Here is a 60948-nt window from a genome sequence, read left to right as displayed (position 1 = left end):
AATTGGAGGGAATGGCGTGTCTTTATATTAGTTTTTGAAAATATTATTTTGGAGGTCTTGTGTGTTAGTTGGGGGGACATTGACAATTGACATGCTCAAATTGGTGGGTTAGAATAAGTTAGGAACCGTTATCAATTTTAGGTTCCATCTCTTTTTATTTTTTATTTTTAAAATTACTCACTCCCTTTCAATTTACTTAACAATTTTTCTTTTTTGGTATATCCCAAAAGAATATATTTCTATTTTTAGAAATAATATAACTTTAAAATTCTCTTTTTAACCTTAATGAGATAATTTACACCCATACAAATATCTACGGTTATTTTAAGTCATAATTTTTTTTTATAAAAAACTTTATGTTAAATCAAACATCGTCACACAAATTAGGATAATTGAAGTACACAACTTTGAAATGTCAGCGACGAGACCCTCCGCTTCTCAACTTATGACATACACAACTTGTGAAATGTAAGAAGGTTCACCAAATAAACTATTCCTAGACCCAAAAAGTGGTATCATATTGGATCTGAGTAGTTAAACAATTCGTAAAAATAGCACATGCTAGCCAGTTTTTGTATTGGTCATTCAAAAATAGCCAGCATTTACAAAGTCATTGAAAAATATCCACTGTTTAGTTGCAACACGGAAAGTTCCAGTATAATATACTGGAGATCGGTACACCTGTGTATGAACTTCCAGCATATTATGCTGCAACTCCAACACGCAGAAAGTTCCAGCATAATATACGAGAGATTGGCGCACATGTGTATCAGTGTATGAACTTCCAGCATATTATACTGGACGAGTATATTATACTGGAACTTCAACATAAGTATACTGGAACTCCAATATATTATACTGAAGTTCCAATATAATATACTGGAATTCCAGTATATTATGCTGAAGTATTTTTCGGATTTTGAACAATATTTTCGATCAGATTTATCTTTATATGAAAAATAGTTAAATTTTAATTAATTTTAAAATTGTAGCTATTTTTGAACGAACGTAAATCTAATTGAATTTCTCCAAACAATTTTCTTCCTTGTTCGCGCTCAACTACAGGATTCGGTGCGTTAATGTGGATCTATTATTAAACTGTACTAATATAAGTAAGATAACAATAAAGGAGGAAACAACCTAAAAGGTGCGGGTTTCCCGATGCCGACAGGAGAGTCAAAAAGAAAGACTTGTTTATTTCGACCAAGAAAATATAAAAAAAGACTGGATTCGTGTATTCTTTTTGTGAAAGAACAAATTGGATTCCATTTCCTAAAAGCGAAGGCTCAAACTGAATTGTCCAAATTGGTTGTGGAGGAAAAGCGACTGGGGTCCTCCGCAACTTCCTTTTTCTTTAACGTCACAGATTTTACACCACGGAAACTGCATGCGATTAAGTTAACGCATTGATTAGCTAAAAGGCCATAATTTGAAAAGGAGGTTTTTTTATACAGGGTGGATTCCAAGGTGACGACTGCAGCTTTTCGTTATATATTCCGGCTCTCTCTCTTCAGTTCTCTAATTAGCTCGAATTCTGCTTCCTTGGCCAACAATCAGTTAATTTGTAACTTCGAATTCGAGTTCAATTCTACTTCGGAGCGCCATTTTTGCCCCGTTAAGGTAACTGTATTGTTCAAAACTTTTTTTGTTTTGTCGATCTATTTTTTTTTGTTTTGTTTTGGAATAATAACTATAGTTGTAATTTTTTGGGTGGGGGATGTGGTTGTAATTTAGTCTAGGGTTCTGTTAGGTTGGGGATGCTAGAATCTTGAGAAGCTTTATAAATATACGAACATGCAGTTGTATGATAAACTGATAGCCGGTAGATCCTGTTGTTGCGAACATGCTATGCTAGCTCAATTCTGCTCTCTGTTCCCTTTTTCTACTGTTTTCTTTCCCTGGTAAAGCAACACAGGCTGACACAATCCTAGCCCAAATGAGAGTAACAAAGTTTCCAGTCTTTAGAAGGTGAAATCTATAAGCAAATAGATGTGAATGTAAGTGCCTTCTGGGGCATACGATTAACAAATAGACGTGAATTTAAATCACTGCAGGAATTGAGAGAAGAAATATAGAGTGTGTTCGGTATAACTGAAAATGTTTTCACTTATTCTCCAGTATTTGGCTGGTGAGGGCAAAATATTTCCGGAGAATATTTACAAATGTTTGTTTGGTGAGTGGAAATTGTTTCCTAATGTTGTTACAAAATAATTTTCTTTTTGATTTCATTTAGGCCCCTTAAAGTTCTTGAAAGATTAACTGCAGAAAAAAGTATTCAACATGACATGTCATTCTTGTAAGAACAAGTCATTAAGAAAAAGAAAAATAATATATTAAAATTAGAAAGTTTCTAAATATATGAAAATGTCAATCTTTTGTAAATAATTCAAGAAAATGAATAATGACAGTAATTTAAAAGTATCACAGATTTACATAAAGAAAGGAAAAGGAAAAGAGAGAATGGTACATGAAATTTTAAATGCTTTGGCTAGATTCAAATTCCATACTCCTATTAAAAGAAATGCCTGACAGGTAAGAACATATAGGTACTGTTGTGTCAACATGCAATAGCATTTGGTCACTTTGGAGAGAGTATAGAGAAAAAGAGAAAATGGCAGAGGGAAGTGGGAGGGAGGCAAGAGCCGATTGTCTAGCGCCAAAAAGTTTGATATGTTCTGGATATTGGAAATTGACTTTCCTTGGGTTCTTAGGTAAGTTAGTTTCATCAAAATTAAAGGAAAATGTTTTCTTTAGGAAAATGTTTCCCCAACAATTTAGGCCAACCAAACATGGTAAAATTGGAAAAGATTATCAAGAAAATGTTTTCTTTCATACCAAATACACCCATAAGTAGGAGGGATTGTGATAAATTTTGCAAGTTGTTTATGTATTTTCAGAGATCTATTTACCTGTCATACATGTTCTACAAAACACGAGTCCATGTATATATCATTGCACTTCTCCTTTACAACTTATTTAATTTCTATTTAAACAGCTTTAGCGCGTAAGAGCTGTTCATTTCCTTGAACACCATTGCCAAAGAACGGTTTAATGAGGGAAAATGAAAATTTAGCTATGTTGGCAAGTCCTGAGTCTTAGAGCAAATGATCTTCATTGGGTCTTATTGTTTCCTTGCAATACTTGTTCAGTCTTGTAAGTTCTGATTTTCGCTAAAACAACTCTTTTTAGTCGTCACTTGTTACTTACAATTTCCTTTCTCCTAATAGAAACGTGTCCGGAAAGCTGACTTTTGGCCCTGTATGTGTTTCTGGTTTTTGGAGCCTTCAGAATGATAGTACTAGCTGTTCAGGTGTCTATTGAGGGTCTTCATCAAAGCAACAGTAAGGAAATAGTTAGAAAAACTGAAAAGGACTTCTCCTTAACGTGTTTCAGTCTCTTGATTTTAAAGGAAATGCATTTTGTAGATACATTGGCATTCATTGAAAATGGCCTTGACTCAATACCTATGTCATGTGACATCAGGAAGGGAAAGCAATGATTTCTCTTTCTGTTTCAGTAATAAGTGATGAAGTCTTGTGGCAACTTCCATTTGTAAATTCATTTTGTACAAGTGGATTATAGAAAATTAGTTGATAAGTTCATACCTTTCTTTTCTCTACTTTTTCTCTTGCAATATGAGATATCACAGGTTAGAGACATGATGCACATTCATTTGTGGTTCACTTGAATGAGAAAAAAGTATATGTTTCTTCTTTTTATGTTTCGTTTCCTTTTGGTTTTCAGTATCTGGTATCGAAGTTGTGTAATAAACAGTTTGTTCCACGCATGTGCTGCTGCAGCATTAACATGGACTAGCCATCTTGTCGTAGGAGTTCAATTTGTGGAATTCCGGTTTAAGCCCATCAACTGTGGAATCTCTAAATATTTTCATTGAATTCACCATACGTTAGATGATATGTTTTCTCATGGTCCTTTCAAGCACTTCTCCTTCTGTTTAAATGTCTCCACATGCTTTTCTGCCCCTTCAATATCAGAATTTGTCTAAAAGTTCCTTTTTCTTTAATAAATCTACTGCTCCAAATGAATGATAGAAGAGTTGTAAAGAGTTCTGACTTCAAGACCAAGCACAGTTTTGGTTGGGCTTTCAAATTAGCTTATAGGAAGTTGTTCCTAAGATCGTCCTGAAACAAAATCTTTTCTTTTTGTAGCTTCTACTGTATTCATTCATGCTTTAATGCAATTTATAACAAGGTTTCCCCTAAATATCCAGAGTCTTTAATTTTGCTTTCGAGTCCCAGCTGCGCAAAACGTATTACCGAAGAATAGTTTTCTGGGAGATGTTACAAGAGTTTGGTTAGAAGGGTCTTTCCCTTCTAAAGTGTTTGGTTCAAGTTATCTAAATGTCAAGAGCCAATATTTTGTTATTAAGCTCAATTCCTTGCCCTGTTTGGGTGTTTTTAGAGGTAATCAAGATGATTTTTAAATGTTTAGTTTCACTAACATTCTAACCTCAGAATTGGGTGTGCCAATCTGATATCAATTCCTTTGACTTGGATTGTCAGTCAGGAAGATCATATGGCAACTGGTATCGCTTCAGGAAGCGGACAGTTACATTTGAGGAAGCCTGTCTACTGGAGGAGTAGCTATGGAAAAGCTCACTGTCATTCCAATGCGATCCTGAATGGCATGCAAAACCAGATCCCTTGGTCCGTATTAGGATGATGTTTCTTCGCCTATCTCTCCTCTCTATCTTTCCCTGCTTTATTATCTTCATTCTATTGCCCCTTCTCCTCTCTTTTGGGGGAATAATTGTCAAAATGTTTTATTTTGGAGCTTTCAAGATGTTATTACATTCCAATTTGTACGGACATAGGCATTCACGTGTTGGCTGTTGGACTGTTTATTCCTCCCATGAGAACTTACTGGAAAGAATCTTTGTATACGTGTTTAGGCATAAACCAGTAATATCTTTTTTCATGAGATACCAGAATCCTAAAAGTTTTTTTTTTGAGTCATTTCCTGATTCTTTAGGAAAAAAAGAAAGGTTATCATTTTCATTTTCTGGTGGTGATATGCTACTTAAATTTTCCAGGTCTTATTGGGTTTCCAAATTCTTGCGAGTTCATAGAAGTAACTACTCACAATGTCAAGTGAAAACAAACTGGAAGTCTCACACCGGAACAATCAATTCTTGCCAGAGAGATGGCTCAACTAGGTATTTTGATTTTGCTGTGATTGGTAGTGGAATTGCTGGCCTTAGATATGCTCTAGAAGTTGCAAAGCATGGAACTGTAGCTGTGATAACCAAGGCTGAGCCTCATGAGAGTAACACTAACTATGCTCAAGGTGGTGTAAGTGCTGTGTTCTGCCCTATGGATTCAGTGGAGAGCCACATGCAAGACACAATTGTGGCAGGTGCTTACCTCTGTGATGAGGAGACTGTTAGAGTAAGTTCACAGAATATTATTGTCTCTTCAGTTCCGTGAAGCAGTTTGCCCTTTTTCAGTTTTTTCTCTTTGGAAGCTGTTTCCTTTGCTTTTCCAAATTTTTCCAGGACTGCTTGGTTGGATGAATAGGAAAGTTCTCCATCTTTCAGGTTGAAACGAAAGGAACTTTCTGTTTAGACGGCTTTTGCCACAGGATCTAGAACTGCCAAAAAATGGAAAAGGGTAAGAGCAATCGGGCAGTTAGGCTTGTTTTCAATTAGAAGCTGAAGAGCCAAGCAATAATACTAAAGAAAGGCTCTATGCCTATTCCTTCCTTCTGATGTAAGTGCTTACAAGTTGGAACCGAAGAAAGAGTTGGAGAGTTGAGAAACCAATGGTTGGTAATATGGACGACTTCCTCTGGTTTATGTAGTGCTCCTATTCTTCATGGTTCAGATTGTTGAATTTGTCTTTGAACATCGTGAGAAGGCACGGGAGAAAATATGATTGATATTATTCTCATATGTTAAACATGATACAATGAGCCCTGTATATACATAACATGTCCTACTCCTAATACATATGGGATTAGGGTTACATAACTATTCTAACACTCCCCTCAAGCTGGTGCATATAAATCATATGTACCGAGCTTGTTACATATGTAGTTAATACGAGGACCAGTGAGAGACTTGGTGAAAATATCTGCAAGCTGATCATTCGACTTCACAAACTTTGTAGCAATATCTCCCGAGAGTATCTTTTCTCTGACAAAATGACAGTCAATCTCAATGTGTTTAGTTCTCTCATGAAACACTGGATTTGATGCAATATGAAGAGCAGCTTGATTATCACACACAAGTCCCATCTGACTAATCTCACCAAATTTCAACTCCTTGAGCAACTGTTTGATCCAAATTAGCTCACATGTCACCATAGCCATTGCTCGATATTCTGCTTTTGCACTAGACCGAGCAACCACATTCTGTTTCTTGCTCTTCCAAGATACCAAATTTCCTCCTACTAAGACACAATATCCAGAAATAGAACGTCTATCAGAAGGTGATCCTGCCCAATCAGCATCTGAGTATCCAACGATCTGCTCATGGCCTCGATCCTCAAACAATAAACCTTTGCCTGAAGCTGATTTTATATACCGAAGAATACGAACAACTGCATCCCAATGACTATCACACGGAGAATCCATAAACTGACTCACAACACTCACAGGAAAGGAAATGTCAGGTCTTGTCACTGTAAGGTAATTTAATTTACCAACCAACCGCCTATATATTGTAGGATTGCTAAGAGGCTCCCCCTGTCCTGGCAGAAGTTTAGAATTCGGATCCATCGGAGTGTCAACAGGTCTACAACCTGTCATTCCTGTCTCCTCAAGAATATCTAAGGCATACTTCCGTTGTGAGATCACAATATCTGAGCTAGACTGAGCGATCTCAATACCTAGAAAATACTTTAGTTTGCCCAGTTCCTTAGTTTGAAAGCGTTGAAAGAGATGTTGCTTCAATTTAGTAATACCATCCTGGTCATTGCCGGTAATAACAATATTGTCAACATAGACCACCGGATAAATATAGAGACTCGAAGCAAAATGCCGATAGAATACAGAGTGATCAGCTTCACTCCGAGTCATGCCAAATTCCTGGATAACTATGCTGAACTTACCAAATCAGGCTCGAGGAGATTGCTTTAGACCATAAAGTAATCGGCGCAAGTGACATACTAGGCCACGAGACTCCCCCTGAGCAACAAACCTAGGTGGTTGCTCCATATAAACTTCATCCTCAAGGTCACCGTGTAAAAAAACATTCTTAATGTCCAGCTGATAGAGTGGCCAATGGCGAACAACAACCATGGATAGAAAAAGGCGGACTGATGCTATCTTAGCCACGGGAGAGAAGGTATCACTGTAATCAAGCCCAAATATCTGAGTATATCCCTTGGCAACAAGACGAGCCTTAAGACGATCAACCTTACCATCCGGATCAACCTTGACTGCATACACCCAACGACAACCAACACTAGATTTACCTGAAGGAAGAGGGACAAGCTCCCAAGTACCACTCGTATGTAAATCAGACATCTCGTCAATCCTGTCGCCATCCTGGATGAGACAATGCTTCACCTGTAGACTTAGGGATGGAAACAGAGGACAAAGAAGATAGAAAAGCATAATAGGGTGAAGACAAACGATGATAACTTAAACCGACATAATGGGGATTAGGATTAAGGGTGGTCCGTATACCTTTCCGAAGTGCAATCGATGTACTAGGAAGAGACAAGTCCGCAGTAGGACCAGGGTCAGGTGCAGGACGTGAATCAGCTGGGCCTGATGCTGGGTGCAGATGACGATGGTATGTCAAGAGTGGTGTTCCTGTGGCAGGGAGTGTAAGAGGAGCCACACTAGACTCCCCAACGGTTGGAATGGGTAAGACTTCTGTGGCGGAAGGTGAAGAAGGAGATATAGTAGAATCCTTAAAGGTCGGTATAGGTAAGACCTCAGATATATCAAGGTGGTCAGAAGAGGTAAAGAAAGGTTTAGACTCAAAAAATGTGACGTCGGAGGACATAAAGTACCTACGAAGATCAAGTGAATAACAACGATATCCCTTCTGAACACGAGAATAACCAAGGAAGACACACTTGAGAGCACGAGGAGCTAACTTATCTTTCCCAGGGGCTAAGTTATGAACGAAACAAGTGCTCCCAAAAACACGAGGGGGAACAGAGTATAAGGGTGACGGGGGAAACAATACTGCATACAAAATCTGATTCTGGATGGGAGATGAAGGCATCCAATTAACCAAATAACAAGCTGTGAGAACTGCATCGCCCCAAAAACGCAACGGAACATGAGATTCAATAAGAAGTGTGTGAGCAGTCTCAATGATGTGCCTATTCTTTCTATCTGCAACCCTATTTTGCTGAGGGGTATAAGGACAAGAGGTCTGATGAATAATTTCTTGAGAAGTCATAAACTGGTAAAATTGAGAGGATAAATACTCTAAGGCATTATCACTGCGAAAAGTGCGAATAAAAACACGAAATTGATTTTTAATTTCAGCACAAAAATTCTGGAATATAGAAAACAACTCAGAACGATCTTTCATTAAGAAAATCCAAGTACATCTTGAATGATCATCAATAAAACTAACAAAATAACGAAATCCCAAGGTTGAATTGACTCTACTAGGACCCCATATATCAGAATGAACTAAAGAAAAAATAGACTCTGCATGACTCTCAATACTACGGGGAAAGGAGGCTCAGGTATGTTTCTCGAGCTGACATGACTCTCATTCTAATGTAGATAAACTAGACAAACTAGGCACCATCTTCTGAAGCTTGGATAAACTTGGATGTCCTAAATGTCTGCGAATTAGGTCTGGAGGATCTGTAACTAGACATGCCTTGGAGGAATTGAGTGAGTTAAGGTAGTAAAGGCCTTCTGATTCAAGTCTTGTTCCAATCGTCTGTCCCGTACTGCGGTCCTGCATAATAAAAGAATCATCAATAAAATATATACCCCAATGGAGGGCACGAGTCAAATGACTAACAGATGTAAGATTAAAAGGACAACCAGGGACATAAAGAACGGAATCTAGAGTGACAGAGGGTAGGGGATTCGCTTGTCCAACACCTTTTACTTTAGTTTGAGACCCATTGGCTAAAGTAACAGTGGGAAGAGACTGTGAATACGCAATATTTGACAAAAGTGATTTATTACCAAAAATATGATCAGAAGCGGCTGAGTCCACAATCCATTGTCCAAGAGTACTAGACTGGGAAACACAAGCAAAAGAATTACCAGCAACAGAAGTATCAGTCTGAGCAATAGAGGCTACTTGTGGAGATGTTTGCTTATTTGCTCGATATTGAAGGAACTCATTATACTCCCCTTCAGATAAAGAAAATCCCTGGTTACCTGTAGTCTCGGTCTGAGCAACATAAGCATTTTTGGGTGGGCGACCATGTAAAGAATAGCACACGTTACTAGTGTGTCCAAGTTTATGACAATAAGAGCACTTGAGTCTAGATTTCCAAAACGACCTCCTCCTCGTCTATTCTCCATAGTTTGAGATGCCCGATTGTCCACTGACTGGGATACGAGGACAGATGAGTCAAGTGTCTGTGATGAGCTCACTGGGTGACTTGGTGCTGCAGCAAGGCGAAGTAATCGAGAGAATAATTCATCAACTGTGGGGACAGTCGGTCTAGCCAAAATCTGGTCACATACTGAATCAAGGTCATTAGGGAGTCCAGCGAGTGTAAGAACTACAATATCCTCTGTCGTTGCTCTTGTTGCTTTTCAATACTAGCAGAAACTGGCATCAACGTCTCAAATTCTTCCATGACTGCCTGTACTTGTTCCAAGTAAGTAGATATATCCAATTCCTGTTTCTTCAAGCTTGTCATTCGCAATATTACATCATAGAGACGAGATATGTCATTAGTGTATAAATTACGAGCCTTTTCCCAAACTAAATAACATGTATGGAATGGACGGAACAAGAGCATCAATTTGGAATCAATAGATCGCCACAAGATACTACATAACTGAGCATTGACCTTCTCCCAAAGTGTTTTGGCCTTTTCATCACCTTCGCTAGCCTTTTTTGTTAAATGATCTTGAACTCGTTGACCTTTACACCACAACTCGAAAGACGAAGCCCAAGCTAAGTAGTTTGAACCTCCCATTAAAGGTTCTGAGGTAATCGTAACACCGGAATTGCCAGAACCCGGGTTTTTAGACCCGAAAGCATCGACTCCCAAAGACATCGTTGGATTATCACCAAATAACAGAAAGAATCAACTGACAACTTGCTGAAACAGGTGAAGGAAACACTGTTTTTGCCGGAAAATTACTGTAGCTGCCGGAAAAAGTCGGTGTAGTCGCCGGAAAAACTCAAAGTGGTCGGAATCAAACGAAAAAGGTATGGAGACTCGGAATTACTAGGCGATCCGACTGTCCAACTGGAAGTTTTTCAAAAAAATGGTTGGAACAGTGCTCACGCGCCAGTGCGTGGGGCGCTTGGGTCAGATCTCGCCAGAAAGTTTTTGGCGCGTGAGGGCGCGTGTACGTGAGTTTTCCGGTGGGGTTTACTAGGGTTTGGTCGCCGGAGCCTGAGGAGTCTTGTGGTGTTATTGGTTTTTTGCACACACCAACAAAAATTGATGTGATTACGAGCAGCCTTCTAAGTCGCCGTAAAATTGCACGGCGACGAGGTCTTTCTTCCCGGAAGTCGCTGGAATGATGCACAACGATAGGTTTCTCACTAAAGCTCTGATACCATGTGAGAAGGCACGGGAGAAAATATGATTGATATTAAACATGATACAATGAGCCCTATATATACATAACATGTCCTACTCCTAATACATATGGGATTAGGGTTACATAACTATTCTAACAAACATTATGAAAAGAGAGTGAAGGTGACATGCAGGAAGGAAGAGATAAGGATAAGACAGGAAATTCACATGTGTTGTCTTTTGGTTTTATTTTGGGATTTCATTTAGTTTGTGCCACAGTACCATGTTTTTTTTTCTTAATGAGAACACACTTCTGACTTCCCTAAATCAGCACCAATTTTCTGAGGGTAACTGCTGATAAGGATAGACACTCCAAGGTTATCCAGGATTCCTAGCTTAAGTTGTATCATATAAGTTTCTCTCCTATCCCCTCAAGAGTCCTATGTACAGAAAACTCTATCCCTTCTCTCTCGAGCTTTAGCTCCGGAGTCCATTTACTTTTGTTAATGCTAACAACTCTTGCGGAGTTGTGAAGTGCCTTCTTCTGCCGAGAGTAGTAAGGCCCAATGGACTTCGCATCTAGTAGGCCCATTATCAACATACAATGAGGGAGAAGGGATAGAGTTCTCTGTATATAACTCTTGTGGGGATAAGAGAGAATCTTATATGATACAACTTAAGCTAGGTGTTAGCGGAAACGTAAAAGAAAGAACACAAGATTTAACGTGGTTCGGATCAAAATAATCCTACGTCCACCAGAGAACAATTGCCCTTTTAATATTAACAAAGGAAGGGGAGATTTCCCAATTACACTTAAGAGAATTTCTCTCTTAACTCTCTACTCACTACAATGTATTGTATTATTTTGGGATGATTTCTACAAGTGAAGGAGTGCATCTATTTATAGAGGTAAAGACCTCCTCTTGATGTCATTGGTGACATCAAACTACCTCCTCTTGATGTCATGGGTGACATCAAAGGAGGAAGCTTCCTCCTAGCATCCACACCAACTCTTTCCACCAACTCTTCCAATTGGCATGCCATTGTTGACTAAACATAAACCAACATTTTCAGCATGCCATTGTTAACTAAACATAAACCAACATTTTCACTAGGGATCCTGGATTGCCTTGGAGTGTCTATCCTTATCAACCGCTTAGTTTGCTGTATACTATTTTCATTTGTCTCTGTAAATATATACTGGTTTCAAGGAAGTTTTGTGTTGTGCTTGGTAGATGGGATATCACAACTAATATCTTCTTATCAGTTGATAAAATCCTGGTCCATGTAATTCTGCTTTTTATGCAATCTATGTTCTAAATGAAATTTATGAGATGGCTGATTTATTACTCCAAAATTGTGTTTAGTCTACTCTTTTAAAATCTTCGTTTTTATAAGTATATCTCCTTTCTCCAGGTTGTGTGTACCGAAGGACCTGAGAGAATTAGAGAACTGATTGCTATGGGTGCTTCATTCGATCATGGGGAGGACGGGAATCTGCATCTAGCCAGGGAAGGGGGCCACTCCCATCGTCGAATTGTCCATGCTGCTGATATGACTGGCAGAGAGATAGAAAGGGCCCTATTAGAGGCAGTTTTTAAGCATCCTAATATACATGTGTTTCAACACCATTTTGCTATAGATTTTTTGACCACTCAGGTAATTCTTTTCTTTGCTCTTCTTGTTTATTATTGAGAAAATACTTCTGCTCTAGCATCAATTTGGTCCAAAATGAAGGGTTGTTGCTATAATCTAATTAGTCTTGGCATTATTCTTTTGCTTATGTTGTTTGTGCAGTTGAACTGTTTTTCCATGTAAACATTTGCTAATGTTAATTTGTATGCCAAATGCAGGATCGTTCTGACATAATATGTCATGGCGTTGATGCTATAAACACGGAAACGCAGGAAGTAAGTACAGTTGCTTTCACTCATGTTGACCTCCATGTATTGAACATTTCCTCACAATGACATAAATTGATTTCTTAGGCTTCTGCGCTCTTACTGTGAGTTTGTAGGTTATAAGATTCATTTCAAAAGTGACTTTGCTGGCATCAGGTGGAGCTGGGCATATCTATCCAAGTACTACTAATCCACCGGTATGAGTTTCAATATCTTTTCCTCCATAATATTTTCATTTATGAGGGATGTCACTCCTTATAATCAATAAGATAATCAGAGTCCTAAACAGTGATATGGGGGGAGAAGGTGGGAAGGGAATGGTGGCTAATACTGTAATAGTTAATTTCATGACTAGCATACATTTGCATCTTATTGTTGGCGATAAGCTTCGTCACAAAGTATCTTTCGTAACTCATAAGGACCTTAACAATTGACATTGGTGCAAACAACATTCCCTAGAGTATGAAACATGGCCTGATTTTAATTATTTAAACCCTACAGCACTTGCATGTTAAGCTAATGTGCAATTAGAAATAAGGGCTGGCTGCCCTAAGCCACAAAAAGAGGAAAAACCCAAATATACCCCTGTACTTCGTGAAAAGGTCTAAGATTTATTCTCCCTTTGAAGTTTGGCTCGCTGGTGCCCTCGCCGCTAAACTTTTGGACTATATTTACCCCTATTTGCTAACGGACCTTGGTTTGAGACTTAACAACAACAACAATATACCCGGTGTAATCCCACAAGTGGAGTCTGAGGAAGCGTGTCAAGATAATAGAAGGAAAAAGATATTTAGGAGAGAAACAATAAATTGCACAAGACAAGACAAGATTTAGGTGGTTCGACAATTTTTGCCTACTCCACGGCCACACAAAGAATAGCTCTTTATTAATTGAAGAGAGAAAGAAGAAGTTTTGGGATGATCTACAAATGAAAATGTAGACCCCTATTTATAAGCATTTGAATGCCCTGCCGAGGTAAGCGCTTACATCATAAGAATGTCGATGTAAGCGCTTACATCATAAGAATGCTGAGGTAAGCGCTTACATCACAAGAATGTCGATGTAAGCGCTTACATCATATTTTCATCTCTTTTTGATTTTTCTTTCTTTTGTTTTGTCTACTTTCACATACAACAATAGGTTTGGTCCTATCAATCTCCCCCTCAAACCTATGTTACATCAAGAAAGAAAATAAAGAAAGATTTGCTATTCTCTGGTGGCGCCTTCACTCTATCAGTCTTGAAGGCTAACTGAGGCAGTGCACAGCCTCAGTTTGTCAACACCGACAACTTTGGTCAACATGTCTGACGGGTTCTTTAATCCTGGTATCTTTTGTAGGGAAAGAGTTCCTTCATTTATCAACTCTCGGATATGATGATACCTCAACTGGATATGCTTCGTTCTTGCATGAAACACTGGATTCTTGTCAAGATGAATTGCACTCTGGCTATCGCTGAAAAGCTCATAATTGTCCTGTTCTTTACCTAGCTCTTTAAGAAAATTCTTGAGCCAAATCATCTCTTTTCCAGCTTCTGAGATTGCCATGTACTCTGCTTCAGTGGTAGATAGAGCAACACTTTTCTGAAGTCTGGACATCCAACTAACAGCAGTACCACCAAAGGTGAACATGTAGCCCGTGGTACTTTTTCGACTATCCAGATCGCCACCTAAATTTGCATCAGTAAAACCTTGTAAGATAATATTGCTCTTTTTAAAACAAAGTGCCATACCTGAAGTGCCTTTGAGATATCGCAATATCCATTTTACACCTTCCCAATGCTCCTTTCCTGGATCTGACATGTATCTACTGACAACTCCAACTGCATGGGCTATGTCAGGTCTAGTGCAAACCATATCATACATCAAACTTCCTACTGCTGAAGCATACAGAACTTTGGACATGTACTTCCTTTCTTCATCTGTCTTAGGTGATTGGTCCTTTGACAGATTTAGATGACTTCCAAGTGGAGTGCTTCTGGTCTTTGCATCATGAAGACTGAACCTGCTTAGTACCTTCTGTATGTACTTTTCTTGAGACAACTTTAAGGTTCCTTCCGACCTGTTTCTGCTAATCCTCATCCCAAGCATTTGCTTAGCTGGTCCTAAGTCTTTCATTTCAAACTCCTCCGCCAGTTGTTGCTTAACCAAGTTGATCTCATTTATGCTAGATCCTGCAATTAGCATATCATCAACGTACAACAATAAAATGATATAGGATTCATCAAGATTTTTGATATAACAGCAATGGTCCATCTCACATCGTGTGAAACCATTTTTATGCATGAATCCATCAAATTTCTTGTACCATTGTCGGGGAGCTTGTTTCAAACCATACAAACTCTTCTTCAACTTACACACAAGGTTTTCTTTACCAGAAACTTGAAAACCTTCAGGTTGCTTCATGTAGATGTCTTCTTCAAGGTCACCATGCAAGAAAGCAGTTTTAACATCTAGCTGCTCCAAATGCAAATTTTCTGCAGCTACGATACTTAGCACCAACCTGATAGTAGTTAATTTGACTACAGGAGAGAAGATCTCGGTGTAGTCAATTCCTTCCTTCTGCTGAAAGCCTTTTACTACTAATCGTGCTTTGTATCTCTTCTTACCATCATGCTCTTCCTTGACTCTGTACACCCACTTGTTCTGCAATGCCTTCTTTCCTTTTGGTAACTCCGTAAGTATCCATGTTTTATTCTTTTGAAGAGAATTCATCTCTTCTTTCATGGCTAGCTTCCACTTATCAGAGTCTATCACCTGCATTGCTTCAACAAAATGCTCTGGTTCTCCAGCATCAGTAAGAAGTAAATAGTGAAGAGAGAGTTAATTTATTTGGAGCATTCGTGACTCTTTTAGATCTCCTCAATGTAGGTTCATGAGTAACAGAATCCGAATTTGATTCAGGTCCTGATTCCAGATTTGGTTCTGGATTTGATTCTGTCTCTGGTTCCACTTCAGGTTCGGCTTCTAGTTCTTCTTCAAATTCGGCTTCTAGTTCTTCATCTTCAATTTCAGAATCAGTTGTAATCCCTCTAGCTACTTCATTTTCTGAGATTTCTTCTAACTCAACTGTTTCAGACATTGTCTGTTTGCTGGTGTTGGTTGGTTCTACTTCAAGCTTGTCCTTGTACATCACATTTTCATTAAATGTGACATTCCTGTGTCTTAGGATCTTTCTATTCTGATCATCCCAAAACCGATAACCAAAATTATCATCACCATAGCCAATAAAGAAACATTTCTTTGCTTTAGGATCAAGCTTATCTCTATCATTAGAGTTTACATGCACATAAGCAACACAACCAAAAATTTTCAGATGTGAGAGAGTTACCTCCTTTCCTGTCCATACCTCCTCAGGAATTTCAAAATTCAGCGGTACAGAGGGTCCCCTGTTTATGAGGTAAGCTGCCGTGTTAACAGCCTCAGCCCAAAAATACTTCGGCAATCCAGAATGTATTCTCATACTTCTGGCTCGTTCATTCAGGGTTCTGTTCATCCTCTCAGCAACACCATTTTGTTCCGGTGTTCCAGGAACTGTCTTGATCATTCTGATCCCATTCTCCGAGCAAAATGCTTTGAACTCTTGGCTATCATACTCTCCTCCATTGTCAGACTTCAGACATTTTAACTTTAGACTTGTCTGATTTTCAACTTCAGCTTTCCATCTTTTAAAGGTAACAAATACATCAGATTTATTTTTCAGAAAATAAACCCATACCTTTCTTGTGGAATCATCAATGAAGGTGACATAATAGCGTGAGCCTCCTAGAGAGGTTACAGGAGCTGGTCCCCACACATCTGTATGCACTAGTTCCAGCTTCTCTTTCTTTGGCGTCCTTCCCACCTTTGAGAAACTAACTCTCTTTTGTTTCCCGTAAATGCAATCTTCGCACAAACCTAATTCAACATGTTTTAGGTTTGACAACTTCTTTTTGGATGCCAAAAGCTTCATTCCCTTCTCACTCATATGCCCGAGCCTCCGGTGCCACAATGTTGTATCACGACCATGATCAACTGTTGCTATAGTATCTCTTTCTATTACAGTTGCATGCAGTGTTCCCCTTTTGAAGCCTCGTGCCACAACCAAATTCCCTTTGGTTATCTTCCACGATCCGTTGTCGAATGTTGTTGTATATCCTTCATCGTCAATCTGACCCATAGATATCAGATTTTTCTTGAGGCCAGGAACATGTCGTACATTTTGCAATTTCCATAGCGTGCCTTGTGAAGTCTTTATATAAACTTCACCTTTTCCGGCAATGTCGAGAGGTTCGCCGTCTGCTAGATAAACTTTCCCAAATTTTCCAGCAATATAATTATGCAATAATTCTTTGCATGATGTAGAGTGAAAGGACGCACCTGAGTCCAGAATCCAAGATTCAACTGGACTGTCTGCACAACAAATTAGTGCATCACCGACTTGTTCAGCAATTACATTTGCTGAATTTTCTTCCTTCTTCTTCTTTGGTTCTCTACATTGACTACTGTAGTGACCCTTTTTATCGCAATTCCAACAAGTAATGTCCTTGCGATTTTTGGATTGTCCTCTTCTCCTTGACTTTGATCTGCCACGACCATAAATCTGTCCTCTTTGGTTGATTCTCCCCTGCTTTCGGTACTAAAAGCAGATCCTGGGGAATCACTTGATTCTTTTCGGCGAATATCTTCGCTTAGAACCAAGTCTCTAATATCATTCAATTTGAGTTTGGTACTTCCTGATGAACTGCTAACTGCAGTTACTGTTGCAGACCAACTCTCCGGTAGAGATGATAGTAGAATCAACGCCCTGATTTCGTCATCAATTGTTATATTAACAGAACTCAACTGAGTTAATATTGTATTAAACTCATTGATATGTTCCGTGACTGATCCACCTTCTGTCATTTTTAAGTGGAACAATCGACGCATCAAATACACTTTATTTGAAGCAGATGGCTTCTCATACATATTTGATAACGCCTTCATCAGGCCTGCAGTGGTCTTCTCGTTAATGATGTTAAACGCCACATTTCGTGTTAGCGTCAAACGAATCACACCAAGAGCTTGACGATCTAATAGATCCCAATCCGCTTTGGACATAGTCTCCGGTTTCACCTCGGTCAGAGGTAAGTGTAATTTTTTCTGGTACAAATAATCCTCTATTTGCATTTTCCAGAATCCAAAATCTTTGCCATTGAACTTGTCAATCTTAACCTTCCCTTCTTCCGATGCCATTTTTCACAAAAATAATTTATGTGAATAGTGCTTGTGAATAGTAACGATGATCAATAGTGTCGCACTATTCTTGTGAATAGTACCTGCACCAATACTGTACTTTTCTACCAGGATTACACTGTCTGTGCTCTGATACCAATTGTTGAGGAAGCGTGTCAAGATAATAGAAGGAAAAAGATATTTAGGAGAGAAACAATAAATTGCACAAGACAACACAAGATTTACGTGGTTCGGCAATTTTTGCCTACTCCACGGCCACACAAAGAATAGCTCTTTATTAATTGAAGAGAGAAAGAAGAAGTTTTGGGATGATCTACAAATGAAAATGTAGACCCCTATTTATAAGCATTTGAATGCCCTGCTGAGGTAAGCGCTTACATCATAAGAATGCTGATGTAAGCGCTTACATCATAAGAATGCTGATGTAAGCGCTTACATCATAAGAATGCTGAGGTAAGCGCTTACATCATAAGAATGCTGACGCTTACATCATATTTTCATCTCTTTTTGATTTTTCTTTCTTTTGTTTTGTCTACTTTCACATACAACAACAAGTGTAATACCCGGGTATATTGTTGTTGTTGTTGTTACTCATACTGCTGCTACTCATCTACGTGATCGAGAAGTCACAACAACAAATTCTGGGCAGAACCAAATTGGTACAACCATCCCAGATATTTCAGAGGAGGAAAGAAGACTCTTGGATGCAATGGTGAGTTCTAATCCCTTAAATCCTGTAAATCCTACTTGCTTCTAGCACTGGAATGTTGAGTATGAGCAGGAACAAATTGCAAAAAATAGAACAACATCAAAGCAAGGCAATGGTGACAAATACACTTGGTCAATCTGCATTGAAGACAATTGTTATCGACCAAAATGTTCCACAACCTGTGCACCTGGGGAGAGACTTGTATGAAGACGGAGAGGAAGAAGCAATGTTACATCAGTGTAGAGCAGAGGCAGCAAGAAAAGGGGATCTATCACCAATGCATAGCGGCAAAGGTAAGAGACTCATACAAGGAAATTTAGTTGGGACGACAAAGTTAGTGATTTTTTAAATGTTAGGCGACCTCCAATGAGAGTTGCCAAACAAAAGAAGGCCGCCCCAACTACATCTACAAAGTCCAATCATTCAAAAAAGAAATCATGAATTTTGAATACATCTTGAAGAATTGGATTGTGATGAAAAAGAGTTACAAACTGAAGAAATTACAAGTTCGGACAAGAAGGGACAATATTTTTTCGGAACAAGTCGGTGAAGGTTCTATTACGGCCGATAGAGGGGTGGCGGCTCGTTGATGGGGTTGTAAAGTTGTAATGGTGGTGACCGGTGAAGGTTCTATTTTGGTGAGACCATGGAATTGAGAGGGGGAAGGTGCTAGCTGAGAAAGTGTTGAAGTAGTGAAGCGGTGAGGGAGTCTCTGTGGGGAGCTGTTGGTGGGTTGGTGAGGTTGTTTGGCGGTTTCAGATGCAGAGGTGTAACAAGTCGGACAAGAATTGGTCAGACAGGGCAGTTTTTCTGGCAATTTTTTTTTTTTAAATTTTTTTTGAAGGTTCTGTGGTGCTCAAACTTCTATGAAATTTTCAGGGATGGTTAATTATGGTTGGGGTGGTTGCTGCCTAGAGGATTAGATAAAGGTGGAAGTGGTTGTTTAGTTATAGAGGGAGTACTTTGGGCGACGGTGGAGAATGGTTTGGGGTGAGACTTTGGGCAGCAATTGTTTGCGAATTGGATGGTGAAGGTTGACTAGATGAAGTGGGTTTTGGGCAACAACATGTTGGGGAATGGAAGCATTACTGTGTTACAATGGAGAAGGGGAATAGATGGAGATCTTTGCGGGAAATGGGGGAAAATGGCCTAAGGGCAGCGACGGGGTGCAGGGGTTAATGGGAGAGGGTTAAAGGGGGAGGGAGGTTTATTAATTAGCCACGTGTGGGACATGTCACATGTGGCACATTCTGGTGCTAAACTGAGTTTTTGAGATTAACTAAAAAAGAGATCAAATGATTTTTAATCATCAGCTGTTAGCAATAAGGGTAGATATAGTCCAAAAGTTTAAGGGCACCAGTGAGCCAAACTTTAAACCAAGGGTAAATCTAGACCTTTTCACAAAGTACAAGGACAAATATGGACCTTCCCTCCTACCCCTCCCCCCCAAAAAAAAAAAAAAAAAAGAAACAATAAAGATTCTGGGTATTAACAGATGATCCTTTCCTTGGAAGTGTGGATTCTTATCTCATAAGAGATGAAGGTAATAAATTCTTATTCTATACACCAATATTTTTCTGTACAATAAAAGCAAGACACATTGTTCAAAGTTGTATAACCTGGGTTAGGCATCTACTGTGGCGCTGTTATGCTCGTTATCAATTGTTTTTCTCTTACGGTCATTTCTATAAGTTTTTGGAGCTACTAATTGGTGGTGGGGCCCGATTCTTTTTTTATATTTGACCATTTGTGCCTTTATCAAGGAACAGAAAAGTTTTAATTTGTTGAATGTGGGCATGCTGGCTGTAGGTTGCAACTGGAGATGGAATGGCTATGGCTCATCGAGCTCAAGCTGTAATTTCCAACATGGAGTAAGTGATCCTCAGTTGCATTGCATTCTTATTGTCCAATATCACTGTGTCTGCTTTAGTGAGTTGTGCTGTAAAATCTGCTAATCTAGATTTCATCCATTTTTTGCTTTCTTGATTTCTGCATCCTGTTCTGCAATTCATTCTGAATTTGCACTTTTGACTAAAAATACAAGGTATGTTCAAAATGTTGTGCGGGGTGACATTGGATCTGACCTGAATTTTTCAGGATAAAGGGCATCAAATTTTCTTCATTGAGGGGATTTAATTGATATAGAAAAGATTTCTCGACTAGCAGTCCGCTCTCTAATTGATGGTCCTCCTTTGATCGTCTTTTGGATGGTAGACAAGTCTTTGTTTGCGAGGTTGATGAACTATCCCCAACGGTTGCATTATTAATTACAATTCTCTTCTTCATGTTGCCAGGTTTGTGCAATTCCATCCAACTGCCTTGGCTGATGAAGGCCTTCCCAACAGACCAAGTGCCAGAGAGAATGCTTTTTTGATAACTGAAGCTGTCAGAGGTGATGGAGGCATCCTTTACAACTTAGATATGGAGAGATTTATGCCAATGTATGACAAAAGAGCAGAGCTTGCCCCGAGAGATGTGGTAGCAAGAAGTATAGATGACCAGCTCAAAAAGCGTGGCGAAAAGTATGTTCTTCTTGATATCAGTCACAAGCCCAGAGAGAAGGTTCTGTCTCATTTTCCTAATATAGCTGCTGAGTGTCTCCGCCATGGGTTAGACATAACACAGCAGCCGATTCCGGTGGTTCCTGCTGCTCACTACATGTGTGGTGGAGTTCGTGCTGGACTTGAGGGTGAGACTAATGTGCAAGGCCTTTATGTGGCAGGTGAAGTTGCATGTACTGGTTTACATGGTGCTAACCGACTTGCTAGCAACTCGTTGCTTGAAGCACTAGTGTTTGCACGAAGAGCTGTACAACCTTCAATTGATCACGTGAATGTGTCTAGAATTGATCACTGTGCTTCAAGTTGGTGGCCGCGACCTGTAGCCCCAGTGGTAATAGGAGATACAGTACTTAACAAAGTCATTCGTCGGACAAGGGAAGTGAGGAAAGAACTACAGTCAATCATGTGGGAATATGTTGGAATTGTTAGGTCTACCTCAAGACTAACCGCAGCTGAGAAGAGAATCAATGAGTTGGAGTTGGAATGGGAAACATACCTATTTCAGCATGGCTGGGAACCAACAATGGTTGGACTAGAGGCTTGTGAGATGAGGAATCTCTTCTGTTGTGCCAACCTGGTAGTTAGCAGTGCTCTTTCTCGACACGAGAGTCGCGGGCTTCATTACACCATTGATTTTCCTCATGTTGTGGAAAGCAAGAGGTTGCCAACAATCATTTTTCCTTCACAGCGAAATAGCTCGTGGAGCTCACGGCAATTACACAGGCAGCAGATATGTTAGATGCTCTTACCTATTTGCCAATCCTTCCTGCTAAAACTTGTCAAGCGCAGGGCATGATTAGTTTTTAGGTAAAGAAGATGCTTATGGGTTATTGTCATTCTTCCTGCCATTACTTTTGGGGCAGGGCAACGTCATTCTTTGGTGAAAAAAATATATATCTATACATACAACCCATATAATTTTGAATGTGTTTCCCTATTTTATTCTTATATAGCATATTTTATTATCTGCTAACTTCAAGCCTGTCTAGTACTCACACGTCCCAAAAGAACAACAGGTTTTAAAGTAAAAAGTTAAACCATTTAATTTTCTGTCTCCATATAGACATCAATTTTTTGAATCTTTTTAAATAAAATTAAGGGAGATTTGCACATATACACAGTCCAACACACTGTATTGCACCTATGTAACTAAGTTTTTCACTTTTCACCTGCATAGCCAACATTTGTTTTGCAACAATGTATATACATCTTTAAACATTATTGTATATTTGTTGTAAACAATGTATTAACCTTGTATAAAATGTATAATAGTAAGGTGTTTATACATACTTACACTGTTATATAAATTATACAGTGTTATACAAAAATTGAGTGTTTGATTCACCTTAGAAGCAGTTTTAGCTGGCAAAGATCCCCCCCCCCAGTCTTTGCACTCTCATCCTTGCTTATATTCTGCACTAATTTTCTAGTTGTTCCCTTGATTTCTTTGTTTGGGATGGAGAAAGGTGTGTGGAGGGAGTTGGTTCGATGACTTCCGTTTGAGTTTCTTCTTGTTTCTTGGTATGATCAGACTTGGTTTTGGTAGATGACCTGGTACTAGACTTGGGTTTAAGGGTGGTTTGGCTAGATTTGATCATGGTGAATTTTCTAGGTTTAAAAATTTTCTTAGAGCCTTACAGGGGAGAAGTAGGGATGGCAATGGGGAAGGCCGGGCGGGTTAAGTCTTCACCTACTAAATTTTTGCCTTGCCTTGCCTCGTTTAGTTCTTTGCCCCATTTAGATCATGCCATGCCCTGCCCCGTTTAGCCCTAAACTTAATAGTTCTTTCATTTTTATCCATCTAACTAGCGCAATTGTTTCTAATAATATTTAGTAAATGGTCTCCTACTTCATCGATTCTGTAGGAGCCTAAATTGTCTAAAAAAAAAACGCCATCTTCCTTCGTGCAGTTTGGTATCTTATACCAATCGAGAGAGATAATGTTTTTTCCGTACTTTGTAAACGAACTACAAGTCAACATTATGTTGAACATTTCGTACTCTGTAAACGAACTACAAGTCAACATTATGTAGTACAAGTCAACATTATGTATTCGACGGGAAGCGTCACAGCCTAGGTTAGGAACACCCCCGAGAAACCTTACAATAGGCAGATCACCTCTTTTATTATAGTAGATAGACAACATTTGTGGACTACGATAAATGTTTTCAACCAATCTGACATTGTAAATGCACATGTAATGCCATGTATCAGTTCATACATGTGGTAATTTAATGAAGGATTGGAAATATACATTTTTATTTTACAATAGAAGAATGCTTTATTAGTTCTTTGTGCTTGCCAATCTGAAAGAAATCATTTGATATTCTGTGACATCATGAAGTCAACACCAAAAAAAGTTTAAATGGTTGATAGATTCTTTTTGTCAGTTTTCACACAGGTAACATCTGCTGCAAATAGAAAGTCCTCTTCTCTGCCAATTATCTTGGCTAAGACATGCTGCCTCGACAGCATTCCCCACAAAGCAGGGAATTTTGGTGTGTTGTTTTTGTCCTCCGTGTTATCTTTTACTATCCAGCTTTTGGAGAAGATTGTAGCAACTTTGGACACCCTATACAGTACCTATATCATAATCAGAACTACTGGTCTATAAACTCCATTACTTTTTCACTTTGTTCCGCAATCACCTTTGAGGTTGTTGTATAGAGCAAGATTGAGGTTGTCGTAAATGTATATTTATCACCATGACTGTTTTCATGGTAAATGTCCTGATTAAGGTGGCAAGACCATAATGCATGTGTTGAATTTACCATCTGCACATATGAATGGAGAAGAAAAAATGTTAAAACAAAAAAAGAACAAAAAAAGACAATGGTAATAAAGACGATGAACTAAGTTCAAAGCGGCTGCAAAAGTGTGAAAGGTGACTGTTCTCTATCATTAAAGTTTATCTTAAACTATTGATGTCATTCAGGGTTGACAAAACAGTCACCAAATATAAGCATTTTTGTTCGGGGTTGAACTACAGAGAGTAGGAATTCATCCTTCAATGTCCCTGTTTCAATCCAACTATGTGTGCAAAATTTTATCTTCCTTTTAATCCCCATATTCAACATGATACTGCTGTATCACGTTGTTTAGCTGCACTGCTAAAACATAAAATTGTAGGGAGCATGTAAATTTTACATAGCACATCCTTCCATAGATGTAACAGGAGGTGTATATAAAAGAATGTATAATTTGCCATCAATCAGAAGTAAAGGTTATGCACTAACCATTCATAGAAAGTGATATAATCGATGTACTTGATGCAAAATTTTAAGGTGCTCTTCAAATTATCACGGCAAAAAGGCAGGACCCTGATCTTGTATTCCTGCGAGGTTGAGAAAAGGAAAACCGTTCTCAGTCAGGTTCCCAAAATAGTGAAAGAGATGAATACAGAGAATGTAGGTATGATTCTTACTTCTCAAGAAAACATAGGTACATTTACCAAATTGTAACGGCAAAAAGATTTATGTGAAAGGTTTTAGCCTTGACTATGAAGAAGTCGCATTTGAGATGAGAAAGTATCGCCAGCTATGGTGAATTATAGTAACTAAAGGTGCCTTGCATCACATATCATGTCAATATGTAGATAGTTTATATGTAAATAGATAACTCTCATGTCTTTTTTTTTTGCAAGCACATATCATCCCTGAATTGAGGGGATTGAGCTTGCTGTCAAAGCATAAACTCCTGGAAAAGCTAAATGAAGTCTCTGATTTGTAGTGCAGAGTATGCAACATTGAACTCGATTGGAGCAAAGGAAAGAATTGTACAGATACTTTATTTTCTTCTTTTTTTCTCTTTCAGAATATAGATACTTCTCTTAGCTAGAAAGAAATTAGATGTACTAAATCAAAGTCGTAAACTTACGTCGACAAATATGCTATGTTGTCATTGAACACTTTAGAACTGAAGAAATAGGAAGCTTGTCGTTATGTATAGTAGCATTCAAGTCTCAAGTCAAAAACAACAAATAGTAAATCCAGTATTATGAATAAGTCATACCAATATAACTAATGACTTCAAAAGAAATGTAATGTAGTAACATCACTTAGAAAAGAGGGTAAATCTTATAGTTAGGACAAAGACTTCAGAGAGAACTGAAAAGATATTTTTAGTAATGTTAAGATGCAATTGGTCATATAGATCTGAATTTGAACAGATAAGAGCTCAAAATGACTTGTAAAGAAATAGAAAAATAAAAGTTGTAAACTGAAAACTCATACTTACAGTTGGACAGACGTGTCGTGTCCTAATAAAAGTCCTATTGACGCTATTAAGGGAGAGTTAATAACCTCTACTTCACAGTGCTGGAAGAACTTACTGGCTGCACATGAATCTCCTGTGTTTTCTTTCATATTTCACGACTTAAAAAACCAAAGAGGGGAAAAATAAAAGTTAATTTAGTCTTTCTAACCAACAAGCATCATCTATACAATCCAAATTAACAACGCACCACAAATTACATTAAATTAAATGAGCCAGTGTTGGCTAATAAGTGTTAAATTTTGTTGCAAATATTCACTGCTGCCTTACGGAATGAGAGACAAAAAACTAAGCGTAACTAAATACACATTCAAAGTGTTCAGTTTCCTACACTTGTGTAATATTTTTATGTAACGCGTAAAGTTTACAAATATACATTATTGTACTCAAATAGTTATGCGCACAACGTCCATTCTCATAACCAAGTTATACTCCTTTCAATTTTTTGTTCACTGCCTTTTACATCTATATTGGCTGTTCTGCATTTCAAGAATATATGGCACAATAACATAGTTTGTTAACTGCTATAAAGGAGCTAAAATGATCAACTACTTGTACCATTGGTATATATAATTGTAGAAAAATTTGGTTAACTTATCAGACAGTAAACATCCTATTCATTTGAAAACCTATTCCTACAAAATAACCAGATTTAAAATAGCAAACAGCAAAAACAGAAATAAAAAAAGGTAGCTTTCACGAAAGTCATTCAAAATTGTGAGACCTCTTTCAGCAAAGTATCACGAAACTACCAAGTAGTTGATGTAACATCTGTGCAAATATGATTCCTGAATCGAGCTATTAGCACAATAGTTTAACCCCTTTGTCACAGTCAATTCCTATCGTTTCCCATTATGACTATGTACTACTATTTTTATTGTCACTAATAAAGTGCGGAAAAGAAAAATATTGAATACTCTTCAAATCCAGAAGCAAATTGGAGTTTGATGATTCTTTTTTGGCATATGCCGTTTGATTTACACATAGTGTACACACATATGGACTCTTCTAATGTATAAACCACATATAGATGGAATGTAATTACGATTAGTTGCAAAAAGAAGGAAAGGGCAAGGGTAAAGAAATAGAATTCAGAATGAACAAGAGAAATAGGGGCCAAACCTTGTAAATGAGGACATGAAAGAGATTTAGATTACCAGGGAGCAAGCATGTGCAAGAACTATCTATCCAACGGAGTAAAAGCAGCAGCACAGGAACTAATCCATTGTATGGCAGTTTCGGTTGAAGACATGCCCCTCCCTTCTCTCTTGGAATTGCAGCAGCTCTGTAAACGAGGAAATTAGTTCATGACAAAATCAACTCTGAGTAGACAGAAGCAAGAATTAAAATCTATCAGCCAGTGTTAAAAATGGTGTGAAGCGAGGAAAAGCGACAACCCCATTTCACGAAAAGCGAGAAGCGAGAAGCGCCCGCTTTAAGCTTTTTTGAAGTGAAGCGGAATTTAAAGAAAAAATTTAAAATAAATATGGCACAGACAACACATGTAATTGTAAGCAAATGTTCAATATTTGAATTAAAAAGCTAAAGAGTAGCATCAAATTAGACATCTAATGGCCATCTTGTTGGTCTCGCTAACTCTTGCCGAGTAAGCCCAAGCCGGGTCTTTCCTATCTTCTTTTGGCACCATTAGAATATCAACTACATAACACATAAGAACTAAGAATAAAAAATATATAATTTGGCAGAAATTGGGCAGAATCTGGGCAGAATTTGGGCAGAAACGGGGCAGAAATTTTCTGGAAAAAATTCGCCAGCATTTCAACGCTTTTTGGACGTTTAGAAAGAAAAAGAAGAAGAAGAAAGAAGGAGAAGAAGAATGAAAATAAAAACATACCTGTTGAAATCGTTGGTTTTTTGAGGAAGAAAGGGCTGGTTTAAAACCCTAGGTTGCTGCTGAAGAATGACTAAAACAGAAGACTCACTCGATTTGGGTCTTTTAATTGAAAAAGACTCGTTTGGGCTGTTTATTTCAAGAAGCGATCGCTTCTTCCGCTTTTCCCGCTTCTCGCTTTTTTGGTAGAAGCGACCGCTTTTCTGTAGCTGAGTCGCTTTTAGTACAGGTAGCGACACACCCGGCGAAACATTATATTCTTCCTCCTATTCTATGGACAAAACTTGTAGATTTCAACAACGTTTCCCTGAAAAATCCAGAATGAAAGAGCATTCTCTTTTCGCAGTTTATGAACCTTTCAGTTTCATGTTTAAATTAATTTACTAATTCGTAAGTCTTTTTTGAAATAAACGATTTAGCTAAAACCATATTTCTCATTTCAATAGTTTCTTCTGTTCATCGATATTAAGATTATATGGTGGGACAAGATGCTGTTATAACATATATAGAGTACTTTTAGTAGCTCCCTCAGGATTTTGTATTCCAGGAAAGCAGGTAAATGCTGACTTAAACCTCACAGCATATGTTTTGCTGATAAGGATACTCTCACCCTAGTTCAGGAATAAGGGAACTAATTACTTGGTTTAACGGTTAAGTTACTGTGGAAGTCCAAGCAATAATCCAAAATATATAGTTTCAGTCAGATATTATATTCTTTGACGGCACAACCCATCTTTTTGACAACTGATTGAGAAATCAATACACCATTTGAGGAATATATGATTTTTGTGAAGATTAATGTGCTAAATTTAGGAGCAACTGGCTAACAATTTGGTAGCACAGAGTTCATGTGTCAAGGTATTCATTCAATAAAGAAAAATTACTGACCACTGGCTATTCATTCAAGGTCTTCTTCTTCACATTAGTATGAAGTTTGTTTTCGCAATAGAACAATTTAAATAACTACCCTTCTAACCGTGTCTAATGGTGATACAAATCAACAGTCTAACTAAGGGTATGCGGAAGAAACCAAAAAGACTTTACTCAAATGGCAACCAAAGAATGAAACCAGAACATGAATATGAAATCTAATAGAAAAACTGATTGAAATTTTTTGTCAAACACCTAGAGAACAAAATCTATGAACATATTACACTTTCTCTATGGGAATTCCGTCGCTACTCGGAGGAAAACACAAATACCTAGCATATTGTGAAGGACTGAAATAATTAATACAAGAAATACAAGATGAGAAAAAAAATACCCCGTAGAAAATACCAATCGACAGAGGGGAGGACAGAGCTGAAGTATTTATCAAGAGAAGAGGTGTTTGCAGAAGAGCTGTTCGCAAATGAGCTTTTCAGGAAGTGTGTGAGAGAAATCGGCGACTTAATACCTGTCAAAATTGGGGTACACGTGTTGAGCTGCAGACAGAAGGCGTATAGGATAATAATGGGCCAGGCAGACATGTTGATCATGAGCTGCCTGGTTATCCCCATTTATAGTATAGGAGAAATAGAAATAGATATTATATCCAGCTTTTTTTTTTTTTTTTTTTTAACTTTTGTAATTTTTCAATTTGTGTAGTTACTGATTGTTATTTTAATTAGATTTCTTTGTAAGAATTTGATTAGTTAAAAAGCAATAGTTGAACATGGATTAGTGCACAGTAAATACTCAGTTTTATTTTAATATTTAGCTCATAATCAAAGTATGATAAGCAAAATGGATTAATCTCATCTTCAAACATCCAAGTTAATTAATATTTTGAAACCAAAAAAGAAAAAGAAAAAGGAGTTAAGGCTATATGAGAACTCGTTACTCTGTGTTCCTTTCCATATCAATTCATTTTTATGGACTTCAGTAGAATCAAAGTTCATTATATGCAAGAATTGTTTTAGAACCTGCTAAATAGTACAGGAAATCAATTAAGACTCTTGAGTAATTCTATTTTGTATAATACAATAATAGATTTGCGACAATGGCAAAGCTGAACAATTTTATTTGATTCAAACATTTAAGTTGCTTAGAAGAAATGCTCAATGTATAAATGATATATCCAATCAAAAATATTCTGAGGCAAGACCCATTTGGGAACTTCTGATGAAAGACTTATTTGGGATCTCATGGAAACAAGCTGTAAATCCTTTTTTCCCATACGAGAAAACCTTATTTTTTGATAAAATTTTGATCCCCTATATGCTGTCACGATAAAAAAATCCCAATCAATCGGGGTCGTGATGGTGCTTAACAATGCTTGCCAGACAAATCAACAGACAACAGATAAATAGAAAGAATCACTATAAAAGATTGACAATGGAATAATAACATAATGTAAAGGCAAATTTGAGATAACCGTAATAAGACTAAATCCAACATCTAACGTAAACCATCCCAAGATATGGAGTCACAAGTACATGAGCTTCTAGATAATACTAAATACAATATTTTGAAAAAAGTACAACGCTGTCCATGGAAATAGTACAACAAAAATAGAAAAGTGACTTTAAGACCTGCGAATCAAATGCAGCCCTACCGTAAATCACCAACTGGTATCCACTAAGTACCTCTTGGGACTTGTCGCGACCCCAAATACCCCGATCGTGATGGCGCCTATCACAGCACTAGGCAAGCCAACCCAAAAAGTAACCACATTGAATTCTTTTTATAAAACCATTTTCTAAAACTGATTAAGTCTCGAATTTTCATAAGAAATATATAAATCAACTAAAATGTGCGGAAAACAGTACAAAAATATACCAACACAACCCAACAATCTGGTGTTACAAGTCAAGAGCCTCTAAATACAACCCAATCTGACTAACTAATACATCATAAGTCTAAGAATGCATAAAACTAAGATAGGAAGGAGGAAAGTAGGGCTGCGAACGCCGTGCAGCTACCTTGCAGTCTCCGGTCAACTCTGAGAGTGCTGGGGACCCTCACTCTGCTGCTCGGGCACCTGGATCTGCACACAAGATGTAGGGAGTAACGTGAGTACGCCAATTCAGTAAGTAAGTAACTAAAGTAAATAAGGTCTGAGTGCAGTGACGAGCAGTAAAAACCATATAACAAGTCTCAACAGAAATTTAAAGTAAAAAATCTGCAATTAAAAACTAGCCATCTCGTAAAAACTTCAGTTTCAATTAAAAATACTCGGAAATCATTTATTTAGCAGTTTTCAACAGAGGCTCAATATAAAATGAAGAGTGAAAGCAACAAAATATCATAAACGGGCCCCTCGAGCAAGGTATCACTCATAAATATAGCCTCTTGGGCAAGCCTCTCACTCACTCATGACCCAGCTCTCGTCAATAGTACTCACACTCAGCACTTCGGCTCAATAATATCTCATAATAGTAATAATCATAATAACCGCTGCGGTGTGCAACCCGATCCATAATTTATAGTCGATTACGCTTACTGGGGGTGTACAGACTCCGGAGGGACTCCTATAGCCCAAGCGTCATATCGCTGCGGCGCACAATCCAATCCAATATATATATCGTTGCGGCATGTAGCCCGATCCATATAAGTATTGCTGCGGCGTGCAGCCCGATCCATAATATATATAATATTGCTGCGGCGTGCAGCCAGACCCATGATATATATACAATCCTCACCATTAGGTCCTCAACCTCTCTCAGTCATTAACCTCACAGCCACTCGGGCATATCAGTGGAAATCAGGGAGCTCAACCCAAACAGTTTTCACATATAATAAGTAAAGTGATAAAACCGAATTTAAACAATAAACAGGTAAAACACGACTGAGGATATTCTTTCAAAATAAATAGAGTGAGGAAAATAGTAAAAATACCCCTAAGGGTCTAAACAGGTCGGCACAAGGCCCCAAACATGGCATACAACCCAAAATATAGTATAAATCTCTAAAATACGGGATATCATATGATTTCAAATCAAATACGCAGCTTGATAGTTGCTACGTGACGGACCAAGTCACAATCCCTACCGGTGCATGCCCACACGATCGTCACCTAGCATGTGCGTCACCTCATTTATCAAAACAATATGAAATACCAGGGTTTCATACCCTCAGGTCCAGATTTACAATAGTTACTTACCTCAAACCGGATGAAATACTACTCTGCGATGCCTTTGCCTCTCGCCTCAACCTCAACTCACGCCGAATCTACCCAAAATCAGAATCATAACATTAGAATATGCTAAGGGAACAAAGCCCATGCGAAAATAATCAAATTATACCAAAAATCTCGAAATTGGTCCAACCCAACCCACGGGCCCACGTCTTGAAATTCAATAAAAGGCACATTAATGGAATCCTTATCCTCCCACGAGTTCATACATACTAAGAATGTCAAAATCCGACCACGAATGACCCCCCAAATCACTAGATTAAGGTCTCCAATTTTCAAGCCCTAACTCCCCAATTTTAGGCTTCAAATCCCCCAAATTTCATGTTTAATTAGGTAGGAATCACAATAGGATCGAGTATTAAGTCCATAATTTTTACCTCCAAGAAGTTCTCTTTGATTCCCTCCTCAATTTCCCTCAAGAAGCTCCAAAACCGAGTAAAAAAATGGTGAACTTAGGCCAAAAATTGCGAAAATGGCCTTTTAAACATTCTGCCCAGTGATTTGAAATCCTTCTTCGTGAACGCGGTCAAAGCCTCGCGTTCGCGAAGCACAAAAATATCATTGACTAAAAATCCTCTTACGCGAACGCGACGACCCCTCGTGAATGTGATGCCTCAGCAAATCAAACCTTCGCGAACGCGACATCACCATCGCAAACGCGTTGAACACAGACCCAACCCTTCACGAACGCGGGACCCTCATCATGAACACGAAGTCCAATACTACTGCCTCACATCCTAACCCTTCCCGAACGTGAGGATCCTCTCGCGAACGCGAAGGCCAAATACCTACAACACCAACAACAATTTTTCTGCAACTTTTTCCAACATGAAATGATCCGTTCAACCACCCGAAACTCACACGAGGCCCTTGGGACCTCAACCAAACATGACAACATATCCCATAACCTCATTCAAACTTGTTCCAACCTTCGGAACGCTCAAAACAACATCAAAACAACAAATTTACATCGGATTCAAGCCTATGAATTCCAAAAACTTCCAAATTCCGCTTTCGATAAAAAAGTTTATCAAAGTTTGTCCGAATGACCTGAAATTTTGCACACACGTCACAAATAACACAATGGACCTACTCCAACTTCCAGAATTCCATTCCGACCCCTATATCAAAATCTCACCTATCAACCGGAAAACGCCAAAATTCCAATTTCGCCAATTCAAACCTAAATCTACTCTGAACCTCCAAAACCCATTCCGATCACTCTCCTAAGTCCCAAGTCACCTCCCGAAGCTATCCGCACCATTAGAATTCACATTCGAGCCCTCTTTCACATAAGTTAACATCCGATTGACTTTTCCAACTCAAGCTTACTCAAAAGAGACTAAGTGTCTCAAACCTTACCAAAACCATTTCCAAACCTGAACCAACCAACCCAATAACACATAATACAGCTGAACAAGTCAATAAGAAGCAGAAATAGGGGAAACAGAGCGGTAACTCATGAAACGATCGATCGGGTCATTACATCCTCCCCCTTTTAAACAAATGTTCATCCTCAAACGAGTCAAGAAACATACCTAAAGCCTCAAATAGGTGAGGATATCTGCTCCGCATCTCCCGCTCAGTCTCCCAAGTAGCTTCCTCCATGGGCCGACCTCTCCACCGCACTTTCACTGAAGCTACATCCTTTGACCTCAACTTTCAAACATGACGCTCCAAAATGGCTACTGGCTCCATATCATACGTCAAATCATCATCTAACTGAATCGTGCTAAAATCCAAAACATGAGACGGATCACCAATATACTTCCGGAGCATAAAAACATGAAATACCGGATGAACACTCTGTCACACCTCCTTTTTCCTACACCCGAAGGGCATGAGGGAGTTTTTCCAATTAAAGGACAATCGAAACAGGATTATTTATATTAAGAAATTCAGAGTCGCCACTTGGGATATTTATGGTGTCCCAAGTCACCGGTTCAAATCCCGAATCGAGGAAAAGGTTGACTCTGTTTTACAGTCTGTGGATCAGAAATCCGGGTAAGGAATTCTGTTAACCCGGGAGAAGGTGTTAGGCATTCCCGAGTTTCGTGATTCTAGCACGGTCGCTCAACTATTATTATTGGCCTAATTATCTGATTTTAAAACACTATCAAACCTATGTGCATTTTCAACTATTAAATCGCTTTTAAATCACTTGATTTATTCGTAGTTAAAGAATTGAGTTACACGTACGTATACTCTTTTCCTTTGGCACGTCAAAAATTATGTCACGCGAACGCGTCCACAATTAATAACACTTTGTTTATTTATTTAAGAAAATTTGATTGAGGTTGCACGAACGCATCCCTCGAGTCTTTTTTAGAGTTAAATTCGCAATTATGTTACGCGAACGTATACATAATCACAATACTAATCTAAATCGAGCCTAAAGCAAACTACGAAAATTATTATTTATTTTTCTAAAGCTAATTTAAGATTATTATGAAGGCCATGGTATGGAAATTAATATAGAAAAAGAGATAGATTATTTACAGAAAGATGAAACTAGCTTGTGAATTTTTATTAGCTCTTGGCCAATCAGACTTGAATTATCTAAATCCAAACGGCCAAAAATCTTCATTGCTTCAAACCAAAATATGAGGTTCGGTTGCTAAACAATTTTTAAACAAAAGGCTCAAGTATGGAAATAAACCATCTACTAATTGAATGCATAAAAAAAGATGGATCAATCATGCCAAACAAACAACAGAGAAAGAAACTTCACAATTGCGTACATTTACTCTAATTTATGTTATACGTAATGTGTAATGCTGAAAGAGAATCTTTACTCCATCACTTGGGTGCACAAACACTTCAATCTGATATTTCAAGATACTATAGCCAAAAGCAAAAGCAAAAGCAAAAGTAAAAACAAAAGCAAAAAGCAAAAGCAAAAAGCAAAAAGCAAAAAGGGTGCTATTATTTTAACCGTTTTTAATATTTCGGAAAAAATTCAAAGTTATTTAAAACACATCGTAAACCACGCTACATAAATGTACCCGCGGTTCACGACACGTTCTATTTAACCTTGTTGCAATTAGAACCGAGTCACATGAAATGCACCCCCAGATTTATATAAATCAAGCATCAAAACTACATCACGGGAACCATACCCATAGCCATGATTGTTTATTTAATCGCGCCTAAAGCAAGCTACGATGTTTATGAATTGTTTCTTAAACTATTTTGAGATTATTGTAAGGATAAAGAGTTATGGATAAAAATATTGTGAATCATCTGCAGTGTCGTGCATAGCAGAACTCAAACGAGGAAACGATTACAACGAATCGAAGAATAACCTCTTACTCTGTGCTGGTTGCTTTTATAAATTGTCACTACTCATAAAGAGCTAATCAGAAAATGAAAGATTATTATAAAAATAAGTGCATGAAATGTTGCATTTCATTAAGAAAAACAAACAAACAAGTAGTTATGCATTTTCCTACTTCAGTATCATTTGGAGAACCAAATTAACTTTGCCAATATAACAAAAAAAAACTTTAAAATATTGGGGTTGTAGGCTTGTAGCACAACGTAAAAGACTTTTATTTTTATAAAAATGAATTAGTTCCCGTAAATCAACATGAATGTCCAATGTATTATTATAAGTGCTACAATGGGATAATGGATTACTGACTCTTTTATAACTAAATTATGGTACAATACATACAATCTAACAAAATCTAATCAATGATAACTTTTCAGATGTTTTACCATTTCACTAAAAGGATCGCGAGAAACAGAAAATACTAGGAATTCGTTTAATGGAAATCTGACACCTAATCTATAAATAAAAATAACTTTAAGGTAAAATAAAATAAGCAAAGCACAGTAGCTTTGTTCTTCAAGAGGAACGAGAGCACAAGTAATGCAATCAGAGAGTAGAATCGTACCAATAATCACCATTCACCAATTGAAAGATTGGTTAATCAGTGTATGTACAAACAGTAGGCTGTATCGAGCATACCTGAAATGAATAAAAATTGAAAGCCAAAGCAGAGGCTGAAAAAGACGAAAATAATGCCGGAACTCAGCTACTGGACACAGCGTAATCGGCCAGTTCCCAATCTCAGCTTTCGCAGCTTCACCATCTAGAATAAAACAAAGATATAAACCTTAAATTTTCAGCAATTAATTCTTCTCAAAATCCGGTCCGAAATCCTTATTTCTTTCAGCTTTTTCAGAGATTTTTTTTCATTATTTATTTCCAAATCTACTTTTGGAACTTTCCAATTGCAGAATCCCTCTTTCGCTGTCTCGTGTGTATATTTCAAAATGGGAGTGAAGGGAGAGAGCTTAAAGGAGGGGAATGTCTCGATGGGTGTTCAAAATGTAGAAGAAGGAGCTAAAGCTGATGGGTGTTGGTTTTTTTTTGAGGTGGGGTGTGTGAGGAAGATGAAAATAGGGGGGGGGGGTCGTGTCCTCTCCGAATATCCTCCTTATGTGATTCTCAGCCCCCTTAAATGGGCATTTAATTAGTGCATTTTCCACTACAACTTATCTTCTCCATATTTTAAACCCAAATCAAATAAGAAAACTCAAAATATTTTGGTCCCCTCCCTTTTCCCCAAAAATCCTCCTTATCTCTCAAAGTGTTGTTCCCCACTTTCTCTTTTTTTATTCTTTTTTTTCCCATATCTATATCGTGTGTGTATATATATTGCACAAAAAGCAAAAGATAGGAAGAATTGTGTGAACCACATGTGCTTGTACTATTGTCCATTCATGTGCACTGTATTTTTAATTAAATATGTATGTTTGGAATGTGTGGACCCCTCTAGATTGTTGTTGGAATATTTCCACAAACACACGAAGATAACTTGGAAAGGAACACTTTGAAATTTCATTTCCTAGCATTTCTGCTTTGTGCTTCGTTACTCTTTTTTCAATTTTCATTGTTTTTCTTATTTTGTTTCGTCTCTTTTTTTATTTTATTTATTTTTTGGTTAAAGATAGACCAACATACTAATTATTTAAATAGTAAGAAATAATTAAAAATGAAAATAAAATAGCCATAAAGAATTTTAAAAACTACTCAATACTTATTAAAGGCTTTCAATTTTAAACTAAACTAAATGTATATATTTATTTGAAATCCTTCGTTTAATCTTTTTGGAAATTAAAATGCAAAGACTATTTTTATATTTTTCAATTTTATGAAAAGTAAGAAAACATTAAAATCTTGATATTAAAACCCAATTAGCTAAAATAATATTAATTAACTTCAAACAATAATTATCATAAATAATTAAATACTAAATTAAAAGAAAAATCACACAATTTGACAAAAAATACAAAAATATGTTATTTTTTGTGAATTTTCATTTTTGTAAAACAACAATTTACTTAATTAATCTAAAAATGTAAAACTAAATTCTAAATGCAGATGCTATATTTTTGTATTTTCAATGCATTAATAAAATTAAATATGCACAAAATATGCAAACACTCAAGCAAATTGCACAGTAATTCCTAATAAAAAAAATCTAATTTTGGAAATTCTTTTTGGAGTAATTCATGTGAGGCAAAAATCACGTGCTCACAGCTGCCCCTCTTTGTACGGAAACACGAAGAGTTTTCGTGCAAAGATAAAGTGAGTGGATACGAGCGATTTTTGCCTGTTTGAATACTCCGTGAGAAGCATTTTTGAAAGATTTGACCGAACCTCTGCTTCAAAGGTTTCCTACATATCCTTGGCTATAAAGGAATCAGGTCAATGTAGTTCGGGAAGTTTTGGTAGCTGGGACTACGATGAAGCTGCAGTTTTATTGTTACTGCTGTTGCTGCTGCTAATACTGCCTATTGACCTCCTTATTACACCATGACAAAAAATGAAGAAGCTAGACTAAGCTATAATCTATGCTTTACAAAGATTTATTTTCAAACTTGATCTTGTGACTAATGTTGCCTCGTTGACTTGTATTTTCCTTAGAAGTTCCTTTGTGGCTGACTTGAATGGTATTTTTTTGAAATGCTTTCCCTTCTTCTCCAGGCGGGCACCTGATTGCTGAACCTTTTAAATATCTTCCTTTGACTATTGTTTCCTTTCCTCTGTTCTCCAAGCGGGCTCCTGATTATTTGAAATTTTAATTGTATTCCTTTGCTCTCCAGGTAGGTGCCTGATTGCCGAAACTTGAAGTGTATTCCCTTGCTCTCCAGGTGGGTGCCTGACTGCTGAAGCTTGAATTGCATTCCCTTGTTCTTCAGGTGGGCTCCTGACTGCTGAAACTTGAAATGTATTCCCTTGTTCTCCAAGTGGGCTCCTGATTGCTGAAACTTGAAATGTATTCCCTTGTTCTCCCGGTGGGATCCTGATTGCTGAAACTTGAATGTATTCCCTTTCTCCAGGTGGGCTCCTGACTGCTGAAGCTTGAATTGCATTCCCTTGTTCTTCAAGTGGGCTCCTGACTGCTGAAACTTGAAATGTATTCCCTTGTTTTCCAGGTGGGCTCCTGATTGCTGAAATTTGAAATGTATTTCCTTGTTCTCCAGGTGGGCTCCTGATTGCTGAAACTTGAATGTATTCCCTTGTTCTCCAGGTGGGCTCCTAACTTCAACAAAATAGACAAAAAAAAGAAAATTTTCTGCCCCAGTTTGGTAGCTGGGCACATATGTGAACGTTAACCCATCTCATATTACCAAATATCAATAAGAACTTGAGGGCTGAAACTGGAATTGTACTCCCTTGCTTTTCAGGTGGGCGCCTGATTGCTGAAACTTGAACCGTTGTTCCTTGTTCTCCAGGTGGATGCCTGATTGCTGAATCTTCAACTGCTGTTCCTTGTTCTCCAGGTGGACGCTTGATTGCTGATATTTGAATTGCTTTTCCTTGTTCTCCAGGTGGATGCCTGACCGCTGAATCTTTAACTGCTTTTCCTTTGGCTTGTTTTCCCTTGTTCCTCCAGGTGGGTGCCTGATTACCAATACTTGTGCCAATCTTCCTTGAAACTTGATTTGTTTTCCCTTGTTCTCCAGGTGGACTCCTGATTACTTGATCCTAAACTGCTTTTAATCCTTAACATCCGTGTTGTTCTTCGCTCTTCTTCAGATGCGCACATGACTTCAACAAAATAGACAAAACAAAGAAAAATTTCTACCCCAGTTTGGTAGCTGGGCACATCTGTAAGGGTAAACTGAATCATGTTACCAAATATTACTAAGAATTTGAAAGTTAGGTCCCATTATCCAGGGAGGTCCTGACAACTCTTAACTACGACAATTTTAAATCTAAGTTATATTTTCTAAAGGTGTGACTTCCGCTAAATCTTGTTATCTAAGAAGGTCTTAAACTATTCCCCATTGTCCATGAGGGTCCTGAAAATCGAAAGTCAAGTTTTATCCAAAGAGTGACGTTTCTTTACAGCTGAACTACATTACCCTATAACAGAACTTACGCTAAATTTCATTATCTAATGGCAGTCTTAAAACTAGGTCCCATTATTCAGGAAGGTCCTGACAACTCTTAATTAAACGACAATTTTTAATCTAAATTATATCTTCTAAAGGTATTACTTCCGCTACATCTTGTTATCTAACATCAATCTTAAAGCTAGGTCCCATTATTCAGGAGGGTCCTAAAAACTTCTAATTGAATCCTATCTCCAACATGCGAACTTTAAAACCATCTTATATTCCTTGGGGTATATTTATGCTAGATTTTACTACTCATGATTGTTTTAAATTTTAAACTAGGTCCCATTTTCCAGGAGGGTCCTGAGAATTCTACAATCAAACCTGCATGGTACTTGCTTTCCTTATAGGGTGCTTCCTGAAACAAATGCCATTTTTGCCCCTGTTTCAAATCAAAGAAAATCTTGTCAGTTTAAAATGTGGCGATTAGTTGTGGCATTCTTGCTGGGGGTGGTTTTCTCTTTGCTAGGCTTTGCTTCGTTCCGACTGCCTTGAACATGGTCGAAGGATTGTTTTGACCTTCTGACTGATCCTTAACTGCAGGATCCCCAACTGTTGTTCTCCATTTCTGACCTTTCTGTCTAAACTTGTATATATCCCATGACATTACTTAACCATTCCATGGATTCAACTTTTGCTTATACCCTATGTCTCATTTTTCATCATATTATCTCTGGCATGTCCTAGCCGCATCTTGCTTTGTGCAATTTTGAAACTGGTAGTAAACTTTGAAATTCCTTCTTATTTGTTGAAACAAGGCTAAACTTGGAAGAGCTTTAGAGGAGTAAAATTAACAACAATGAAATGCAATGATTTTGAAAATTAAGAATAAAGAAGAGAATCCAAATTTGGATGACTGTTGGATATAGGAAAAAGGAACTTATCTGAGTGGAGTCACTGGCACCAATGATCATGGTATGCATTTTGGATTAATCAGCCCAGTCTATTTAACCAATATCTTTTATAATTGGTTTACTTTGTGCTCCAAGATCTCCACAACCCAATTTACTTTCCGCCAACTTACGGTCCTTGTTCGACTTGCAGTGCCTTGAAGGGCTTTCATCGACAAACCTCTCTCATTTGTTCATTCCTCAATTCCTTGTCGCCTCATGGCACCAGTGAAGGTTTTCACCGATAAGACTCTCTCATTTTTACTTTCTCTTAGCTTTCATCGCCTCATGGTGCCCATGTGGGTTTTCACCAATAAGACTCTCTTATTTTCATTACTTTTCTTGCTTGGACCAGAGTGTTACCCTGATATGAATCACCTCTATTTGCTCGACTCGGCATCTCTTGAAGACTGATCGTAAGGTCTTTCTTTGGACCGTAATGTGGGCTTTTGGATGGGGTTAGAAAGAAAGGGTATCAAAGGCTCAAAATAATTTGACATGGGTTTAAAATTACAACTTTTGGAATCACATTTCTTATTACAAATCACAACTTCTGCCCCAGTTTCTTGCTTGGGGATCTTTTGATATTTTATTTTACTATGACCGAACCATGAGGCTGCCTATGTATCCTTAACAGGAATCAGGTCAAACGTAGTTCACAACATAAATTTCCTTGTTGTTATACTTTTTTTCTTTTCTCTTTTTCTTTTCTTTCTTTTTCTCTCTCTTTTTTTGTTATTGATTCCAAAAAAGGGGTATGAAAGAAATAAATAAAGATCAAAAGGGGGAACAAAGGGTAAAGTGTTTAGATAGCAGAACGAATTGCCTTCGTCATTTCAATCTTTGAAACAATGCCCGGTACAAACAATCAACAATTATAACAAAGAAATCATACATAATATCTCTTGACTGCATCGGAATTGATGGCCATGTCTATGCATTTTCCTTCGATATCTGTTAAACATAGAGCACCATTGGACAATACTCTGGTTACAATAAATGGCCCTTGCCAATTCGGGGCGAACTTGCCTTTTGCTTCAACCTGATGTGGAAGGATACGTTTCAGCACTTGCTGACCCACTTCAAACTTTTGAGGACACACCCTTTTGTTGTATGATCTTACCATTCTCTTTTGATATAACTGGCCATGACATACTGCTGCCAATCTTTTTTCATCAATCAAGTTCAACTGCTCCAAACGGGTTTTGACCCACTCATCATCATCAATCTTAGCCTTAGCGGCAATCGGAAGGGAAGGGATTTTAACTTCTGCAGGTATTACTGCTTCAGTGCCATATACCAACAAATAAGGAGTTGCACCTACCGAAGTACGGACAGTAGTGCGATATCCCAACAACGCAAATGGTAATTTTTTGTGCCATTGCCTCGAACCTTCTACCATTTTCCAAAGTATTTTCTTTATGTTTTTGTTGGCTGCCTCAACTGCTCCATTCGCCTTGGGACGATATGGGGTAGAATTGCGATGTGTAATCTTAAACTGTTGACATACCTCTTCCATCAAGTTACTGTTAAGATTAGCACCATTATCTGTGATGATCACCTTTGGGATTCCGAATCGACAGATGATATTTGAGTGAACAAAATCGACCACTTCTTTCTTGATCACTGATTTGAAAGTTTTGGCCTCAACCCACTTGGTGAAATAATCAATCGCTACCAGAATGAATCTGTGCCCGTTGGATGCTACTGGCTCAATTGGTCCAATGACGTCCATGCCCCAAGCAACGAAGGGCCATGGTGCCGATATTGTGTGCAATTCCGATGGTGGAGAATGAATCAAATCTTCGTGTATCTGGCACTGATGATATTTGCGCACAAAATTGATACAATATCGCTCCATGGTAAGCCAATAATAGCCTGCTCAGAGAATTTTCTTTGCCAACACATATCCTCTCATATGTGGTCCGCAGACTCCCAAATGTACTTCGGACATGACAACCGTAGCTTGTCTAGCATCTATGCATCTTAATAATCCAAGGTATGGTGTTCTCTTATACAAAACTCCTCCACTTAAGAAGAATCCATTTGCCAACTGTCGAATTGTTCTTTTTTGATCCCCCGTGGCTTGCACTGGATATATCCCCATTCTAATGTACTCCTTGATATCGTGGAACCATGGTTCGCCATCAAGTTCTTCTTCAATCATGTTACAATAAACATGCTGATCTCGGACTTGAGTATGCAGAGGATCGACATAAGCTTTGTCCGGATGGTGCAACATTGATACCAGGGTTGCCAAAGCATCGACGACCTCATTATGGACCCTTGGAATATGCCTGAACTCCACTGATCGAAACCGTTGACAAAGATCATGCAAGCATTGTCGGTACGGTATGAGCTTCAAATCTCGCATTTCCCATTCTTCTTGAATTTGATGTACTAGAAGATCCGAGTCTCCCAAGACCAAGACTTCCTGGATATCCATGTCTGCAGCTAGCCTTAGACCCAAAATACAGGCTTCATACTCTGCCATATTATTGGTGCAATAAAACCGAAGCTGAGCTGTAACAGGATAGTGATGCCCTATTTCAGAAATAAGCACAGCTCCTAATCCGACTCCTTTCATGTTGGCAGCCCTATCAAAGAAAAGTTTCCAGCCTGGTTTTTCAATTTGCTCCAGTTCATCGATATGCATCACATCTTCATCGGGAAAATAAGTTCTCAATGGCTCGTAATCTTCATCGACCGGGTTTTCGGCCAAATGATTGGCCAATGCTTGGGCTTTCATCGCAGTCTGAGTCACATAGATGATATCAAACTCTATGAGCAAGATTTTCCACTTTGCAAGTCTTCCTGTCGGCATAGGCTTTTAAAAGATATACTTCAACGGATCCAAGCGCGAAATGAGGTAAGTAGTGTAGGATGACAAATAATGTTTCAATTTTTGAGCCACCCAAGTTAGGCCACAACATGTCCTTTCCAGATGAGTGGACTTAACCTCATAAGCCGTGAACTTCTTGCTAAGATGATAGATGGCCTGTTCCTTTTTGCCAGTGATGTCATGCTGCCCCAGTACACAGCCAAATGAATTTTCCAAGACTGTCAAGTAAAAAATCAAAGGTCTTCTTGGTTCTGGTGGAACCAGCACGGGTGGGTCTGACAAGTATCCTTTTATCTTATCAAATGCTTCTTGACACTCATCAGTCCACTTGACCGCAACATCCTTCTTCAGCAATTTGAAAATAGGCTCACAAGTTGTCGTGAGCTGAGTAATAAACCTGCTGATGTAGTTCAACCTCCCTAACAGACTCATTACTTCAGTCTTGTTCCTCAGAGGTGGCAATTCTTGGATGGATTTGATCTTTGATGGGTCCAACTCGATGCCGTGCCGACTGACTATGAATCCAAATAGCTTTCCAGATGGAACAGCAAATGCGCACTTGACAGGGTTAAGCTTGAGATTGTACCTGCGAAGTCTCAGGAAGAATTTCCTCAAATCCCCAACGTGGTCGACTTGACGCTTTGACTTTATGATCACATCATCCACGTATACCTCAATATCCTTATGTATCATATCATGAAACACCATAGTCATTGCTCTCATGTAAGTTGCCCCGGCGTTCTTCAAACCAAATGACATTACCCGGTAGCAATAAGTTCCCCATGGCGTGATGAATGCCGTCTTTTCTGCATCTTCTTCATCCATTAGAATCTGATGATACCCGGCATAGCAATCCACAAAAGATCCTATCTCATGCTTGGCACAATTATCGATCAAAATGTGGATATTGGGTAGTGGGAAGTTGTCCTTCGGACTTGCTTTGGTGAGATTGCGGTAATCGACGCATACTCTGATCTTGCCATCTTTCTTTGGCACATGCACGACATTAGCCAACCAAACAGGATATCGAGTGACCCGAATGACCTTTGCATCCAACTGTTTGGTGATTTCTTCTTTAATTTTCACACTCATATCAGTTTTGAATTTCCTCAACTTTTGCTTGACGGGAGGAAACACTGGATCAGTGGGCAATTTGTGGACCATAAATCAGTGCTCAAACCCGACATGTCGTCATATGACCATGCAAAAACATCTTTGAATTCGATGAGTGCTTTGATTAACTCTTCCCGGATCTTTGGCTCGAGGTGGATACTTATTTTAGTCTCTCGGATATTATCTGTGTCTCCTAAATTGACGACTTTTGTATCATTCAGGTTGGGTTTGGGTTTTTCTTCGAAGTGAATTAACTCCTTACTAATCTCTTTGAAGGCCTCATCCTCATCGTATTCTGATTCGTAATCACAATCTACTTCTTGAACTATTATTTCGGAATCAGATTGATTTTTAAGACTGGGCTGAGGATTCCTTATGCATGCCATATCATTAGAGCCAGCGCAAAAAGAACTGTACAAAAAAGAAAAGAAAAACAAAAGAAAAACAAAAGAAAAACTATCAGGAATGATAAAGAAAGGGAAACTGCATTTCATTCAATGATGAAAGATAACAAGGTTTGCACACTTCAAACAGACTGAAAGATAAAAATTTGGATTACAACCTTGGAATAATCCAGACAAACTGAAGGAAAATCAAAATAAACTACCAAGACTCCTTTTGAATAGGGAAAGGAGTGACTTTCCAATTATTAAGCTTTGTTTCTGGCCCAACGAATTGAAATTCTGCATTGCTAGGACCTTCACCACTTTCCACCATGTTCACACCATCAAACAACTTTTCAAATCTTTCAATTAACTCCTCGTCAGGATTAATCATAGAACTGGGAATTGTTGTTATTGGGCGACTTCTGGTACCTGACTTGACAAATGATTTGGAAAGACGTGGGACTGGCTTTGGAAGGACCCATGTCTTCTGTTTTAGCTTTTTGGCCTTTCTTATGTCTGCGACAGTGGGCTTGAATCCCAGACCAAACATTCCCAAGTTTTCAGGAAGGGACACCTGTTGTATGATGCCTTGCAAAGATGAGCCCAAACCTTTATCGAGTACAAAACCATTCTTCAACATCTCATAGTCTACCATGACTGATGCGGCGGTTATCTTTGGATTTGGAATGTATTTCCCCTCCGGAACTTTCTCTACTAATATCATGTTAGAAACCTGGTAGACCCATGGTCCCTGGTCATCTTCCACTTCAATAACCGGTACAATGGCATTGCTGCGAGCACATAAACTGTCTTCCCCATGCACCCCTATTTCTTGTCTATCCCATTCAAATTTGACTGTCTGGTGTAGTGTTGATGGGACTGCTTTAGCAGCATGGATCCATGGTCGACCCAACAGCAAATTATAGGAAACAACTATATCCAGCACCTGAAACTCCATTGTGAACTCAACTGGCCCTATCGTCAGCTCTAGCACTATGTCCCCAACTGAATCTTTACCTCCGCCTTCAAATCCCCGCACACAAATACTGTTCTTATGGATCCTCTCATCTTCTATTTTCAACTTGCTTAGAGTGGAGAGAGGACAAATGTTTGCGCTTGACCCGTTGTCAACCAATACCCGGGTCACCACAGTTTTCTCACATTTTAATGTGAGGTAAAGAGCTCTGTTGTGCTCAGTACCTTCTACAGACAATTTATCATCGGAAAATGTGACTCTGTTTACTTCGAAGATTTTGTTGGCTATTTTTTCTAAGTGATTCATGGAGATCTTATCGGGAACGTGTGCCTCATTCAAGATCTTCATTAAAGCTTGACGGTGCTCATCCGAATGGATCAATAATGACAATAGGGAAATTTGAGCAGGCGTCTTTCTTAATTGTTCCACGATAGAGTAGTCCTGTAACTTCATCTTCCTCAAGAATTCTTCTGCTTCTTATTCATTTATGGCTTTCTTTACTAGTGCTGGATTATTTTTAGCTCTTCTTAACTCCTTGGGAGTAAAACACCTTCCCGAGCGAGTCAAACCCTGTACTTCACATATTTCTTCTTTGACTTCCTTCCCTTTGTACATCACTATTACCCGTTCGTAATTCCATGGAATAGCCTTGCTGTTGATTATTGGTAACTGGGTTACCAGCTTGATGATAACATGGTCTGCATGAGCACCTTCCACGATTATGACGGGTTTGCTGGCCGCTCCTTGTACAATCAGCTTCGCCCCTTCTTGTTTTGTCGCAACTTTGCTTAAAGACCCCTTTTCAACTGCCAGAGATGGCTCAACACTCTTTTTGCTTGGCTTGATCACCAACTTTTCACTTGCTGATTGTTCATCTATCTTGACTCCACTAGACTGAATCATCATGACGGTCTGTGATGGCTTCTTGGGCTCTCCCTCCGCATGCACTATTTCGATCATATTTGCCTCCTGGTGGGCTGGCATTGGATTCTTGTTAATATTGGGCGCCTTGGGAGCTTGAACTTCAATTCTATTGGTATCAATAAGCTCCTGTATCGCACTTTTCAAGTGCCAGCATTTTTCTGTATCATGACCCGAAGTACCAGAACAATACTCACAACTGACAGTATAGTCAAGATTCTTTGGAGGAGGATTTGGCAGTTTGGACTGTATTGGCCTTAGCATATCTAGCTATTTTAGCCTGTGGAATAGACTGGTGTATGATTCTCCCAACGGAGTAAAGGTTTTCTTTTTCTGCAACCTTTCACCCTTGAATGCTTGACTAGGCCGGAAACTTGGTCCGGGAGTGCTTTGGTAGGCTCGTGGATGTGGATAAGTATTTTGTAGGACGGGAGTACACCATTGAGTGTGGGCAGGAGGTTGGTTGTATGCTTGTGCATGGTGGACGGAAAAATGAGGTTCTGGTAGGGAATAGTAGTGTTGGGGTGGATTGTGGTGATAAGTTTGTTGGTGGGATCGAGGATGATTGTAGTGGTAAGGCGAACCTCTGGATCCGGACCAAGTTCCTGAATCAACCATTGCTACTTCCTCTCTCTTCTTCTTCCCAATCCCTCCTATGCCGCCATGCATAGCCTGAGTAGTCGCTTTGATAGCCGAATAACTCATGATTTTATTCTACTTGAGGCCTTCTTCTACCATGCCCCCCATCTTTACTACTTCATTGAATGACTTTCCCACAGCTAAGACCAAATGGCCATAGTAAGTAGGTTCCAAAGCATGTAGGAAGTAATCTACCATCTCACTTTCCTTCATTAGGGGATCTACTGTTGCTGCTTGCTCCCTCCATCGGAAACCATATTCTCTGAAGATTTCATTGTGCTTTTTCTCAAGTTTAGTCAAGGACAGTCGATCTGGAATGATCTCAAGATTGTATTGGAAGTGACAAGCAAATGCTTGCGCCATATCATCCCATGTGTACCATCTCCCATGGTCTTGGTGGGTATACCATTCCAATGCTAATCCACTCAAACTCTGACTGAAGTAAGCCATTAACAATTCATCTTTTCCTCCAGCTCCCCTCATCTTGCTGCAAAAACCCCTCAAGTGGGCTACTGGATCACCGTGCCCGTTATATAGATCGAACTTGGGCATCTTGAAACCTACCGGTAATTGCACATTCGGGAATAGACATAGGTCCTTGTAGGCCACATTGACTTGCCCTCCCAACCCCCGCATGTCTCTGAATGATTGTTCTAAGCTTTTAACTTTCCTGAACATCTCCTCATGTTCGATATTTTTGACTGGTTTATCAGCTTCTATCGGTAGGTCAAAGCGAGGAGTATAGGAATGGGTTTCTGGAGATTTGAAAGTGGGCTCCGAGGGGTAGTATTGATTGTCCTGGGCCTGGAACATAGGCTCGCTAGGAGATTTGTGGAGTGTAGCTGGTGGAGGTGCTACGAAGACAGGAGTTACTGGGGGAGAAGGGTATGGAATTGGTTTAGGGGGTGGAGATTATGGTGTATGAGAAGTGGTGCCCCGGTAGTGTTGGTAAATAGGCAAGCTCGAGGATAGATCGGTGGTAGGATGATCCTGAATTTGAGCCGGTGGTGGATGAAGGTAGGGTTAGCCGGGTAAGCGGATGGTGGTTGTCCTTTAGCCCAAGCCTGATACATTTCAACCATTTGTTGTTTTAATTTGTACATCTCTTCTTTTATGGCGTTAACGTCCAACTCTTCTCCTTCAATGACACTGGTGTCTACATCTGGGATAGACATGATTATTTCTCCTTTGGATCTAGTTTGGTAGGGGTGGGTTGCCAGTATGCTTAGGTGTACTAACTGCTTGAATTCTGAATAACAACAACCAAACTTGTTAGTGATCAGAGTTTTAACAAATAAACAACCACACATAGGGATGCAATGCACCTAGGCAATTAGTCATTTCTACCATGCATTTGCTCGGTTGCTTGTGTCATCCCAGCTTTTCCTGACCTTTCCCTTTTATTGTCACTCTCGCTTATCTTTTATTTCCCTCCCCCTTTTTCATTTTATTCCTTTCTTTTGGTTGTGGTCGAATTTTATGAAGATTGCCTACGTATCATGACCTTGCATGAATCAGACCGAGCGTAGTTCTAGTGGAAACAATTATTATTATCTCTATTTATTTTAACAAACAAAACAGTACAATGATAGAAATGACATTACATTTGGACAACACTTTAAGAAAATGGTTTAAAAGACTCGACATGGACTCAAACTAAAACATGACTATTATATGAAAAGTTCCAACAACTATGACTACGCTTCACTCCACAATCTTTTGCTTTCAATCACTGGAACATCTGCTCACGGTGGGGCTTGACCCGGCTGTCCTCCTAGTGTACGGTACATCCTCTCTAACTCCATTGCAAGATGACGGGCAAAAATAGGTGCATGCTCTAAAAACCTTTCATAATCCATCCCTTGGCAGTTTACATAACTTTGAGAGGTGTAAACAGCCAAATCATGGATTTATGCTCTGAAGTTCTGGAGATTCTAGTCTTGGTTTTGTAACTGCTGTTGACGAGTGGTGGCTATATCTCTTATGTGGCCCTCGCGATCTAAAGCCGACTCCAATTGAGCCCGAAGTCTGGCCTGATCGAGTCTTTCCTGTGCTCTCTCCCTGTCAATATCTGCATGCTGATGTTCTCTATTGTACCTTCTCATTTCTTCCAACTGTGCATGGAGTTGAGCTTTTGAATGTATCCAATGGTCCTTCTCTCTCTCTCAAATTGAGCCATTTCTTTTTCAAATCTCATTACTTGGCGTTCCTCACTAGATTTGGCCTCCTCATTTAACTGTATGATTTTTTCCTTAGCTTTGTCTAACGCCTTTTCAGTCTTTGTCAAGATGGAGTCATAATCTTGCATTTTTTCCATCAGATTGGCCATGATTCTCTCTTTTCGACTTCTTACTGGCGCTTCAGAGGCTTTCTTCATCTGTTGAAGCTGAGCACGGAGAGTTTTATTCTCGCAAATCAGAATCTTCTTTTCGCCTTTTGCTTCTTGTGCTTGTAAGTCTTTCTCAAAATTGAGGTTCCTCAGGCTTTTTTCTAAGGCATGAATAGTCGCTTTGTATCCCTTTTCTTTTTCACCCCAAGACAACCATTCTTGGATTTTGTCATCAATGTCTTAGATATGCGGTCTTTTTATGGGCCTTCTGGGATCGGGTTCTGGCTCATTATCCACACGAGATCTTTTCTCAAACTGCCTAGCATAACCTGGATCTACCTCACCTTTTGCAGGATCTGGAACTTGGGTATCATCTTTCAAGTATCGACTACCATTCCAAATCCGCTGGATTAAAGCCTCAGGGAGTGTGGCTTCGGGGTGTAGCTCAATCACTTTCACACTCAAATCTTCATCATCAGGCACCACTTGGTATTTCCCTTGCTGTCTTAGAACTCTCTGTGGCACATACGGCTAGACACTTCTTAAACCCAACATCAACAAATAACTCTTTAAGGTTGACATGTGTATCACCTCTTTTACCGGGAGCCATCCCAAAGTCCACTCAATTTGACTTGCCATTAAAGATCTTAAATGGGATATCCAAGCTTCCACCCCTTCTGGAGATTTATAATCTTTTATTCTTTCTTCATAACTCTCGATGAAATTGTCCTTGCTTGGACCATACTGCATGAACTTGGGGTGATGTCGGAGATGTTCAGTCAACCACATTTGCAACAAAATATTGCACCCTTCGAAGAATTTTGCCCCGGACTTACACAAATTCAACGCCCGATAAATGTCTGAGAGAATGATTGGGGCAAGAGTGTGATGTTCCTTGGTAGTGAGGACTTGTACTACTCTGGCTATGCGAATATCAATCGTCCGCTCTTTGTTTGGGAAGACCATGATTCCCAGAAAAGCCACTATGAAAGTGAAACGACGGTGAATCTGCCAGGTGTCCTTGTTTTGTTTGTTAGTAAGGCCCTTTTCATGAATTTCAAACCCATCCGGCTTTCTGAACCTTGAATATAGGAAGTTGAAAGAACAACACCCTTTGACAACATTGCTTTTTCTGATTTGATTACTGATATTCAGAAGACCAAAGAATCGGTGTACAGAGGGAGCTTTTGGGAATATAAGATTCTGGTTTCTCAAATCTCCGTCAAAACCGGAATATCCAGATATTTCTTCTAAAGTGGGAGTAAGCTCAAAATCAGAGAAGCGAAAGACATTATGAACTGGGTCCCAAAAAGTCACTAGTGCCGTAATCAAATCATTGCGTGGTTTAACTTTCATAATATCTGTGAGAGCTCCCAAATACTTAATGACCCATTCCTGACCATCTCCTCCTAATTCATACCACCACATCTGGAGCCGAAATAGAAACTCATCTACATCTATGCATGGTGGGTTCTGAATGGTGCTCATTTTGTACCTGTGAGTGATTTTAATTTTAAAAACAAAAATCAAGACTCATTTTGACTCAAAAAAAAATCATCACTATAAAAAAAATTCATAAAAATATCCGGCTTTGTCAATACGGCCTTTCAGCACTTCGATGAAGAAGATTTAAAGGCTGTATTTGCTAACCGGCCCGATTTTTTTTTTAAAAAAACGACCAAAAGGCGGCTGTTCTTGCAAAAACGGCCTTCCGACACCCTTTTGGGGACATTTGGCATATTTTGGACAAGAATGACATCGCCTTACTTATGACAAAACAACAATATTTATGTATCCACATCTTTTGTGATTATTATTTTTATTTATTTATTTTCCCCTCTTATTTTCAAAAATAGCTGGGCCCGATGTGGGTTGCCTACGTATCTCACATCCGGTGAGAGTCAAACTTACGTAGTTCGTAAAAAGACCACTCTTAAAAGAAACACATTTTTTTTTTAAAAAAATTTCGGCAGAATTTCAATATTATTTTGGAAATTGTTTTTTTCAAAAACAGACAATTTTCTCTCTCGGTTCTCACATTGATTTTCCTTCTCTAACTTTCCCCCTATAAGCCGGTCAACATGCAAATCCAAAACAAATTAATGCACAAATAGCAAGTAAGATGCATCAGGATGGTCTTTTTGTTTCGGGTACACCTGTCCTAGACAAACCCAACCCCTGTGTTGAGTCTCCAAAGTCAAATGCACATGATGCAATCAAACATTCCTACTAGGGATCCGACATGAAGTTGAGTTATTCTAAGTGTAAAACCTGGGGTACATTGTTCTAAACCCGGCTTACCCAAGCGGACAGCTTGAGCCGAAGTGAGGGCAATGTACCGGAGCACAAAAGTTTACCTGGCTTAGTTACTTGACCCAACCTCGTTCTATTTGGTATGACTTCTAACAGAAAAGTGGGCCACGCGCATGTGTGCACCATAAATTCAGAAAACTCAGAAAGAAGAAGGGTTTCGTAGCAGTTTATATATATACAGTTCATATAATATTAAAGCGGTAAAAAGCAACGTTTAGCACATTAGGCCCAAACATGTAAAAATCATATAATAAATAAAGCCAAATATAACAATTTATCCAAGCTCGAATTCTTGAACCCTGAACCAGAGATTCTGGGTTCGATCCCCAGCAAAGTCGCCAGAGCTGTCACACCTCCTTTTTCCTACACCCGAAGGGCATTAGGGAGTTTTTCCAATTAAAGGACAATCGAAACGGGATTATTTATATTAAGAAATTCAGAGTCGCCACTTGGGATATTTATGGTGTCCCAATTCACCGGTTCAAATCCCGAATCGAGGAAAAGGTTGACTCTATTTTACAGTCTGCGGATCAGAAATCCGGGTAAGGAATTCTGTTAACCCGGGAGAAGGTATTAGGCATTCCCGAGTTTCGTGGTTCTAGCACGGTCTCTCAACTATTATTATTGGCCTAATTATCTGATTTTAAAACACTATCAAACCTATGTGCATTTTCAACTATTAAACCGCTTTTAAATCACTTGATTTATTCGTAATAAAGAATTGAGTTATGCGTACGTATACTCTTTTCCTTTGGCGCGTCAAAAATCATGTCACGCGAACGAGTCCACAATTAATAACGCTTTGTTTATTTATTTAAGAAAATTTGATTGAGGTTGCGCGAACGCATCCCTCGAGTCGTTTTTAGAGTTAAATTCGCAATTATGTTACGCGAACGTATACATAATTACAATACTAATCTAAATCGAGCCTAAAGCAAACTAAGAAAATTATTAATTATTTTTCTAAAGCTAATTTAATATTATTATGAAGGCCATGTTATGGAAATTAATATAGAAAAAGAGATATATTATTTACAGAAAGATGAAACTAGCTTGTGAATTTTTATTAGCTCTTAGCCAATCAGACTTGAATTATCTAAATCCAAACGGCCAAAAATCTTCATTGCTTCAAACCAAAATATGAGGTTCGGTTGCTAAACAATTTTTAAACAAAAGGCTCAAGTATGGAAATAAACCATCTACTAATTGAATGCATAAAAAAAGATGGATCAATCATGCCAAACAAACAACAGAGAAAGAAACTTCACAATTGCGTACATTTACTCTAATTTGTGTTATACGTAATGTGTAATGCTGAAAGAGAATCTTTACTCCATCACTTGGGTGCACAAACACTTCAATTTGATATTTTAAGATACTATAGCCAAAAGCAAAAGCAAAAGTAAAAGTAAAAGCAAAAAGCAAAAGCAAAAAGCAAAAAGGGTGCTATTATTTTAACCGCTTTTAATAATTTCGAAAAAATTCAAAGTTATTTAAAACACATCGTAAGCCACGCTACATAAATGTACCCGCGGTTCACGACACGTTCTATTTAACCTTGTTTCAATTAGAACCGAGTCACATGAAATGCACCCCCAGATTTATATAAATCAAGCATCATAACTACGTCACGGGAACCATACCCATAGCCATAATTGTTTATTTGATCGCGCCTAAAGCAAGCTACGATATTCATGAATTGTTTCTTAAACTATTTTGAGATTATTGTAAGGATAAAGAGTTATGGATAAAAATATTGTGAATCTCTGCAGTGTCGTGCAATAGCAGAACTCAAACGAGGAAACGATTACAACGAATCAAAGAATAACCTCTTACTCTGTGCTGGTTGCTTTTATAAATTGTCACTACTCATAAAGAACTAATCAGAAAATGAAAGATTATTATAAAAATAAGTGCATGAAATGTTGCATTTCATTAAGAAAAACAAACAAACAAGTAGTTCTGCATTTTCCTACTTCAGTATCATTTGGAGAACCAAATTAACTTTGCCAATATAACAAAAAAAACTTTAAAATATTGGGGTTGTAGGCTTGTAGCATAACGTAAAAGACTTTTATTTTTATAAAAATGAATTAGTTCCCCGAAATCAACATGAATGTCCAATGTATTATTATAAGTGCTACAATGGGATAATGGATTACTGGCTCTTTTATAACTAAATTATGGTACAATACATACAGTCTAACAAAATCTAATTAATGATAACTTTTCAGATGTTTTACCATTTCACTGAAAGGATCGCGAGAAACAGAAAATACTAGGAATTCGTTTATTGGAAATCTGGCACCTAATCTATAAATAAAAATAACTTTAAGGTAAAATAAAATAAGCAAAGCACAATAGCTTTGTTCTTCAAGAGGAGCGAGAGCACAAGTAATGCAATCAGAGAGTAGAATCGTACCAATAATCACCATTCACCAAATGAAAGATTGGTTAATCAGTGTATGTACAAACAACAGGCTATAAATAATTCATTTCCTCATTTCATAAACTCAAGCAACAACTGATTTAGTATGGAGCATATCTGAAACGAATAAAAATTGAAAGCCAAAGCAGAGGCTGAAAAAGACGAAAATAATGCCGGAACTCAGCTACTGGACACAGCGTAATTGGCCAGTTCCCAATCTTAGCTTTCACAGCTTCACCATCTAGAAGAAAACAAAGATATAAACCTTAAATTTCCAGCAATTAATTCTTCTCAAAATCCGGTCCGAAATCCTTATTTCTTTCAGCTTTTTCAGAGATTTTTTTTCATTATTTATTTCCAAATCTACTTTTGGAACTTTCCAATTGTAGAATCCCTCCTTCGCTGTCTCGTGTGTGTATTTCAAAATGGGAGTGAAGGGAGAGAGCTTAAAGGAGGGAAATGTCTCGATGGGTGTTCAAAATGGAGAAGAAGGAGCTAAAGCTGATGGATGTTGGTTTTTTTTGAGGTGGGGTGTGTGAGGAAGATGAAAATAGGGGGGGGGGTCGTGTTCTCTCCGAGTGTCCTCCTTCTGTGATTTTCAGCCCCATTAAATGGGCATCTAATTAGTGCATTTTCCACTACAACTTATCTTCTCCATATTTTAAACCCAAATCAAATAAGAAAACTCAAACTATTTATGTCCCCTCCTTTTTCCCCGAAAATCCTCCTTATCTCTCAAAGTGTTGTTCCCCACTTTCTCTTTTTCTATTCTTTTTTCCCCATATCTATATCGTGTGTGTATATATCTTGCACAAAAAGCAAAAGATAGGAAGAATTGTGTGAACCACATGTGCTTGTACTATTGTCCATTCATGTGCATTGTATTTTTAATTAAATATGTATGTTTGGAATGTGTGGACCCCTCTAGATTGTTGTTAGAATATTTTCACAAACACACGAAGATAACTTGGAAAGGAACACTTTGAAATTTCATTTCCTAGCATTTCTGCTTTGTGCTTCGTTACTCTTTTTTCAATTTTCATTGTTTTTCTTATTTTGTTTCATCTCTTTTTTTATTTTATTTATTTTTTGGTTAAAGATAGACCAACATACTAATTATTTAAATAGTAAGAAATAATTAAAAATGAAAATAAAATAGCCATAAAGAATTTTAAAAACTACTCAATACTTATTAAAGACTTTCAATTTTAAACTAAACTAAGTGTATATATATATATATTTGAAATCTTTCTTTTAATCTTTTTGGAAATTAAAATACAAAGACTATTTTTATATTTTTCAATTTTATGAAAAGTAAGAAAACATAAAATCTTGATATTAAAACCCAATTAGCTAAAATAATATTAATTAACTTTAAATAATAATTATCATAAATAATTAAATACTAAATTAAAAGAAAAATCACACAATTTGACTAAAAATACAAAAATATGTTATTTTTTGTAAAACAACAATTTACTTAATTAATCTAAAAATATAAAACTAAATTCTAAATGCAGATGCTATGTTTTTGTATTTTCAATGCATTAATAAAATTAAATATGCACAAAATATGCAAACACTCAAGCAAATTGCACAGTAATTCCTAATAAAAAAAAATCTAATTTTGGAAATTCTTTTTGGAGTAATTCATGTGAGACAAAAATCACGTGCTCACACACTCGATAAGCTGGGTGGCAACGCAAGCTCATAAGCTACCTCCCCAATCCTCCGAAGTACCTCAAAAGGCCTAATGAACCGAGGACTCAATTTATCCTTCTTCCCAAATCTCATAACACCCTTTATGGGTCAAACTTTTAATAGAACCTTCTTACCAACCATGTAGGACACATCCCAAACCTTCCTGTCAGGATAATTCTTTTGTCTCGACTGTGCTGTACGAAAGCCTCTCCTGAATCACCTTCACCTTCTTTAAAGTATCCTGCACCAAGTCTGTACCCAATAGCCTAGCCTCACCCGACTCCAACCAACCGACCGGAGATCTACACCCTCTCCTATACAAAGCCTCATATGGAGCCATCTGAATACTCGACTGATAGCTGTTGTTATAAGCAAACTCTACGAGCGGTAGAAACTGATCCCATGATCTTCCAAAATCAATGACACAAGCATGCAATATGTCCTCTAATATCTGAATAGTGCGCTCGGACTGCCCGCCCGTCTGAGGGTGAAAAGTTGTGCTCAACTCAACCTGAGTGCCCAACTCTCGCTGTACAGACCTCCAAAACTGTGAAGTAAACTGAGTGCCCCTATCTGAAATGATGAAAACTGGGACACCATGCAAACGAACAATCTTCCGGATATAGATATCTGCCAATCACTTTGAAGAATAGGTAGTATACACATGAATAAAGTGCGCGGACTTGGTCAGCCGATCCACAATCGCGCAAATAGCATCGAACTTCTTCAAAGTCTGTGAGAGCCCAACTACAAAGTCCATGGTGATCCGCTCTCACTTCCATTTTGGAATATCCATCTGCTGGAGCAAGCTACATGGTCTCTGATGCTCATATTTCACCTGCTGACAATTGAGATACCGAGCTACAAATCCCACAATGTCCTTCATCATTCTCCTCCACCAGTCTCAGATCCTGATACATCTTCGCAGCACCCAGATGAATAGAATACCGCGAGCTATGGGCCTCCTCTAGAATCAACTCCCGAAGCCCATCCATATTGGGCACACATATCTGGCCCTACATCCTCAATACTCCATCATCACCAATAGTCACATCTCTAGCATCATCGTGCTGAACTCTGTCCTTTAGGACAAGCAAATAAGGATCATCATACTGGCACTCTCTGATGCGATCAAATAAGGAAGACCGAGAAATCACACGAGCTAATACCCAATTGGGATCCAAAATATCCAACCCCACAAACCGATTGGCCAAGGCCTGAACATCAACTGCAAGAGGTCTCTCCCCAATAGGAATATACGCCAAACTCTCCATACTCACCACCTTCCTACTCAAGGTATCGACCACCACATTGGCCCTTCCCAGATGGTACACGATAGTAATATCATAATCCTTTAGCAGCTCCAACCATCTCCGTTGTCTCAAATTGAGATCCTTCTATTTGAACAAGTGCTGGAGGCTACGATGATCAGTAAACACCTCACAAGACACACCATACAAATAATGCTTCCAGATCTTTAATGCGTGAACAATGGCAGCCAACTCTAGATCGTGAATAGGGTAGTTCTTCTCATAGGGCTTCAAGTGACGAGAAGCATAAGCAATAACCAACAACATATACCCAATACTAACTCTCGAAGCACTATAATACACTATATATGAACCTGAAGCTGATGACAAAACCAATACTGGAGCTGTGGTCAAGGCAGTCTTGAGCTTCTAAAAGCTCTTCTCACACGCATCCGACCACCTGAATGGAGCACCTTTTTGAGTCAACTTGGTCAAGAGTGATGCTATAGGTGAAAATCCCTAAAAAAACCGACGGAAATAACCCGCCAAACCAAGAAAACTACGAATCTCTATGGCTGCGGACGGTCTGGGCAAACTCTGAACCGCCTCTATCTTCTTTGGATCAACCTGAATACCCTCGCTGGACACCACATGTCCTAAGAAAGCCACTGAACTGAGCCAAAACTCACACTTGGAGAACTTTTCATAAAGCTTCTCCTCCCTCAATATTTGCAACACAACTCTCAAATGCTTCACGTGCTCCTCCTGACTACACGAGTATACTATAATATCATCAATGAAAACAATTATGAACGAGTCGAGATAAGGCCGAAACACGCTATTCATCAAATGCATGAACGCTGCTGGGGCATTGGTCAGCCTAAAAGACATCACAAGGAACTCATAATAACCATATCAGGTCCTAAAAGCTGTCTTAAGAATATATGAGTCGATCCTCAACTGGTGATAACCTGAATGGAGATTAATCTTGGAGAACACTCTCGCTGCCTGAAACTGGTCAAACAAATCATCGATACGAGGCAAATGATACTTGTTCTTGATTGTTACTTTGTTCAACTGCATGTAATCAATGCACATCCTCATCGTTCCATCCTTCTTTTTTACAAATAGAATAGGCGCACCCCAAGGCGATACACTAGGCTGAATAAACCCCTTATCAAGGAGTTCTTGAAGCTGCTCCTTCAACTCTTTCAACTCCGCAGGTGCCATACGATACAGTGGAATAGAAATGGGCTGAGTGCCCGGCACCAGATCAATACCAAAATTAATATCCCTATCCGGTGGCATACCCGGCAGGTCTACTGGAAAAACATTGGGAAAATCCCTCACAACAGGAACAGAATCAATACTAGGAGTCTTTGCACTGACATCCTTCACAAAGGCTAAATATGAAAGACAATCCTTCCCAACCATCCACTGGACCTTCAGAAATGAAATCACCTTACTGGGGACAAAATCAGTCGAACCTCGCCACTCAATCCGTGGTACACCCGACATAGCCAACGTCACTATCTTTGCATGACAGTCCAATATAGCACGACACAGAGATAGCCAATCCATTCCCAATATCACATCAAAGTCCACCATACACAACAACAATAGGTCCACTCGGGTCTACAGACCCCCAATAGTCACCACACACGACCGGTATACACGGTCCATAACTATAGTATCACCCACCGTAGTAGATACACGAACAGATGAAACAAGAGACTCACGGGGCGTATCCAAATAACGATCAAAATATTATGACACATATAAAAAAGTGGAACCGGGATCAAATAACACAGAGGCATCGCTGTGGCAGATTGAGACAATACTTGTAATCACAGTATCTGAAGCAATAACATCTTGTCTAGTTGGGAGTGCATAGAAACGGGCCTGACCACCACCTGATCGACCTCCCCCTCTGGGGAGACCCCTAGCTGACTGACCTCCACCTCTAGTTGCCTGAATGGGTGGTGAAGTAACTGAAGCTGAAGTCGAGGGCTGACACCTCTGCTGAGACGGACCCTAATGAGGACGAGGATACTGCCTCCTCATATACCCAAACTCTCCACACTCGTAACAACTCCCCGATGCTAGAGATGGGGACTAAAGGGAACCCCTAGCACTGGGATAACTGGCAAATGCACCTGGCATAGAAGAGCCCTAAACTAATAAAGCACCGGACGAACTCTGGGCTGGAAGGGCACTGTGTGATGAATGACACTGATGAGAACTATGAGAACCATGACCTGATGATGCCCCATGATAACCTGGGTGAGCTGATTGAGCATGCCTGAATGGACGACCTCTGACGTGCTGAAACTGACCCCTCGAAGGAGTACTACCAAAGCTACCAGATCCCTGATGCCTCTTGGCCTCCCTCTCATCTCGCTCTTGGCGGCGAACTGACTCAATCTCGTAGGTGATGTCAATAACCTCTTCAAAAGTATCACCTGACACCCTCTCCCTAATCATGAGTATCCGAATTTGATATGTGAGGCCATCAACAAACCTCCTGGTCCTCTATCGATCTATGGGAACTAACCAGACTGCATGACGAGCTAACTCAGAGAACCACGTCTCATACTGTGTCACATTCATATCTCCCTGATGCCACTGCTCGAACTGCCTGTGCATCTTCTCTCTGCGAGACTGTGACACATACTTCTCCAGAAAGAGAACGGAGAACTGCTGCCAGGTAAGGGGCGCTGCACCAACAGGCCTACGCCTCTCATAAGCCTCCCACCAAGTAAAGGTAGCTCCAGAAAACTGAAAATTAGTAAATGCTACACCACTGGTATCCAGAATACCCGCTGTACGAAGAATCCTCTAACACTTGTCCATGAAACCCTGGGCATCCTCGCCCTCAATACCACTAAAAGTCGGAGGCTAAAGTCTACCAAACCTCTCCAATTGATGCTGCTCGTCGTCAGACATAACTGGTACCACATACTCCTGAGCTGGTGCAACCGGCTGGGCTGGAGGTTCCCCCGGTGTCTGAAGTCCCTGCACAACCTGTTTAGGTGTGCGAGCAACAGGAATCTGAGTACCTCTCCCGGCCTGAGAAATAGCTGCGGCTGTAGTAACTGAGACCACCTAAGCTTGGACAGTGCATACTGATAGAATCTGAGCTAAAGTCTCTTGAAGGCCTGGAATCACAATAGGCACAACCGGTGCTGCTGGAGCGTCCACAATTGGGACCTGATCCTGAACAAGGGGTGGCTAGTGGATCTACAGGTGCTGCCCTAGCTGCTGTGCGGGATACACCCCTGCCCCTACCATGGCCTCGACCGCGTCCTCAGCCTCTAGTAGCCCAAACTGGTAGTACTGTGGTCGTACATCCTGACCGGTAGCACGTGTCCTCATCATCTGTAAAAGAATAGAATAACAGAAGTTTAGTACTAGAATCAACAGATTCACACGACAGGAATTCAAGAATGAGAAGTTTTCCTAAAGGTTCTGCAGCCTCCCGAGGATAAATACAGACGTCTCCGTACCGATCCGCGAGACTCTACTAAACCGGCTCATGACTTGCGAGACCTATGTAACCTAGGCTCTGATACCAACTTGTCACGACCCCAAATACCCTAGTCGTGATGGCGCCTATCACAGTACTAGGCAAGCCAACCCAACAAGTAACCATATTGAATTCTTTTTATAAAGCAATTTTCTTAAACTGATTAAGTCTCGAATTATCATATGAAATATATAAATCAACTGAAATGTGCGGAAAACAGTACATAAATATACCAACACAACCTAACAATCCGGTGTCACAAGTTAAGAGCCTCTAAATACAACCCAATCTGGCTGACTAATACATCATAAGTCTATATATGCATAATACTAAGATAGGAAGGAGGAAAGCAAGGCTGCAAACGCCATGCAGCTACCTTGCAGTCTTCGGTAAACTCTGAGAGTGCTGGGGATCCTCACTCTGCTGCTCGGGCACATAAATCTGCACACAAGGTGTAGGGAGTAACGTGAGTACGCCAATTCAGTAAGTAAGTAACTAAAGTAAATAAGGTCTGAGTGTAGTGACGAGCAGTAAAAACCATATAACAAGTCTCAACAGAAATTTAAAGTAAAAAATCTGCAATTAAAAACTAGCCATCTCGTAAAAACTTCAGTTTCAATTAAAAATACTCGGAAATCATTTATTTAGCAGTTTTCAACAGAGGCTCAATATAAAATGAAGAGTGAAAGCAACAAAATATCATAAACGGTCCCCTCGAGCAAGGTATCACTCATAAATATAGCCTCTTGGGCAAGCCTCTCACTCACTCATGACCCAGCTCTCGTCAATAGTACTCACACTCAGCACTTCAGCTCAATAATATCTCATAATAGTAATAATCATAATAACCGTTGCGGTGTGTAGCCCGATCCATAGTTTATAGTCGACTATGCTCACTGGGGGTGTACAGACTCCGGAGGGGCTCCTACAGCTCAAG

General features: G+C 38.9%; 1 protein-coding gene and 1 long non-coding RNA gene across 8 annotated transcripts; one reads left to right on the top strand and one right to left on the bottom strand.

The window, feature by feature from the left end:
* Positions 1–1173: 1173 nt before the first annotated feature.
* LOC104210516 (L-aspartate oxidase 2-a, chloroplastic) lies at positions 1174–21965 on the top strand. 4 transcript variants are annotated; one of them, XM_070150075.1, is made up of 10 exons: positions 1174–1620; positions 3228–3341; positions 4232–4424; positions 4524–4667; positions 5054–5408; positions 12075–12317; positions 12512–12568; positions 12676–12756; positions 20289–20350; positions 20774–21965. In XM_070150075.1, the coding sequence occupies exons 4-10, from the start codon at positions 4537–4539 to the stop codon at positions 21777–21779; spliced, it is 1935 nt and encodes a 644-aa protein (XP_070006176.1). In that variant the 5' UTR covers positions 1174–1620; positions 3228–3341; positions 4232–4424; positions 4524–4536; the 3' UTR covers positions 21780–21965. The 4 variants fall into 4 exon arrangements, with proteins under 4 accessions (XP_070006176.1, XP_009757731.1, XP_070006177.1 ...); XM_009759429.2 differs by lacking the exon at positions 3228–3341; XM_070150076.1 differs by lacking the exon at positions 4232–4424.
* A 1238-nt stretch (positions 21966–23203) lies between these two features.
* LOC104210515 (uncharacterized) lies at positions 23204–28528 on the bottom strand. Of its 4 annotated transcripts, none has more exons than XR_011400507.1 (5): positions 28429–28528; positions 26435–26597; positions 25277–25413; positions 24277–24374; positions 23204–23814 (listed from the first exon to the last, which is right to left on the bottom strand). It is a non-coding gene; the product is annotated as an uncharacterized lncRNA (long non-coding RNA). The 4 variants fall into 4 exon arrangements; XR_011400508.1 differs by having other exon boundaries at positions 26470–26597; positions 28429–28526; XR_011400510.1 differs by having other exon boundaries at positions 25342–25413; positions 28429–28524.
* Positions 28529–60948: the final 32420 nt, after the last annotated feature.

This window comes from Nicotiana sylvestris, chromosome 6 (assembly GCF_000393655.2).
Source record: "Nicotiana sylvestris chromosome 6, ASM39365v2, whole genome shotgun sequence".
In the NCBI taxonomy this organism is placed as follows: domain Eukaryota; kingdom Viridiplantae; phylum Streptophyta; class Magnoliopsida; order Solanales; family Solanaceae; genus Nicotiana; species Nicotiana sylvestris.
This window is presented reverse-complemented; position numbering and strand designations above follow the sequence as displayed.

Bases quoted from the DNA above. Each gene is read 5' to 3' on its own strand.
- LOC104210516 (XM_009759428.2), top strand. From the start codon at position 4,537: ATGGCAACTGGTATCGCTTCAGGAAGCGGACAGTTACATTTGAGGAAG. The intron at 12,569-12,675 runs GTAAGTACAGTT...GTGAGTTTGTAG, and splicing joins TAAACACGGAAACGCAGGAA to GTTATAAGATTCATTTCAAA. The intron at 20,351-20,773 runs GTAAGTGATCCT...TCATGTTGCCAG, and splicing joins GCTGTAATTTCCAACATGGA to GTTTGTGCAATTCCATCCAA.